At 41.7% G+C, this 72,089-nt stretch overlaps 1 protein-coding gene across 1 annotated transcript; it reads right to left on the bottom strand.

The window, feature by feature from the left end:
• Positions 1-12,506: 12,506 nt before the first annotated feature.
• Positions 12,507-64,856, bottom strand: LOC122922777 (collagen alpha-1(XXVI) chain-like). The gene is made up of 14 exons (XM_044273501.1): positions 64,571-64,856; positions 62,410-62,469; positions 49,671-49,732; positions 27,831-27,981; positions 25,062-25,100; positions 24,393-24,500; positions 22,791-22,934; positions 22,510-22,602; positions 21,660-21,703; positions 19,895-19,957; positions 18,993-19,037; positions 17,694-17,738; positions 14,673-14,757; positions 12,507-14,023 (listed from the first exon to the last, which is right to left on the bottom strand). Exons 1-14 carry the CDS (start codon positions 64,854-64,856, stop codon positions 13,869-13,871), a joined length of 1,380 nt encoding a protein of 459 aa, XP_044129436.1. The 3' UTR covers positions 12,507-13,868.
• Positions 64,857-72,089: the final 7,233 nt, after the last annotated feature.

Raw genomic sequence — 72,089 nt, 5'->3', positions numbered from 1 at the left:
GCCACCTGTGTGCTTTCTGCAGAAGACTGGGTGGGAGATAATGTGAACGTGCTGGATCCACTTTCGGCCACCCAATTGACTAGCGCCTGTACTTGCTCAGGCCTTACCATCCTTAGAACGGCATTAGGCCTGACCAAACATCGCTGTAGATTCTGGCGGCTACTGGGACCTGAGGTAGTAGGTTTAGTAGGATGTGTAGCTGTAGCAGAACGGCCACGTCCTCTCCCTGCACCAGAGGCTCCACCAACATCACCACCACGACCATGACCGTGTCCCTTATTAGATTTTTGCCTCATAGTTAGCATTCACAAAGCAAAGTAAAAAGGCTTACTGGGGTGAAAAAACCCCATCTATTTCATATAGTGCACATCTAGGATTAGACTTGCATAAGTGAGTGTCACATTTAGGCCAGAAATACAGCTTTTTGTTTACTGGGGTGAAAAAAAAAACATCTGTTTCATATAGTGCACATCTAGGATTAGACGTGCATAAGTTATTGTCACATTTAGGCCAGAAATAAGGCTTTTTGCTTACTGGGGTAAAAAACAAACAAAAAAACATCTGTTTCATATAGTGCACATCTAGGATTAGACGGGCATAAGTTAGTGTCACATTTAGGCCAGAAATACAGCTTTTTGCTTACTGGGGTAAAAAAAAAACAATTGTTTCATATAGTGCACATCTAGGATTTGACGGGCATAAGTTAGTGTCACATTTAAGCCAGAAATACAGCTTTTTGCTTACTGGGGTGAAAACAAACATCTGTTTCAAATAGTGCACATCTAGGATTAGACGTGCATAAGTGAGTGTCACATTTAGGCCAGAAATACGGCTTTTTGCTTACTGGGGTGAAAAAACAACATCTGTTTCATATAGTGCACATCTAGGATTAGACGTGCATAAGTGAGTGTCACAATTGGGCCAGAAATACAGCTTTTTGCTTACTAGGGTGAAAAAAAAACATCTGTTTCATATAGTGCACATCTAGGATTAGACGTGCATAAGTGAGTGTCACATTTAGGCCAGAAATACGGCGTTTTACTTACTGAGGTGAAAAAAAACATCTGTTTCATATAGTGCACATCTAGGATTAGACGTGCATAAGTGTGTGTCACATTTAGGCCAGAAATACGACTTTTTGGTTACTGGGGTTATAAAAACCCTCTGATATACTGCACATCTGGGATTAGACGTGCATAAGTGTGTGTCACATTTAGGCCACAAATACAACTTTTTGGTTACTGGGGTTATAAAAACCCTCTGCTATACTGCACATCTGGGATTAGACGTGCATAAGTGAGTGTCACATTTAGGCCACAAATACGGCTTTTTGGTTACTGGGGTTATAAAAACCCTCTGATATACTGCACATCTGGGATTAGACCTGCATAAGTGAGTGTCACATTTAGGCCACAAATACGGCTTTTTGGTTACTGGGGTTATAAAAACCCTGTGATATACTGCACATCTGGGATTAGACGTGCATAAGTGAGTGTCACATTTTGGCCAAAAATACGGCTTTTTAGTTACTGGGATTATAAAAACCCTCTGATATACTGCACATCTGGGATTAGACCTGCATAAGTGAGTGTCACATTTAGGCCACAAATACGTCTGATATGCCGCAGATCTGTAGGAAATGCAGCAAGAAGGGTCACAGCATGAAGGACTGCAAGGAGGCAGCCTGCAGGATTTGTCGTGTGGCAGGGCACGAATCCAAGGAATGTCCGAAGATGACCACCTGCAACCTCTGCGGACAGGCTGCCCATCTGTACAAAGGCCAAGAGGGCCAGGACCTATGCATCGGTGGCAGCCAAGGGTCCGGCGAAGCCAGCACAGGCTCCAGTCCCAGCGGCGAACACGAAGAAGGGTAAGAGGACATCGGCCCCTTACCTGGCCCGTGCCCCCAGCCTTCCCCATTCCTCCTCCCCTCCTCCCCAGGTTTGGAGTCTCCCCACCACCCACACTAAAGCAACCTCCTTCACCTTCCCTAGCCCTGCCTCCGCTGTCCTGTATCCGGCCGCCCGCCCGCCCCACCCAGCCGCCCCACTCCCCTGCAGCAGTGCTAACCCCCCCCCCCCTCCGACCACTGCTGTGGCCCTCTCCCTGAAGGATTTTCCCCTTCTTATCCATGCAGGTCCCCTGCAGTGGAATAGAAAAGGGAGGGAGTGCTGAGTCCTCCAAGAAGAATGTGCTGGAAGTCACCAAGGACCTGCTGCCAGAAGAAGAGATGGAGCAGCTGGTGGTGGACCTGGTGTCCGAACTGGAATCTGAAGAACTCCCGGACTCCCGAGAACCTTCCCTGCTCGACCGACTAGAGACGATGAGGGCCTGCTACAGCTCCCGGAGCCAGAGGTCCTCAAAGACGAGGATCCGCCTGACAGGAGTGGTAACTAGGGTTTTTTTCATGCCAAAATTTTGATTCGGTTTCGATACCATAAAAAAGTATTGCCATACTCGATACCATTCGATACTATTTTTTTGGGGGACAAGATGACGAAAAAAAATGCCGAATCGCTCAGTTTTTCTTTTCTTTTACAGATTTTTACAGAGAGATTTTTTAAAATTTGGGACTTTTGGCAATATGTAATATTTTATTTATTTATTGTTTATATATGTTATATGTAAAATTGGGAAAGGGGGTGATTTATACTATTTTGGTGTATTTTTGTAACATTCTTTTTTTTACATTTTATTTAATTACTATTTCCCCCCTAGTGGTAGAACCTGGGATCTTTTAATCCCTTGTCCTATTCACCCTAATATATCTCTATTAGAGTGAATAGGACCTCACACTCTCCCTGCTGCTCTGTGCACACAGCAGCAGGGAGTTGACCATAGCAGCCAGGGCTTCAGTAGCATCCTGGCTGCCATGGTAACAGATCGGAGCCCCAGGATTACACTGCTAGGGCTCCGATCAGAACTGCCACTGCCACTAATGAGAGGAGGTGAGGGGACTCTGTAGCCACTGCCACCAACGATTTTAATACTGTGGAGGGGGGGGGGGAGGGCGCACTGCGCCACTAATGATAATTAACATTTAATTTACAATTACAGCCGGCGGCAGAAACACATTGCCGGCATCCGACCTCTGACAGGGCGCTGCAATCAGTGGCAGTTAGGGTCCATTCACACGTCCTTAACGTGTTTTTCGGATCCATGGATCCGCGGATCCACAAAACACGGACATGGCAATGTGCGTTCCGCATTTTGGGGACTGCACATCACTGGCACTAATAGAATGTGCCTATTAATGTCCGTGGTTGCGGACAAGAATAGGACATATTCTATTTTTTTCGGGAACGGAATTGCGTAAACTCGAAAGTGCAGGTCCGCAATTCCGTATCCGGGCAGCACGATGTGCTGCCCCATAGAAATGATAGGGTCCACAATTCCATTCTGCAAAATGCGGAACGAAATTGCGGACGTGTGAATGGACCCTTAACCCCTCAGGTGCGGTACCTGAGGGGTTAATTGCCGCGGATCGCAGCACCCTGTCAGAGGCAGGGTGTCGGCAATGTGTTTCTGCCGCTTGTATTTGTAATGTATTAAACGTTAGTTATCATTGGTGGTGCAGTGGCCACAGCCCCTCCCCTCCTCCGCCCCTCTGCGCTCTCACTGGTGGCAGCGGCAGCAGCAGCTCAGGGGGAGGGAGAGACTGCTTCCTTCTTCCCGTGCTGCTGAGGGAACATGGCTGCGCTCATGTTCTCTGATACTAGGCTGTGCAGTAGCACAGCCTAGTATCGATAAAAGGGAAATCCCGGTATCGTGTCGATACCGGGACAAAAGTATCGACTGGATTTAGAAAGTTCGATATCCGAAACAACCCTAGTGGTAACTAAGGTGTATCGTTTGTGCTAACCACCTTTTCTCTTACAGTATGTCTAATCTCAACATCTTTAGGATCAATGTGAGAAGTATCAGGGATAGGTCTAGACTGCAGACTATGCTAACCTTTTTTCCTTCACAGGGATGTGACATTTACATGCTGCAGGAATGTGCCTTGCCTTCCTTCAGGTCCTAAAACCATCTGGCCAGGAAGTAATCTCACGGACCCTCCTAATCGTCTGGTAGGGGCAACACGGGTGCTGGAGGAGTCGCTATCCTTATCAGGGGAAGCGCTTTCACTCTTGATTCCGTCCATGAGCTCGTCTGTGGCAGGCTTTTGGTCGTCAACGTGTACGCCCTCCTGGTCGGGAGCGAGCTCTTGGAGCTTTTCCAGCTCCTGCAGACCCAGCTTGTCACCACTAGGGCAGTAGTACTGGGCGGAGACTTCAACTGCCCCATCGAAGAAGACGGGCACACCTTGACGAGAACTGACTTGGACTCTTCCTCAAAACTGCTCATCGAGATGGTGACTCAGGCGTTCTTGCGGGACGCTGTGGGTTCCATGGGGGCCGGCTCTGTCAACTACAGTTGGAGCCACCCCGATGGCTCACAGCGGTCTTGCATCGATTTTGTGTTCACATTTCGGGTGGTGAAACACCTTGGGCATTCCATGGTCCCATGCTTCTTCTCTGACCACCTGCTGAAAAAAAGGAGGTGATAGAGTAACTGTGGAATGCCTACATTGGGTGGAGGAATGATAAATGCCTGTTTGAGGATGCTACTGAATGGTGGGAGTATGTTAAAGGTAAGTTTCGCAGTTTCTTTAAGGCGAAAGGCTGTCAACAAGAGTGTGAGCGGAAGAGGGACTTCAGGAATCTGCAGAGACAGCTGCGTTCCTTGCAGAACCTCTCGGTGGCTGCCCACCCAAAGCGGGGAGCTACTGTAGTGTCCCACTCCAGATGGATGGGAACACTCCAAAATTGTCTGTGCCATTCTATGTCATTTTGCATTATTTATTGTATTTCCCTTTGTCAATGCTGTTAAATTCCCATTTCAGGCTGGTTTAATGCACTACACATATCCACCTCTAGGTGTCACTGCAACACCATTTATATAGGTCAGACACAGGAAGTTAGAGAGAGATTAGGGGTGAGGAGTTAGGAGGAGAGGAGCCAGACTTGGCTCTGTTCTCCTGGGCCTAGCCCAGGGAGTGAAGCTACTTCAACCTTTGTAGTCCAAGACTAGGAGTTATTGATCCTTTACTGTAATACCCCTTCCGGGGACCCTTTCAGGGATTAAAAGAATAATTGCTGTATCTTGTGCAAACTTTTAAAAGAATAGAGCAGAGAATTTGCCTGCCGTGTGGAAGACCCACCTTGGGTTGCTGAATTATTGAATCACTGAATATTCCTGAATTGCAGAATAGAACTTACAGAGGATCCAAACTATTATTGAAAGGATGAGGTAACAGAGCAAGATCAGGGACCAAGTACAAGTAAGATCATCATTACTATACAGTTTAGCTAGAACCTCCATACACCACCTCACTGAGCCTGTTATTGGGATTTACAGCTTTACCATCTGTATTTATGACAAAGTGCTGCTATTGGATGATACTTATTGCAAGACTACAATTTACAAGTAAAGTTCCTGTTTGGTTCAACTACTGCCTCTCTCATCATTCTACTGTATCTCCTAATTGTACCTTACAGTGCTGGTGTCACAAACAACACAGGGGCCCAGCCACCAAAGCACCCTAAGCCAGTGTTTCCCAAACAGTGTGCCTCCAGCTGTTGCAAAGCTACAACTCCCAGCATGCCCGCACAGCCAAAGGCTGTCCAGGCATGCTGGGAGTTGTAGTTTTGCAACAGCTAGAGGCACACTGGTTGGGTAACACTGCGCTAAGCATACCCACTACCACCAAGGGCACCTCGACTTCCATCTGGCTGGTGTTCGCTGCAACAGAGAGTGCCCCACAGGATTTAGTGCTGTCTTCCCCTCCACTGCGCGGCCGGCCCAGGGAGCTACGGCAAAAGTGAGTGCAACTACTACACCCATTCAGCACATTATTACACTCACATATTGCCCCTGCGGTCTGGCTCGTTGCACTATTGGCTAGGGTAATTGGTCCTGGGTCCCTTTGAAGTAGCAGAGGTGTAATCCCTGGTGAGTCAGCAGAAGGGTGAATCGCTGTCACATGTGCCATCCTGTGTCCTTGCTGGGACTGCAATATGTGCTGCTGACTGTTGGTTATCCAATAAAGTCTTCCTGGAGCATTGTACCCTCACCCTGTGTTGTCTGAGTAGTTTTCCACCCACGGGAAAGGAGCACAGGCGTTTGGTGGTATGAGCCCTTGCCCTATGCGGTCTTTATAAAGATAGCCAGTCCGGTGGATGAGAACACCCACTGACCCTCGTGTCTCTATATCATGTTCATTAATCATATGGCGTACATACAGCTCAGCTCAGACTACACAGTGTACAGCGCTGTGCTTGGTAAGCTATGAGGAGACCACAGCACTTACCTGAGAGCTGCAGCCTCTTCAAACAGCTCATTGGTTACAGTGCCGGGTGATCATTTTATTTTTATTTTTTAACCTAACCAGTGTTTCTTGTTTCTTGACCCCTGTGGGTCAGCAGTCACTTGAACAGAGATTACTCTAATAAGGGTCCATTCACACATCAGTATTTTTACCTTTCCAGATAAACGTTACTTTTTTTGCGGATCCGTTTTTCAGTACAACCTTCCGTTTTTTCCGTTCCGTGTTTCCGTTATTCTGTTTTTTTTTTTCATCCATTTTCCTGTCAACGGATCTGCAAATTTGGATGCCATTCGGATGGTTTTGTGCATGTCATCCGCATTTATGCGGATCCATTGACTTGAATGGACAACGGACCCGAAAAACGGACAGAAAGTAGGACAAGCTTAATTTTTTTTCAGGATCCGCATACTCGAAAATAGGAAAACGGAACAGATTCCGTGATTCGGACAGCACTATGATTGGTGTCCGCATTTTTGCAGAGGCAATTGAAATTAATGGATCCAAAAAAACGTTCCGATTTAAATCGGAACGGAAACAGAGTGTTATAACGGACGTGTGAATGGACCCTAAGAGGTAGCAGCCTGCTGGTTCCTTGCAGCAGTGTTAACATCCCTGTACAGGGGATAAAGGGTGAAGGGGGGGGGGGGGGTTTGGAGGCACTTAGATAACACATTCAGGAGTAGCCCAATGCCAAATTTGTTCAAGTGACACACCAGATCCACAGCCCTGTTTGTCCGTTCACCTGGAAAAATTTTCTTACACTTAGGAAGACTAGAAGAGCTGATCCACACATCGTTTGCTTTTTTCTTTAAAGGCAACTTGCCTTGTTTAAAATCCAATCTGAGGGCGGTATGTTAGATTAAAGGGAGTCTGTCACCACAATTTGCCCTTATAGACCACTTATATAGCACTACAGCATAACTATAGATCAATCAAACGGTACCTTTGTCTTTTTGTCTGGATGTTCACCAGGGGCAAAAACTGAGTTTTATTAATATGTAAATGAGGGCTCGCAAGTGCCCAGGGGCGGCGTTCGGGCTGTAAGTGTCCAGGCAGCTCTTCCTTCTTCTCACATAACCCCTGCCCGGCCTGTTGCTTGGCCCGCCCTGTAAGCCTCTTACGTCATCCAGTGTACTGACCGATATCCCGCCCGCGCATGCGCCCTGCATGGAATGATGCTGCTGCCCACAATGGTCATCACAGTGCGCATGCGCGGGCGGGATATCGGCCAGTACACTGGATGACGTAAGAGGCTTACAGGGCGGGCCAAGCAACAGGCTGGGGAGGGGTTATGTGAGAAGGAGGAAGAGCGGCCTGGGCACTTACAGCCCAAACGCCGCCCCTGGGCACTTACAGCTCGAACGCCGCCCCTGGGCACTTGCGAGCCCTCATTTACATATGAATAAAACTCAGTTTTTGCCCCTGGTGAACATCCAAACGAAAAGACAAAGGTACCGTTTGACTGATCTATCATTATGCTACAGTGCTATGTAAGTGGTCTATAAGGGCAAATTGTGGTGGCAGACTCCCTTTAAGAGGAGCTGAGTAGATTGATATAAGTTTTGTGACAAAAGATTCAGTATAAATCACATTTTATTTATCCAAATTTCTACTTATTCTGAGCTTAGGAGTGGGTGGTCATACTTGTGAGTGAAAGCTATCTCTGTATGCACACTGATACAGGGAAGACTGTCAATCACTGATAAGAATGACAATGAGGGAGGGATCTATCCGCCAGTCTTGGTCTCCCTGTGCTGTCGTGAGATGCGCCTGATTTGTGAAGAAGCAGAAGCCTCTTAACAAATCAGGCGCAACTTTGCCCTGTCTTGTGCCAGAAACTGAAGTCTATGCCAGCTACAGACTGCAGTAGACTTCAGCTATAACTTTTGCCACTTTCTGGCGAAAGTTATAGCAAATGCGGTTGGAGCTAAGCAACGCCCCTTTTTGCTTGACACTTCAGGAAAGTACAGAGAACCTCAAAAAGTTGCAAATTATGGTGCACACATGCTCTGCTGCATAATATGCAACTTTTATTACGTCACAATCGTGGTGTAAAAGAATTGATGAATGTCCCATTGTGTTTGCTTTTTCTTTTATATCCTATCAGGGACTCCATAAATGTCCAAGATGGAAATACCCCATCAAGCACCAGATCATTTTATATTATAATGAATTCTTTTTTTAGAACTATATTTATAGTTTATAAAGCTTACAGACAAATGGTAATTTACAGTACATTTTATTTTTCAGTGCATTAAAAAAAATTAGGTTCATCATATGTGTGGATTGCACTTGGGTGTCAAACCAAAATCATAAAAAAACACAAATGGAACACACCTCAGTGTTAATATATAGACATTAACTGAAATTCAAGCAATTGGAGCAAACAAGATACAAAGTTTAAACAGAAAAGATAATGAAGATTACATTTACTTTGCTGCACACCGGTTTTTATAAGAAGACAGCTCTTAGGCTGGAAGGATAAAATCATCATGAGATATAATTTAATCATTATGCCCTGGAAATGACCAAAGGGCCCCAGTGTAGAAAATTCAACATATTGGATATAACATTATTGTTTCATACCTATTAGCAATGAAACATATAATAGAGAAAAATGACCATTATAACATACAACAGCGTTCTCGTTAACAAAAGAGCCAAGCCCACTATTGTGGCAAATACCAATGACATAAGCAATAAGGTATACAAATTCGAGGAGCATGGACTTATTGTTCCACCTCATGCTGGGGGATTGAAAAACTTGATTTAAAAACACAGCATTGTAAAATGAAAAAACTTATGATACCTGTTATTGCAAAGAATCATATACTGTCTAAAAAATACTGAAACAAAACCCCAAAACAATTAAATGGAGCAAAGAATTATAAATAAGATGAATGCTAATGAATGAGTAAAGTGTTATCAAATATAGCACCATAGTATAATGTAGTATTTTCACAGAAAAAGCAATTATATAAAATCAGTACAAAAATATGATTATTATTACATATCATTTTCCCAGATATCTCCTAGAGCCCATATCATGTCACATTTGCATGATGTTCCCATGATGAGGTTAAGGGGGTTGAAAAGTGTTGAGAAAAATGGGTGAGGCTTAGCGGGAGAGGGCAGGCCCAACAAGTTTTATGACAAATTTATTAAGTTTTCCAAGCTGGAAAATGGAACAAATACGTGTGCTGAGTGCAATGCCAAACACTGCCTATGGTCAAGAGTGGCACTGTTTTTGAGAAATAAAGCAGGATCTTTTCTAATTTGGTTCATCCCTCTTTAAATTAGTCGATTTATCAGGGTTACACACAGGGGAGGGTGCCTTCTCAAGACCCTCCTCTTGGTAAGCATGCTCACAATGTTTCTGGCAATTGCTAGACGAAAATTGTTCTATTCTTTATTGATTCATATGGCACAATTATATTAATGTCACTTTTAGGTATCCACATTAGGTATAAGAAGCAGGAAAGGGATTTATTATGAACTATTGTGCACAATGAATTAGTCTACTTCTACTTTGAAGTAAACAGGTTTTTTTATTCTGATGGCTTATCCTCGGGATTGGACTCATCAATATCTGATTGGTCAAGGTCCAACTCCCATCACTCCCACCTGCCATCTCTCACCGGAGCACCGCCGCCTCCTCACAGCTTACCAACCACAGTGCTGTACATTATATAGCTACTGCGCTAGGTATTACAGCTCAGGCCCATTCACTTGAACAGGACTGAGCGACCGGTGAATGTGACGGCACTGGCCTAAAGAGAGCCCACAGTGGCCTCATCAAACAGTTGATAAGTGGAGGTGCTAGGAGTCAAACTCTTACCAATCATTTATCAATCCTGAGGAGGTCCTCAATATCAAAATTGCAGACAAACCCTTTAAAGATAACTTGACTTCCAATGTAAGAAAATTATAAACCCCTCTAATATCATCAAAGAACATTATGCCACCTCATATTTGGGTAATAGGGTTGCAAATGGCCAACAAGATAATATTGCACCTTTTTCATGAATACAAGACATAGCAATTTATCAAAATTATATATATCTATCAAAAACCAGACATGTAAAAAAAAACTTCCTCGATAAAGGCAGTAATAAGAGTCTTAGATACCTGCCTAAGACCAAAGCTATGTGTTCTGCCTCTCTTTCTGAAGCATCTCACTGGAGAATATGGAACCCACAGATGTTTTGTAAGACAGACTGCAAAATGGTGGTGGCTCCATACAAAAAAAAAAAGAAAAGACCCACAAAGCTTAAAAGGGCAAACCACCTTCAAACTATTTCCATTTCTGTACTGAGCACATCACTCTGTGTTACATTTTTTGGGGATTATATTAGTTTTTTTTATAAGTAATTCATGATATGGCAAATTATTTTTAGTCTTTTTACTATAACCAGCATGGTCTCTTTCGCACTGTTAGTATTTGTTCAGTATTTTGCATCAGTGTTTGGTCAGTATTTGTAAGCCAGAACCAGGAGTGGAACCTACAGATAAAAGGTATAATAGAAATATTTGTACCCTTTCGGTATTTTGGACCCACTGGTTTTGGTTTACAAATTCGGATGCAAAAATTCTTACTTAATACTGACAGTGTGAAAGCGGTCTATACCTGAGCATGTAGTTAGGTTTATATCAAAACTGAAATATAAATTCAGCATTTGAACCTTAGTGACAAAATGTGCCCTCTTTTTTTTTTTGGAAGCCCTATTGTAGAGATACTAATTTGACATTGGTGGCATATTCTCAGATGACACAAACCTTTTAAAAGAGCGAAAATTACGTGGAACATTTTTTTTTTTTATCGGTATAATGGACATGGTTATGAAAAATTTACCCTTGGCCATATAGTAGCTGCATGGGCTACATCTATGGTGTACAAACACATCGGATCAACTTAAAGGGGTTTTCCCATCTGAGCTAGAATATGCCCCCATTTTATGATAGGTGCGGGTCCCACCTCTGGAACCCGCACCTACATCAAGAACGGAGCCCCAAAAGTTGAGGAGGGCGCACTGCGCATGCACAGTTGCCCTCCATTTATTTCTATGGGGCCGCCGAAAATAGCCAAACACTGGCTCGAATATTTCAGTCGGTCCCATACAAATGAATGAAAGCAGTGGCTGCGGAAGCATGGTTCGCTACCATTCACTACTGTTGAGAGAGCTCTTTGTGGTGGGGTCCTTCGGCCACCACCTTCCCTGCTCCGTTCTCGGTGTAGGTGCCGGTCCCAAAGGTGGGACCCACACCTATCACACAATGGGGGCATATCCTAGCGATATGTCCCATGGTCTCAAATGCAAATACCCCTTTAATCATATTTTCAATATACGTAGACTCCTTGTCTGTAGGCACACTTAATGTTTTAGGCACCTGCAATGTAAAACGTGCCAAGACTTAGCCTCACCTTTGATGTATTATTATATTACCTTCACTGATTAAGAAATAATGACTGTATTTTTAGGTAGGTGCAACAATTTCTTCTTGCTTGATGAAAGTACTACTGATCTCAAAGTGTGCTACCTCTCCTTATCATATGGCCTTACTAGTATTCCAAACACAGTGAGCTTAGATGTCTTTATGCAATCTTGAAACATTCAGTCTCTGAACATTGACTTTCTATGGTCTAAGTGAAAAAATGACTTTAAAGAGGACCTTTCACTAGAATAAAACATGTAAGCTAACTATACAGACATGGAGAGCGGCGCCCAGGGATCTCCCTGCACTTACTGTTATACCTGGGCGCCGCTCCGTTCTCCCGGTATAGCCTCCGGTATTTTCATAGTTAGGCTCCACCCAGTGGAACCTGCCGTCGTCTCATTCTCCCATGCTGTAGCGCTGGCCAATAGCAGCGCTCAGCTCATAGTCTGAGAGAGAAAAAAAGCCTCTCAGGCTATGAGCTGAGCGCTGCGATTGGCCAGCGCTACAGCATGGGAGAATGAGACACCGGCAGGTTCCCCTGGGTGGAGCCTAACATATGAAGATACCGGAGGCTATACCGGAGAATGGAGCGGCGCCCAGATATAACAGTAAGTGCAGGGAGATCCCTGGGCGTCGCTCTTCATGTCTGTATAGTTAGTTTAGATGTTTTATTCTAGTGAAAGGTCCTCTTTAAAGTAAATATCCCCTTTTAACACCAAAATTTGAAAAATCAGCCATAGATTTCTAAGATAACAACCTGCTTCTCTCCATCCACCACTAGACGGCATTTAGTGCATCACAGATTTGGAGCTCTGTATCAGAAAAAAACTAAGCTCAGATCACTATAAACGATAATGACCACAAATTAAGAATTACCGTAGTCAACTCAGAATTTTTAACACATTTTGGCTGAAAACACAAAATGATATTCAAAGGTAGAAATTCCCTTTTAGTATGATGTGTATATATATACATATTAATATACAACCTACTATAATATATATATAAATATATATATATATATATATATATATATATATATACTGTATTGAGTTTTTGGTGAAATGCATATAGTGGTCTTTTGTATTGTACTGTATGTGCAATACAATACTGATTAGGAGAAAACTGCTTTGCAAAAATTTAAGGGGTTTTCTGGGACAGGAATGTACTACAATAAAGCCTTATTCACCCGTACAGCCCCTGGTCCTGGCGCTCTTTTTTTCCGCCACTACAAGGATGAGGTCGCCGTCTACATGATTGCTGCAGCCAATCATCGTCCTTAGGGGGTCATAGGAGGGAGTATATCATCCACTCCAGTGACTACCCCAGATGACTGCTGAGACCAGTGGTTGGCTCAGTAGTCAGTAATTTCACTGCTACATCATTGGAAACAAAGGCCAACAACACTGTTTCAGAGGGAGAATGAGTAGGTGAATAAGGCTATTTTTTATTTTTTTTATTACCTCCGCTAATCAACAGGTTTTAAGGTTCCAGAATACCCATTTAACAGAAGATTATAATCCAAAATAAGTATATGTGCATGAAAAATTCCATACATAATTTGTGAATATGCAACAGTATGAGTATTTCCAAGCTAATGTTTTCAAATTTTTATATAATAAATGCTCATTTTGTCATTGAGCTGTTGAAGAAATGATGTCTGGAACTGTCCAGGGTCCATATTGTTCTTATCTTGATGACATACAACATACATTAAAATGGCTATATCTGATTTATAAGATAAGAATACCCGAAATGTGGCTTGGGACTTTGGGCCTTAAGTCATAATTTATATGTTACAAAGCAAACAGTGGATGGAAACTGATACATTTGTGTAATTTGCTAAATATCTGTGCAAGAAATATTGTCTCTACACATGATTTGCAATTGGAACATTGATTCATACTCTAATTAAGACTTGCGGTACATGAAGTATCTGGTTCCCATTATAATTTCTTGCAGTGACATGCCATAACATTTGTAAAGCTCTCTCCATTCATCTTTCTGTGGTAAGCTGCCTGGAGATTTCAGATTTCACAAGACAAAGAGGTCCATGTTATTGTCAGTTCTGACTTGATTCACTGTCGTCCAGCAGTGATGAAAAGATGTCCAACGTCTGATATCTCTGTTGCTGCTCATGTTTCTGTTTGATATTTTTGGAAGTAATCGAAGCCAAAATGTCCTGACCAGAGCCTGGCTCCACAAATGAAAGTGGATCTGGGGAAAGAGGGGAACATTTATGTAAGTCTACGTTCACATCTCCCAGAACAGAATACCAGATTACACATTGGAGATCTGAATGTAGACTAAGAAAATACTGGATGTTTTGAAAGAATTTCATAAGGAAGTAATGTTTGCAAGAGAACCAAAACATTTAGAGGGGTCATTCCATTTGGGACATTTATGCCATTTAATTGTCATATAATTGTTTGATAGCTAAGTTTTTTTGGGACCCGCTCCTATCTAAAGAATGAAGACTTAAAGTGAAAGGAAAGCCCACTCCACATGCGTTGCATCCTCACCATTCATTGCTATGGGACTCCCAAAAATAACCATGCAATTGAAGCGCGCTCAGTTATTTTCAGAAGTCTCAAAGCAGTGAATGGAGAGCAGGCCGTTCTTCCTTTCACGCATATGAGACTTGCAAAAATGGCTGAGCCAGTACTTGGCTATTTTGCAGAAATCCCATAACAACGAAATAATGGTGGCTGTGTTTGCTTTAAGGCTCCATTATTGAGATAGCGGAGGGAGACGCACCTATCGGATATTTGTTGTATATTCTGTTAATATGACATTCATTTTATAGATCGGAATGTCCTTTTAACAAGTAGTTCTGATAATCATTCTGTATATGATATATACTCACCGTGTATTCCTATCATGTGCTCCAAAATTAACACCCTCTCTGCTAAAATTTTTAAAGCTTCTCTCAGCTGCTGGACAGACTCTCCCTATAAAAGAAATTCCTTCTGTTACTTTGCAATCAATGAGGAAAAAATAAGACCAAAACAGCATCTCTTATAGAGGGGAGCAGTGATGTCCTTAATTTAAACTGTGTTCACACTTGAATATGCGGTGCTGTTGGGGTTTCTGCAAAGCATTCTAGTATTTTAGACAAGAGTAACTCACTATTGCCAAATATTGTAACCTGGATGCAACCCTGACATAGCCCATTAACGTCAATGGTGTCTGTCATATATGGTATGCCATAAATTTCAAATAGGCATGGGTCCCACCTCTGGTACCAGCTACTATCTCACTTAAGAACAGGGTCTTGAAGTGACTGGACATGCACGGTACACTCTCTATTCACTGCTTCATAATAACTGAATAAGCGCGCATGACTATTTTCATAGCAGTGAATTGAGAGCAAGCCACAGAAGGACAGCCACTTCTCTTTTCGCCAATATGAGACTTCTGAAAATAGCTGCTCCAACGCTCAGCTATTTTCAGAAGTCCCATAGTAGTGAATGGAGGGTGGTTGCCTACTATTCACTTCAGGGCCCTGTTCTGGAGATAGAAGACCCACACCTGTCTGACATTTATGGCACACCCTATTGACATGACATACATTTTCGAAAAGCCCTTTAAGTCAATAGAATCCTATGGATAGATATGGTATATATACATTGAAAGTTTTTCCAGTGCGGATGCCAAATGTGCTCTCTATATCCAGTGTGTAAAAATCCTAATTCTGCTATATACCTGTATAGTATTGCAGAATAACATGAAAAATATTGTAAAAGGCAGGAACTATCAACATTAATACATATTGGGAGAAGTAGCCGTAATTAAAACAGATAGAAATTTTCTGGCCAGCCGCTTTGAAAATCTGGCTGAAGTAATGTACATGTCCCCTGGTAGGTTGTGAGTTGTTCACATGATGCTCACATTCAATCTTTCGAAGCCACTTTTGGCAACTATAGAGTGTAAAATGTAATAATTCCTGTGATTAGGGGTGAGTGAATCGAGCTTCGGATTCAAAGTAGATTCCTTCAAGAACTTAACAAGCTCTTAACAAGCTCTAATGCTACCAGATGTAAGATAGTCAACATTCAACCTTTTTAGAGGCCTTGAGACATGACTCGGAAATTAAATAAGCCAGCATCTCATCTGCATTGACTTATAGGATAGCTACCTTACATCTGATAGCATTAGAGGCAGAGTTTGTTAAGACTTCATTTGCATACCTTCTTCCAAGAATTCCAGAGGAGCATTGCCTGGCTTATAAGACTCCTCACACCATTTAAGGCTCTCTCCATAAGGAGATATTGTATTCCCGAAATCCTGACCTAGACCTCTAGCCCAGTTAAGCCAGTACTCTCTGCTCTGATAAGGGGAAATCACCCCTGTTAATGTAACTGACTCCATCTTGTCTTTAAACAAACTTTCCCAAACTGCTTAGGGACATTCCAATATAAGGAGTAGGAGTGGGAGTGGGATGGGGGTGGTGGGCTACAAGACTTGTTTCGGTTGCCAAGGGCTAAGGCTAGGCAGACCCTGTCCACACATTCGAGCCTAACCTGCTCTGTCTTGACATGAGGCTATCATGCCCTGTTATCTATAATCTGATTTGTCAGTGTCCTATACCATAAACCTTTGACTGGCTTTGTGTTTGTGTCCTTGTGTATAAATAAACACTGAGGATGTCCCCCGGCTGGTAAAATGCTTCAACCTCAACAACTTTATTTTTAGTAGAAGAAGCTACTCTAACACCCCGAAACAGCTGTCTACAGATAAGTTGCTGGCTAAATTATTATCCAAGTCATGTTTCAAAGCCTCCTAAGATGTCAATCATTGACTTATAAGATAGCTACTTTACATCTGGTGGCATTAGAGGCAGAGCTTGTTAAGAGCTGATTTGCATACATTCTTTCCAGAATTCTAGAGGAGAGTTGCCTGGCCTATAAGTCTCCTTATGATGTTTAAGGCACTCTCCATAAGGAGATATTGCATTCCCCAAATCCTAGACACTCCATGAGAATTTTTTTCGCATCACATTTTTTAGGCCCTAAGATAACAGTAGCATTGCACACTTGTGAATCTCTTTGTGATGCTATTTATCTGTAAATATATGGCACTACATATAGAAACTAAAATTAAATAAAGCTTTGAATTCCAAGATTCCACTTCTAGATCTGATCATTAAAAAACATTAATCTCTTTTGTCCAGTACATATTTTTCCATGACACACTGTGATCATTAACCTAAACAGTTTGTTCTCCCTTCCAAGGCTGGCTCAATACTGTATCCCCATTCGCTAATGATGCGCTAAAGCATTCAAATGTGGTAACACATGTAGATTTTGATGAGGATTAAGATTTGGTGCAGAAACACACAGAAATCTTTACAGACATTCGTGTAAAATTCCTGTGTGCAGGTAGCCTTAAAGGGGTTACCTGGGAAATGATAATGGTGACCTATACTCAGGATAGGTAACCATTAACACATCAACAGGGGTCCAAGTCCTGGCATCCCCGCCGATTAGCTTTTTCAGGGAACTGGAGCTGTGTTGAGTGAAGCAGGCTCCCGGCAGCTATCCAAGGTCAACGCCGTACATCGTATAGTGGCAGTGCTTGATATTGCAGATCAGCCCCATTGACTTGAATAGGGCTGGGCTGCAACTAGGCCAGTGATCGATGTACAGTGATGTCACTGGCCTAGAAAGAGGTTGCAGCGCTCATGGCCTCTTCTAACAGCTGATCGGTGGGGGTCTCAAGTGTCGCACCCCAGCAGATCTGATAGAGATGACCTATCCTAAGGATAAGTCATAAATATCTTTCCCTGGATGACCTCTTTAACTGTTCTTATTTTATAGCTTTGATACCCTTATTATTTTACACTAATACACCTTTATTTATAACATGAAACAAAAATATATCTTACATCTTCTCCTTTATGGCCATCTTCTCCTTTCAATCCAGGTTCGCCCTAGTAATAAAAATATTAACATTTTACGCAGTGTTATAAAGGTATAATGGTCCACATTTTCTGTGCAGGTTACTCCAAAGTAACCAGCAAATGGTGATGTGCAATAAATTTGCGGTAAAATGTATGTTTTTACTAGTCGTTCACCATATGGAGAAAATTACAGTAAATGTGGACATGGTCAAAAAGCCATAATACAGGTCACAAATTTTAAAGAAAAATTGGTGTTAATAAAACAAAATTTTAGTCCAAAATGTTTGCTTGCTCATAGCACCAGTGGATATTATTTTCTGACAATTCAAATTGTGCCAACACAAAAAGTATATCTATGTACAGCAGAGATGCTCAACCTGCGACCCACCAGCTGTTGAAAAACTACAACTCCCAGCATGCCCAGAAAGCCTACAGCTATCAGCCTACAGCCGAGCATGATGGGAGTTGTAGTTTTACAACAGTTGGAGGGCCGCAGGTTGAGCATCGCTGATGTACAGGGAGGTGTTCAAACCATACTGGCTATTACTTAAAAGGGAGGAAAATAAATTAGAAACACTGTATGAGGGGGATGCTATAAAGATCCCTATCCTCTCAATCCAGGCTAGCTTGCAATCAATCGTGTGCCTTACTTTAATAACTCATAGTGTTTCAGGGAAATAAAATAGCATTCCGAATTGTTTCCCTGAAGCGCGTTGAGTTGTTAAAGCTGATGATATTTCTGTGAGGAGTCTCCAGTTTGGTTTTACCAGTTGGTGCAATTCTTCAGCCTGCCACAAGATTCGCAAGACTTTGCAAACTGCAAGAAATCCACCTACTGTATGAGTCTATCAAACTCAGACTGTATTTGGAATTGTTTTTACAGCTCCTCACTACATTGTATGCAATTCCAAATTGTGCCATTAGAAAGTACAACTTTTCCCGCAATAAACAAGCCTTCATATGGCTATGTGAATGGAAAAATAAAAAAAGTTATGGTCCCGGAAAGGCAGGAAATAAAAAACGAAAAGGCAAAAATGAAAAACCCTCTGGGGATGAAGGGGTTAATAGTTGAATCAGTTGGATGACTCTTGCCTGACTTGCTCGATGTGTCATTTTCTGTACATGGAATGTTGTCCACCCTAGGTATCCTGAGAAATGTTCCTTCACTCCTGATAATTATGCCTTAATATATATGTTTAAAGATATAACCATACCATAACAGATTCTGGGAGGTGATTAATTGATTTTATAATGAGCAAGATATAGAGAGCATTTTGTACTTACAGGAGGACCCCTAAGTCCTAGTTCTCCTTGTAGACCTGGTTCCCCCTAAAATATGTGATATTTATGAATGAAGAGTAAGAAAACAAGAAGTTTTTGCATATCCACATTACAACGTTCTCTCATCAGACACATGTACAATAAACAGGGTAACATTTCTGGCTTTTATGATTTAGTAACGTATAAACTGAATTTATGGATTATTATTTACTGTATTCAGTATAGTTACATTTCCAGCTAATTGAACACATTATATATGAAGGTGTGTGTATATCCAACTAGGGGTACTTTCACACTAATGTTTTTATTTTCCGGTATTGAGTTCTGTCACAGGGGCTCAATACCGTAAAAAAACTGATCAGTTTTACCTAATGCATTCTGAATAGAGAGCAATCCGTTTAGTATACATCAGGATGCATCAGTTCAGTCCCTCTTACGGTTTTTGGCCGGAGTTTTTTCTCCGGCCAAAAACCCTGAACACTTGCCGGAATGCCGGATCTGGCATTATTTTCCATTGAAATGCATTAATGCCATATCGGGCACCCAAGTGTTCCGGAAAAACAGATCCGGTCTTGCGTTCTGCGCATGCGCAGACCTTTAAAAATTTGAAGAAGACAAATGCTGGATCCGTTTTTCCGGACGACAACCGGAAAGAAGGATACGGTATTGCAATGCATTTTTCAGACGGATCCGCATCCAGATCCGTCTGACAAATGCATCTGTTTGCGTCTGGATTGCCGGATTGCATCTGTTTGCGTCCGGATTGCATCTGTTTGCGTCCGGATTGCCACTGTCTGACAACGGAACTGCCTCCCGAAATCCTCTGCCACAAGTGTGAAAGTACCCTTAGGTAAATGTCAAATAATGTGGAAGAGAAAAACAAAGCACACAAGCAATGCACTTACTTTGTCTCCTTGGTCACCTTTTTGACCCTTCACCCCTGGCTGACCAGGATGTCCTGGCTTACCCTGCAAAATAAATGTGGAACAATTGAGGATTCAATAATAAACCTATTACAATAGACTACATTCAGGTGTAAGAACTGCCAAACTGCACACCAAAAGCTCCAGGCCCAAATCCCACCAACACTTAGTCCAACAGGACCATAGCTAGGAACCTCTTCAATGGCTTTACCCAAAGTCAAGTTAGGTGTCACACCAGTTAGTCAAAATAAATAGTACTGATGCAGTGACGTAACTAGAAATTATCGGGCATCACAGCAAATTTTTGAACACCCTTCCTTCCCCCCCAGCAACTTCATCTCAACTCCCAACTCCGGAGCAATCCCCACTACTGAGGATAGTCAAGATCACGCCCTCAGACAACGCCTGGCAGCCAGTCCATCTGTTTCCTACAGTGTCACTGTATATAATGTCATTGTATAATACTGTTGAGTGGGCACTGACAATGAAATCTTTTAGTCCTCCTCCTAGGTGGGCCACTTATGAGTTCAGGCCCCAAGGCAGCCGCTTCCTATATAGCTAAGCCCCTGTACTGATGGTTAACACAGTTGGATCGCTAAACTAACTCATTGTCCCCGATTCAGGAATGTTATACAGCAATTTATCAGGAGTCAATCATCAGGAAATTCAGAATACTCTTTCTCAGCATTTTGCTGATTTTACTAAAATTGTACCTTTTTATATGTAAGTGCAACTCTTCATGGGTGCATTTTTTACACTGTGAGTCACAGAAGAACCTCCATAAGCCTGCCATTCTCAATGTGATTGACACTCCCTGCCTGCCCCACATCATTCCAAAATGTCTGAAATCTTGTGTATACACAGTGAATCCGCTTTCCCTTCTCCTCTGGTGGATACACCTGAGTTTAGTGTGCATGTCAGGAGAGGTGATGGAAAAGAGGATTTACAGTGCATTTGTGAGATCTCACCAAGATGACTTGCAGCAGGCAGGGGTATATCATTCACAGTGTGATGGGTGGGCTTGCAGGGGGACTCCATGACCCAGATGATCTAAGAAGCTAACTGATGACTCCAAGACCCGCATTTATAGTACATATAAAAAGGTAACATTTCAAAGTTTTATTACAGCAAAAAATAAAAACCAGGGCTGAGAGCTTTGAAAGTAATCCACAGTGCCACTCAATTGGTTGCATATGGCAAACTGTGCTGACCGGTACAATCCATAGTTAAAGTCAATAAACTGATCTACAGTATAGCCAATGAAAAATACACTTTATCCTCCATTTCCCCCAAATTTCTCCAGGCTATCAATAATCCAACCTACAGTAAGATGATACCAAGGAGCTTCAAAAAGCCAACACAATATGGCCCCAACAACAAACTTTCTTACACGGATGGCCTTACCCATCCCTAACAATTCTTCATTTGTTAATGGATTTTCATCAAGGGTTCTCACCAACAGAAAATGCTAATCCATGTCCACATGCCCTCTAAGCCTCCTACATTCACATGTTTTGGTGTACCTGGGACCTGCTTCTGGAACTCCTTGCTTTTCATGGTTGTCTTTTTGGACAATATAGAGCATATTTATTTTGCTATCAAACACTCTATGTATAAACGGCAAAAGATCCAGTAAGTTGGTACTGTTTTAAACTAAATCTTAATGTGTGAATCTGTATTGCTAAAAGGTCCCAGCCAGCTTTTTGTGTCATCCTACATCCTATATACAGCGCAGGTTTCTCCTTACCTGTTGTCCTGTAGTGCCCATTGGTCCTGCATGTCCCCTTGGCCCTGGAAGTTCAAAATGACACCAGTTACAAATTGTACATAATACATATTTTATACAATACAGTGATCCCTCGATACAATATTTTCAACATACAATGGTCTTTTCTGACCCATCGTAAGTTGAAAGTAGACTCAACATACAATGCCTGAGACTCAGATCCAACCAATCAAGGCCACTTCTCTGGTAAAAATGCTGTACTAGTTGCTAGTTAGCAGCTATTCTTGACTGTTATATGTAAGAACTTGCTTTATCTGCCTTAGTTATCTGCTTATTTTTCTTAAATCTTCATTTTCTCTTATCTTGGATGACATTTTGGGGCTTTGGAACCGATTACTAAACTTTCAATGGTTTCAACATACAATGGTTGTCCTCAAACCAATTAATATTGTAACTTGAGGGACCACTGTACATATACACACGCTTATGTATGGTATGTGCTGGTCAAAACAGTATTACTATGGAAAAACAACACTACAACAGTACTATATCACATGTGTGATATCTCTCTAGCAGACCACCAGTGGTTTTAAGCTATGAATGGGGAGATTTATCAAACTGGTGTAAAGTAGAATCAGCTTAGTTGCCCATAGCAACCAATAGAATCCCACCTTTCATTTTGGACAGCTCCTTTGGAAAATGGAAGGAGGAATCTGATTGGTTGTTATGGGCAACTAAGCAAGTTCAACTTTACACCAGTTTGATACATCTTCCCTGAAGTTCGTATATACAATTCATAACAGACAGTTTTAATATTGACATTTGACAAATACAGGGGTCATAAGAGCTACAATTACTCAAATTAATTTACCAGGAGGGCCAACAGGCCCTGGTGGGCCACGAGGTCCTGGAAGTCCAGACATTATAGTATCTGTTATAGTGGATACCAAATGTGGTTCGCCATCTATGAGAGAAAACATGACATTAAAACATGCAAGTCAGAAATCCATATGAGTGAAACCTAATGTACCTATGATAGAACAATAGATAGATATATAGATAGATAGATAGATAGATAGATGCATAAAGCTGTTAATTTGTGAGGTTCCACATGAAATTTGGAGAGCTTTCTAGTAAGAGAACAATACTCACTTTCTCTCTCTGTATTCGGCTGTAAAGAGTACAAGACACCCTCTGGTAAAGAGATGGGAGCACCTGGTGGTCCAGGTGGCCCTGGAGGGCCAGGTGGTCCTGGAATTCCAGTCTCTCCTTTTGGCCCTTGAGGTCCAATAGGCCCTACCATAAGGTAAAAGAATATTTAACATACAGGCTCATATTTACTCTCGTAAGGGTTCTGCTTTCTTGGCATGGTTTGCACCAAAATTTTGACATTCTTCACAGATACATTTCTTTATCATTCAAATTTATCAAAAAGTATGACTTTTTCCAACATCCTCGACCTTTCCTGAAATTTAGCTATAAAGTATGTTGCGACAGCTTTTGTCTACTTTTTTAGATACATATATGAAACTGCAACTCACAATTCTGGCATATAATAGTGATGCAGATTAGACCAATTTAGAGGCGGTCTAAAGTTTTGGGCTCAGAGACAAGATTCTGGTGCACTGAGACACATTTTGGGCCCAGAGACAGAATTTCGGTGCATTGGGGCACATTCTTGGCTCAGAGACAGAATTTTAGTGCATTGGGATACATTTTTTGGTTAGACAGACCTTTAGTGCTCTGGGACAGATTTTTTAGGACATGTGGACACATTTTCAGAGTGAGCTAAGCCAACAAATAGGTGGTAAACACTAAATAGGCCATTAATATTAATGATATGAAGTGTACATCTGGTAGTAATATCCATTGCTACTAAACTTAATATGGTAGTAGTTTCTAAACATAAATTCTGTTGCACTCCCCAGCTTTCCTATGTCCACATTATTTATTTTTAAAATCTGTCAGGAAGAAGCAAAAAATGCCTTTGATATATTGTTTACAGCTGAAATGGAATTAAGAACCTGCATCTGATTATATCTTATTAATAAAGTCAAAAGTTTATATTTGTTTAATATTGTTTTTTAGATTTTATGTAATTTTCTTCCTATCATGTTTGAATTTGGAACATTTGTCCCGTTTGTAGGACCGCTTCCGATCTGATATTGATGACCTATCATCTAGATATCATCAATGTTTATTACTGCATAACCCCTAAATAAAAATGTATTTAAAAAAAAAACACTTTATAGCATCATTAGCCCACTAAAACCATCCTAAACCATATATTAATAAACTGTATTTAAAGTCAAAGGGGTTTTCCAGGATTTTATTATTGATGACTTATTCTCAGGATTGGTCATCCATATCAGATCATCAGGGGTCGGACACCCAGCAACCCCGCCGATCAGCTGGTTGAAGGGAAGGCTGCGGTCATCAATACTAGAAAACCCCTTTAACTACTCCACTAGCCTAGATTTCCAGGGATCTTTAATATTAACCCATAATCATCCTAAACCACCACAGGTAATAGATGATCTAGACCACCAGGGACCTAAGCCACTATATACTTACAAGAATATTACAGCAATACTGTACCCCTAAACAACAACAACAAAAAACTATTGTGTAGACAGGAATTTTGCTTTACATATACACGTGAAGCTCCTTCTTTAAAAATCTGTTTGCCTCTTTCTCCATTACAGCAATCTGCTGTTATAAACATAATACATAGAACTGAGAATATCTGTTAACCTGGGGGACCAGCAGGGCCAACTTCACCCAATTCTCCACGGTCTCCTTTTGATCCAGGTAAACCCACAGGTCCAATTGATCCAGGTGGTCCTGGCATTCCAGGCAATCCTGTAAGAAAATCAACAAAGATGATGAGTGAGCAACATAGCGGGGCTTGGTTTTGCAGCCCATTCCCGTTCTCTTGAAAGGGACTGAGCTGGCAAAAGGCCATGTAACCAATGAAATTGGCCACGGATGAGGCCACATAACTCACTGGAGCTCCACAACTATTTTAAACAGGTGATCAGAAGGTGTGCCATGTGTCGGAACCCCACCGATCAGATATTGATGACATATCCTGAGGCTATGCCATTAATATTTAACTCCCATAAAAAAGCTTTAACATTTTTAAACTTTTTTTCAGTCCCTTCAAAGAGAGACTAATGTGAAGCTAATATGAAGGGTGGAATAAAGTAGCAGGGTGTAACAAGAGTACCAAAATTGCAGGCCTGGGTGTCTTCACTAAGCACATGGCTGCAATGACAATCACTTGGCATTCTGCGATTTGAAGAGGGGCGATCAGGGGCAGAGGGTGTGTTCTCCCTCTGTCTAACCACTCAAATTCTTTAGTTGCTATTGTATTATTAGTACAATATTTTCTAACAAAAAATTAATTGATCATTTTATTACCTCTTGTCTTTTTTTCTTCAATAGTATCTCCTTTGGAGCCTATACAAACGAAAAGTGCACAATCAGCTTTAATGCAAATTAAAAATTATAAATATGGCAGCTTTTTAATAAGGGGACCCAGGGGTAACTTTTTGATTTAGAGTGTTGTTACCTATGCCACCCTGCACCATTTTGTAAGTTTAGTGCAATTTGAGGCAATTTTGTTGATCTGTGAATTCATGGATCCAATGGCAATATTAAAGGGAACCTGTCACATTGAACATGGAGTCTGAACTGCAGGCAACATGTTATAGAGCAGGAGGAGCTGAGCAGATTGATATATAGATTTATGGGAAAAGATTCAGTATAACTTGTAAAATATTCATTTAAATTCCTGCTCATTCAGGGGTTTGAAGTCAAGGGGGAAATTCTGTCAGCCTTCCCTCTATGACTGTGTATCTAGAGAGTGCTGTCAGTCACTGATAGGACCTCCTCCTGGACTTCAAAGTCTAGAACGAGTAGTAGAATTTAAATGAATATATTACAAGTTTTACTGAATCTTTACCAAAATAGTGTATACCAATCTGCTCAGCTCCTCCTGCTCTATAACATGGTGCCTGCAGCTTGTATTGCATTTTTAAGGATGACAAGTTCCCTTTAATATAGTGTAGTAGACGCACATACAGCACTATCTGCTACACTTCCATAGCATTCATTGTGCATGGTCCTGCATCTACACAGTGCTTCATGCACTTACAGATTTTATTTCTCTTTGGTCTATTCTCTTATAACAGTGTGAACAAGGCTCGAGATCCAAAAAGTCAATTTGTATCCTTGTCAAAGAGACTGAAGAGTGAATGGGAATTACTAGTACATGTCTTCCCTTGGTACTGTATGTTTCTATGTATTCTCAAGTCTGAAGTGTGCTGTGATTTCCTACATTGTGTACTGTGGGAATAAAACCCTCTTCACGTGCACCGTTCTGATTACCAAGCTCTCCCTCCATTTAAGTCATATGGTAGGAACTGGCTACAAAAAAATATTGTAGCTCCTTGAAATGACTCATCACACGGGCAAAGCAGTTTGGCAGCCGCCTTGCAATTCTCCACCTTGCTATTAAATTTCACACAGAGAACCTCTGTAAGGATTGTGAAGCTCTGAGTGGGTATCAGCCATTCTATTTCCATCCTATATACAGCAGTGTGCAGTGTGAATAGAAGATAACGGCATGCTCAGAGTTACATCAGCGGTCAGTGCCCAGTGTCGTCTGCAAGCTGCTGTCTCCATTGCTCCAGTCTCTGCACCATTAGGGCATGCTCGCACTCACCTGCAGTCTTTTAGGCTAGGGCTACACAGCGACATTTGTCTCACCAATATTAATTGGAATGATAGTCTATGGTGTCGCACTGCGACACGACAGCCGCAAAAAATCCATCCAAGTTGGATTTTTGTGCGACTGTCGCAGTATGTCACAGTGCGATACCATAGACCAGAGTTCCCCAACTCCAGTCCTCAGGGCCCACCTACCAGTCAGGATTTGAGAATATCCCACAGAATAAACACCTGTGGTAAGTCCTAAGGCATTGACACTAATTATATCACCTGCTCAATACTAAGGAAATCCTAAAAACATGACCCGTAGGTGGGCCCTGAGGACTGGAGTTGAGGAACACTGCCATAGACTATTATCACAATAAATGTCACACAACATTGGTGCAACACGTAGCTGTACCATTTTTGTCACGCAAAACATATGTAGCCTTAGCCTTAAAGGGCCTGTATGCACGCTCACTAGACCTAGGGTCCCTGGGTATTTAAGGCACCCTCGCCATTGAAAGGGTGTCTGAGCTTAAAGGTTCCCTGTGACCAGCAAAGGTTTTTGGAAGACTTGTGCCTCAGTGATTTCCTTGCGATTTACCTGCGTCACCCAGCCTGTGTTCCTGCCTTGTACCCATCCTCCATGTTTACTCTTGAGCTCACAGTTTGGTTTCAGTTTTACTTAAAGCGGTTGTCTGCTTTTTACTATTGGTGATCTATGCTCAGTATAGGTCATCAATATAAGATTAGCAGGGTCCAACACCCAGCACCCCTGCCTATCACCTGTTCGAAGAAAAGGCAGTGCTCACACGAGCGTTGCCTTCTCTGTTTTGTTTACCTGCTTGCGGTAACAATTGCAGCGGTGAGCAGGAGTAATTACCAAGTATGGCGTCCCCATTCGCTTCTATGGGACGGCTCTGTCTGTTCAAATGTATACTACAGAGCCGTCCAATAGAAGTGAATTGTAACGCCATACTTGTAATTACACTGCTCACCACTGCAGTTGTTGCCATGAGCAGGTAAACAGAGCAGAGAAGACAGCGCTCGTACAAGGGCTGCCTTCTCTTCAAACAGTTTATCAGCGGGGGTGCCAGGGATCGGACTCCCGCTAATCTGATATTTTTTCTGTTCCTAGAGCCTCTTGTGCTTGCAGCTCCAGCTGCGGATGAAGTGATCTTCTCTACCACTGTACACTCCGGTGGTACGTCTGTGCTTATGCTCTATTTCCAAAGGGGTGCATTCACATGCCCATATATATTTTGCTTTCTGCAAAATGTGGATCCGCTAGATATACAGATGACTTCCATGTGGCATCCATTTTTCTACAAATCCATTGTAACAATGCCTATTCTTGTCCGCAAAACTGGCGACTAGGACATGTGATATCCTTTTTGCAAGACTGCGGAACAGACATACGGAACCAGACAGCACATGGAGCAAAGACTGGAGCATTTACTGTTCTCTTGTTCCCACCTAGTGTAGATTTGATCGATTTCCTGAATATGCTTCCTGGACTCAGCAGAGGGATGGCATCTGGCAAGTAGCCCTCATTCCACACCGATGTGCCTCTTGTGATGGGCAGGTCATTTTCTGATGCTTTCTCTGCTGCTTGCAGTGTGATAATCTTGAAAGAATGAAAATAAAAGCTTTAGTATATTGTAATGATATATTATCCCATAGATAAAATATAAAATGATTATTACTGCAATGGACAATTCCATGGACAGTTGTTGACTATGTGTAGATCTGATTAGTGAGATGTTATCAAGATTTGTAGAATGTGATTAGAATTCAGATCAATGACTATTAAAGGTATTCCATATTATAAAGTGATGGTATATTGCTAGGATATGTTATTATTTTATGAATGATGGGAGTCAACCTCCTGGACCCAGAGAGATCTTGAGAATAAGGGGCCAGAGCACTATTTTTTTGCAGCTTCCCTTCTGTTTTTTGGCCCCACTGTGGCTCCCTGAAAATCTAGATGACTGGTGGCTCAGGAAGGCAAGGATGATAAAAAAGCATCCTTGCATTTTCTAAGGGGACAGCGGGCTCCCAGCAGCGGTCTCTGTGATACATACACAAGATGTTAATAGGCCGTATTCACATCCACCACTGGACGGGACCATTGTCACCCTCTCTATTTACAGAGGAGGGGTTAATTCAGTTTAGACCAGTCCAGATTTGTGCCAGAGAGAATCTGAGTCTAGCCACAGAAGAGAGCAGAAGCAAAATGTAGGTGCTGACAAAGGAGCCAGCCAGGGCCAGGCCAGAAAAGAACTTAGAAAAACAAGCCACACCAAAGAGGACCTATTGGGTCTACAGCATATTTGTTCAGGAGGTTTTTTTTTCTGGGGCCTGGACATACATTGGAGCAGATTGGCTATCTGCATAGGAGAATATCCACATCCCGCAGAGGACATTGTGGAAGTGTACATTTTAACTATGGCAACCTGTTAAAAAAAAAAAAAAAAGGTGTAGACAGAGCTTCATCTGATGTTAGAGTCTGCCTTGAGGCAAGAGAAAAGTGTTGCACCCCATGTCTGGATGCTTATGTTGAAGTCAGCTAGAGTACTGCAGTGTGAGAACTACTCTAACTTTTTTATTTTATTTTATGCACTTACATAGTGCTACTATATTCTGCTGTGCTTTAAAGACATCATCATCCAACTGTCCCCAATGGGGCTCACAATCTAAGGTCCCTATCAGTATGTCTTGGGAGTATGGGAGGAAACCAGAGTACCCAGAGGAAACCCACACAAACATGGGGAGAACATACAAATTCCATGCAGATGTTATCCTTGGTCATATTTGAACCTAGGACCCCAGTGTTGCAAGGCACAAGTGCTAATCACTGAGCCATTGTGCTGCCCAAAACATGCTGCCGCTCTAAAGAAACACCTTGGCCTATTAACTACCTGTACAGCTGCGTAACCTGAAAGAACTGTGAGAAGTCCATTCATGTAATACAGTCCTGATCAAAAGTTTAAGACCACTTGAAAAATGGCAAAAAAATCATATTTAGCATGGCTGGATCTTAACAAGGTTCCAAGTAGAGCTTCAACATGCAACAAGAAGAAATGGGAGTGAGACAAAACATTGTTTGAGCATTCAATTTAATAAAAACAACGAATAGACTGAAACAGGCTGTTTTTCAGCTGATCAAAAGTTTACGACCACACCTCCAAAAAAAAAAAACTAAACCCCCAAAACAGAAATCCAACTTCTAAACATGAACTAAGTAATGAGTAGCTCCGCCGTTATTGTTTATAACTTCAAAAATTTGTTTAGGCATGCTTGATGCAAGCGTTTCCATGAGGTGGAACGGTTGTCCATTTTTGTAAACTTCCCTTGCCATCCATCCCCAAAAGTTCTCAATTGGATTTAGATCAGGGGAACACATAGGATAGGCCAAAAGAGTGATATTATTCTCCTGGAAGAAGTCCCTTGTCCTGCAGGCATTATGTTCTGTAGCGTTGTCCTGTTAAAAAACCCAGTCGTTACCACACAGACGAGGGCCTTCAGTCATGAGGAATGCTCTCTGCAACGACTGGGCATAGCCAGCGGCCGTTTGATGCCCCTGCACTTCCTGAAGCTCCATTGTTCCACTGAAGGAAAAAGCACCTGAGACCATTATGGCGCTTCCTCCACTGAGGGGCGTAGAAAACATCTCAGGTGGGATCTGCTTGTCATGCCAGTGACGTTCGAAACCATCAGGACCATCAAGGTTAAATTTTTTCTCATCAGAGAATAAAACTTTCTTCCACCTTTGAATGTCCCATGTTTGGTGCTCTCTTGCAAAGTCCAAACGAGCAGTACTGTGGCGTTCAAGGAGACGAGGTCTTTGAAGAAGCTAATTTGGGTCGAGGATTGTCCAGTGTCTTGACGGTCAGCCAATTGGATCCTCCGGCTCAGTGCTGATGACATTTTTTTGGGGTCTTACACTTGACTTTTTTGTTCCACAACCCTCAGGATCATTTAAGAAATTCCAAATGACTGTCTTACTGCGTCCCACCCCAGCAGCGATGGTGCGCCGTGAGATTTGACCTTTTAAAGGCATGTGGTCCTAAAATTTAGATCAGCTGAAAAACAGCCTGTTTCAGTTTAATCATTATTTTCAATTAATTGAATGCTCAAAAAATGTTTTGTCTCACTCTCATTTCTTCTTGTTGCATGTTGAATCTCTACTTGGAACCTTGTTAAGATCCAGCCATGCTAAATATGATTTTTTGCCATTTTTCAAGTGGTCTTAAACTTTTGATCAGGACTGTATCTGCCATTCCAAGCATACTGAGAACTACAACTGATGTGCTTAAACTTGAATTTTCAGGAAAGAACCATTTGCTGTTAATCTGGCCTCAGTTTTTGGGTTCTTGTGCATCATCAGTAAAGAGCAGGGCACTGGTTGGCTGGATGAGGTGCCTTAGATACTAGTTCTCACTGAAGGGTCCCATTAGGTGTATGAAGAATTATTTTGAAGGCAATAATCCATGGTAAAAAAGTATGTAAATTAGGTCATGTCATCCAAACTAGAGACTCTTCCAACAGGAAGAATGATCTAGCCTTATGTCACCTCATCCAGCTAGCCAGTACCATTGTCTGTACTAATGAAAGGAAAGAACCCCGAAACAACTGTGTACAGATGAATCACTCTTACTTTTTGGAAGAATATTTGGTTTGACTGAGATGGGCTTCCACATCTGCATGCTTTTTTTTTTTTCATATACCTGCTGGGAACCAATACACAACCAATCAGTATCCCCTGTACTGACATTAGCTAACATGATTAAAACTGGTGTTTCTTATGTCAGTTTTGAATAAAACACTATGCTAGCATAAGAGGTATGTGTCAAATTTTGGGTTTTATGGATTTTCTTATCTTAACATTAGAAATTCTTATTAGGGAGATTAGTAGCTTTCAAATAAGCTTCCAACACAGTCTGACAAGTTCTTTACAAGCAACTAATATATTGCTAATCACCCTTAGGGCTCATGCACACGACCACATGTATTTTGCAAAAAATACGGATGATTGTTCTGTGCATTCCGTTTTTTGCGGAACAGAACAGCTGGCCCCTAATGGAACAGTCCTATCCTTGTCCGTTTGGTTTCCATGTCCATTCCTTACTGTATACGGAACCATTAATTTCAATGGGTTCGCAAAAAAAAAAACAGACGTTACTCCAAGTGCATTCCATTTCCGAATGTCAGTTCTGCAAAAATATAGTACATGTCCTATTATTGTCCGCATTATGGACAAGGATTGGACTGTTCTATTAGGGGCCAGATGCATGGAATGCACATGGACGTCATCCGTATATTTTACAGATCTGTTTTTTGTTGACCGTAAAACCGTAAAATACATACGGTCGTGTGCATGAGGCCTTGCGGACATACGGAAAACGGAATGCAAACAAAGGAACTTCCCTTTTTTTTTGCAGACCCATTGAAATGAATGGCTCCGCATTCGGTCCGCAAAAAAATAAAAACTAAACTAAACAGACATGGAAAGAAAATACGTTTGTGTGCATGAGCCCTTATGTATAGGTCTAATAAATACTCCACATGGACTTGTAATTCTTATTAGTTCATGGGACAATCATTTATTCAGTCATCTGTGATTATTTTACAGATGCACTAACAACGCTGAAGAATAAAAGAGATCTGTCTGCTTGAGGATCACCTGGAATCCATTTGGACATCTATGCATGATGTGTCTAAGCTGAATGATGATCCTATCACTCAAGTCTACGATCCTGACAAAATCTGATTTTGTACACTCAAGTTATAAGAACAAGATGTGTCTGTTCCACCCGGGAGGCCTCAATGTTAAATGTCTGAGAGAGTAGTTCTGGAGAATGATAACTGAAGACCATGACCAATCCCTTCTTAGTCACGGTTATGTAATTCTAACATAAATCCGATTTATATTTAATATCACCTCCATAATAACAGTATGGTCATCTGCTTACTCATCATGAAAAGCACATGGGGACATTTTTCTAACATGGCAAATATAAGAAGGAAGGGGTGTTGCTGGGGTGTGGCGATGGGCCTGACTGCACTGAGCCCACTTGGTTAAGGTGGGCTCGGTGACACTCTGGTCCATCGATCATCCCCCGCAATACTTCACATCAATTATAAATGAAAACATTTTTCCTTCCTCCTTCTAAACGTTGGTGGAACTTGCTCACGATATGTGTGAATTGAACGGATTACTGTTTTTACTTTGGAAGTATTTAAGCGGTAGTATAATCTCACAGGGCCTATGTAGTCTTATTTTGAATGGGCTAGATAGGACGGGACCTCTACTGGTTAGGGCCCATACCTATATAATCATTGTTGCACGGGTCACTTATAGTTATTTTAGATAATATTGGTGATAACATAAGATTGGAATTCGTTTTTCTGAAACATATTGCTCCTTTCTGTACATATACATAATTGATATACATACATCATATCTTAGAGGAAATATATATCAATTATTATTTAATACAATCATGTTCATAAAGTCTGCTCATTATAAATTTCTGTAATTATATATGGAACCATGATGTCATGGATACGTAAATCTATTGTTAAATCATGATGTCATGGATACGTAAATTTATTGTTAAAAATCATGGGACCTAATTCATTATAAAAAATCATGCTATTCCTGATATAGAAATTTGTAAAATTCGTGTGTATCTGTAATTATATATGGAATCATGATGTCATGAATATGTAAATCTATTGTTAAATCATGATGTCATGGATACGTAAATTTATTGTTAAAAATCATGGGACCTAATTCATCATAAAAAATCATGCTACTCCTGATATATAAATTTGTAAAATCGGTGTGTATATGTTTTCATAAAATCTTGGGGTGCAATGTATAAGAAATTATGCTACATTTTATATACTTAACCATGGTGTGAAATTTATGAATATTTGTATGAAAAGATGAAAGTATGGAATCATGTTTACAGCATTATTAGCGTAGACTCTGTATTTATTTTCCTTTCTTTATTTTCTGCTGATTTATTCTTATTTATTTGTTCTCTCCTCAACTTCTTTTTCACCTTTATTTTTTCTTTCCCCCCCCCCTGTATGTATCCCAATCATTAGCCATGCATATTCAGCGGTCTTAAGGCATTTCCGGACTTTATACACCTTATGTAAATCCCACTAAGGGTTAAGACTATTTGCCATATATTCGGATGGGCTCTGGTATTCTCTGAGCCGTTCTGGCAGGTTCGTTGTATAGGCTGATATAGCGCTTGGCCAGGATGCGCTGTGCGCCGGGTCACGTGGCGACGCGGCTACGTTTCCTTGGGAGGCGGGCTGGAACGCACGTTTGCGTTCCACCCCTCCTCCTGATGAATGCGGCGTCTCCATGATGTCCTCGGCGTACATCATCGGGCACAAGCGCTCGATAAATAAATATCAGCTGAAGCATATTAATTAAAGGTGTAGCTGCATGAGGGGTATAAAGGGGGAGCCATGGCCTCACTCACATTAACCTCCTGACGAAGCTGAGGCGAAACGCGCGTCGGGGTTCCTTCCAGCCCTGTGTTCGGTGCTTCCACCCTCCATCATGTCTGTGGGTATGTTCACGTCCCCAGTGGATATCTTTTGTGTGGGAGTTTGATTGTACAGCCTGGTATCCTTGATTTATTGTATATGGGCAGACTGCATCTAGACGTATCTGATGGATGTTATGTGACTTTGTGCTCCATTGTATCATCATTTTTTGCTGTATTTTTTCACACTACAACCTCTCCCTGGGTTGTGCAGTGAGTTGAATATCACAGACACTTGTAGTGGATGTTTACTGACACTCTCTACTGGTGAATCACCTCACTGCACATCACACTGACATGTTTTTCATCTGCTTGGTGGGTGTTTGAGGCACCGACGGGGGGGACTATTGTTTTCAGTCTGTTTTGCTGATTATTCTCCATAGCATATCTGTGTAAAAAATATTTTATGAATTTTGGTGATCCATTGATGATCTAATAAAGTATTTATATTTCTACTGGGCATTCTATGGTTGTTTTTATAGCAGCATTTATAGGTTTAATTGATTGGTTCTCTGGTTGCCCTTATTTACGGTATTATAGTGAGGCCTTTTTTCTTCCTTTTTCGGTTCTATATAAGAAGGATGAGTTTAGATTTTAACAGCCAATCGGATATTAATCTAATCAGCCAACTAGTGATTCACGGATGGCAGAATCCTAATACGTCTCTGTTCTTACTCCGTCAAAATTACCAGACAACACACTTGGCAGCCATGTTTGTTGAGCTCAGACTGAAGACCTATTCCCTTTAATTGCCGCCACAGAAAGCCACCTGTAATTCTTTCCTTCACTAAACTAAACTGGTGCCAACCCCTTATCGCTATATGACGTATATACTAATCATGGAGTACTGCTACTTAGTGCTCTATGACAAATATACTCGTCATGGAACTAAACTCTCTGTATACATGGTGATAGTGCTGAGGTCGCAGCTGTTACATACAGTGATCTCAGCTAACCAGCCCGGGACCAACGAGGGCAGTTGTGAGCTGACAATGGCTCTGACTGGTAGTCTGTACAGAGGATAGTATAATCAGAGGATTATAAAGGTTCTGATCCCCACAGCTCGTGACTCTAGGCTGGACACGAGCCTTTCCCATTGTTAACAATTTTCAAAACTTGTTCCCATTGTTTTGTGCCTGCTCAGACACTTTGGGACTAAGGATTCTTTTACTGTGTCTACTCAAAAGAATTAATCATACTTATATGCACACATTTGGAGCAGTTCCTTATCAAGAAACTTCCAAAATACACATTATTTGTAATGTATGCTATTCCCTGCGGATGTTCAGTTGAGCAAAAACACTAGAAAAGTACAAGATGTGAAATATGAATTTACAATTTGTATTACATACGGTATCTAGCTACCTAAATAGCATAGGCACATCTGTAGCTTCTGCAAGGTAAGAAGAGGCGGTGTGTTAAATATACTTAGGGTATGGTCACACGGTCCGCTTTCCTGATGCAGTCGGAAACTAAAAACAAAAATATGCTGAACACCTCAGATAATACTTTGAGAACTTTCAGAAACATTTTGGAGTTTGTCTGACACTAATAATTGTGCCGCCTTAGACTAGTTTACACTACAGCTAAAGCAATCTGGCAGGCTGTTATGACTTCTCTATGATCTCTGAATTCTCTGGATCCGGCATAACTGGGTGGTGCTGCATGCCAGCCGGACCCATACACTATGATGGGATCTCGCTGGAATTACTGCATCTAACACTTTTTGACCAGATAAATCCCGGCATTTATCCCGGCCAGATCCCCGCCAGTTCCCATTACAGTCATGGGCTCCAACGGTGAATGGCCATATCTGGCTACCCTGTATCCAGAGATGAGCAGCTGTAATTACAATTCGAGGCCGCTGCAAATGAAACGGGGGCGCATGTATTTTGAAGAGGAAGCAGCGCTCACATGAATGACGCTACCCCTTTTGATGGGGTGGGGTGCTGGGATTCGGACCCCTGTCGATCTGATATTGATGACCACTCCTGAAGAAAGGTCATGAATATCTTTACACTGCACAACCTCTTGAACACCTTAATGACCCAGGACAAGAATACTCGTCCTAAACAGAGGGTACTTCCTGCATTAGAACAAGCATTCTCGTCCTGCGGTTAACCCCGTCCCCACACAGCGCCATCTTGATCAGCAGCAGGGGCCCGGATGTTGCTGACAGCCAGGCCCCTACTGTATCCACCAGCATTGGTAAAAACATTGATGCTGGTAGAGTAACCCTTCATATACCACGGTCAACGCTGACTGTGGAATATACGAGGTTCACTGATAAAGAGGGCTCCCTCTCTCACCCCATTGGGTCCCCGGGCTGCGATGGTGGGGTCTTGATGGTTGCGATGGCAGCCCTGAGACTTGCAAAGGTCTTGGGGCCGAGCAGCTGTGGAGGTCTATGAGGCCCAGCCCCATAGACTTTCAATGCAGTACAATCCAGCATGCATTGTACTGTATTTAAACAGGGATTAGACCCTGAAATTTTGAAGTCTAATAGTGGGACTTCTGTTATAACAAACAATAACAAAATGTAAATTTTCAAGTAAAAAAAAAATCAAGCTATGTACAATGAAAAATAAAAAAAAGACATATTGGGTATTGTTGTGTCCGTTACAACTGTCTCTATCAAAATAGCACATGATCTACCCTGTCAGGTGAATGCGGTAAAAATAACATAAAAAATGTCAAAATAGCCATTTTTCCCTTACAAAAAGTGTAATAGCGAGTGCTCAAAAAGAACTATGTACCCCAAAGTTTTACCAATGAAAAGCAAATCTGCCCTCCAAAAACCATATGGCGATTCTTTCCTTCTGAGCCCTGCCATGTGCCCATACAGAAGTTTACGACCACATATAAGGTGTTTATGTAAACTGCAGAGTCAGGGAAATATATATTAAGGTTTGTTTTGCTGTTAACCGTTGCTGCCTTACAGGAAAGAATTGAAATTTAAAACCTGCAAAAAAGAGAAATTTTGAAATTTCACCCCCGTTTTCCTTTAATTCTTGTGAAACATATAAAGGGTTAATAAAGTTTGTAAAATCAATTTTAAATAACTGGAGGGGTGTTGTTTTTAAAATGGTGGTTCATACTAGACAAGCTCCACAAAGCGACATCGTAACTGAACTGGTCCTTAAAAAAAGTTAATTTTGGAAATTTTCTTGAATATTTTACAAATTGATTCTAAAATTCAAAGCCTTCTAACGTTCTAAAAAATAAAATCACATTTACAAAATGAGGCCAACATAGACATATGGGAAATAATAACAATTTTATGAGGTATCACTATCTAACAGAAATTTTTTCTACATTGTTTTCATGGGGGAGTCTGACATCGTGGACCCTTTCCTATCAGCTTCTTGAGAAGGCGCTGGTGCTCACAATTAGCTCCACGGCCTTCTTTTAACTTTTCCTAGGCCATATGACGTGACGTTCTTTGGTCACATGGCCTAGGTACTGCACAGCCCCATAGAAGTGAATGAGGCTGAGCTGCAATACCAAGCGCAGTCGCTATACAATGTACGGCTCTGCGCTTGGTGCGCAGAGAGAAGGCCGCAGCACTAATGCTGCCCCCACCAATCAGATACTGATGACCAATCCAGAGGATAGGTCATCAGTAAGAAGATCTTAGAAAACCGTTCTAAAGAGAATTTAGCTCTCCTTATTCTGGTGTCAATGCCCTCTATTGTATGGGAAGCACATCATGTAGCAAAGCTTTCTATACTATACATGGTTCTAAATTAGCATCTTCTTAGACATCTTCAGGATCTGTGAAGGAGAAGTATACAATCCTGCTTATGCAAATACATGGTTTCTGCAAAATCAATCTATTGATTTCTGATTTTTGTCCAAAATGTACTCCTGGGTCTGTTTAGCTGTTCTTATGAATTTTTAAGTGAATAAATGCATTTGGACAAACGAAGATAGATGTTAAGCAGTTCTGGAATTACATTTGTGTTTCTAATCTAATTCTGAAATCACTTGTGATTTCCCAGTGGAAATCTCTGTTCAGCTCTGCTGCAGTGGGAATGAGTAAGGCAGTCTCATTCCCTGGAGTTATGCAAATCTTTGCCATTTGGCAGAAAAGATAAAAAATGAATGCCATAATTAAATTCTGATTATCTTTTTCATGCTGAGTTATCAGATTTTGGTGTCATGCACATGGTCGTATTGTTGTTCTATTTTGTATAACTGGACTTCCATAGAGGTGCAAGTGTCCTTCATTGTACTGCTGTATGAAAATCCTTCAGAAAAGAATTGCGTCATGTTCTATTGGACGCCACATGTATAGCGGTATAGAGGAGAATATATCACACAGTACACAGTGAGTCAGTTTGTATGCATGGAGGCAGGCGTTGCTCTGAACTCAGGAGCCATACGACCTCGATGCTCTTCGATACTGAGCGCATGCATGAGCCCTAAAAAGGCATATTTTCTACGGTTGCATCCCCCTGGAAGTCTACACAGACAAATTTTTAATTGGCTGTCGTTCTTTTGGATCATTTTTGCCCCTCATCTTCTGACTACTGACACTTCCAATTCTCCTTCTGGATTTTTTATATATTTTTTTTGCACGTGCAGAATGTTTAAAAGATTAAGTTACTTTTAAGGGGCACGGTAATTATTATGGAGAACCTAATCTGGTCAGAGGTGTTTAGTGGAAGTCCATAGGAAATTATGAGAGGTTCTACATGGCTTTTTGTGGTGTTTCCTGCTATAGGCTTTTATATATATTTTAACATACCAGCAAAAAAAACCTCAAAAACACTAATAGTACAACATTTTTTTTTAGAAAACTGCAACTAATTTAAAGAGGTAAACCATCCAGAGGTAAACCACACACGTAAACCCAGTGTTAACAAAACACTAGGAAGGGAGTTAACCCTTCCAACACCAGACAAGGGAAGGAACCCACTTAAAGGGGAAGTGCACACACAAGCATACAAATCCACATGCTACCACCGGCAACAGCATGCGTGGCAACCATGTCCCGGCAATCACCCAGAAGGCCGAGACACTGCCACCGCCTGCTCTCACAGCAACACGTTGCCACGGGCAACCGCATTTGTGGCAACATTGTCACAGCGAAAACCAAAGGCCGTGACATTCACTCCCCAGTCTCAGCTGCTTCTCTCGTGTCCCTCCATGTAAACTTTCTGTTTGATGCAGCTTCAGCCAATTGCTGGACCTGCTCCTCTTCCACCATGACAAATGGTCACATGATAAGAGGGGTGCAGGTCACCCAATTGTTGGCTGCAATGGCGTTGAACAGGAAATTTACTTGGAGGGACCTGAGGGGAACAGCGAAGGCTGGGAAGTGAAGGAGCTGGGGATCAAGTAAGTGTCACAGACAACGGTTGTATCAACTAACCGGTTTGACTTAGGGCTAGTCCTGAAGGCGTTATCTGGTGGTACCCCGGTTTTCACCCGTTAACTACTATACAGGAATATGATCTTTGCTGCAGGGAAGCCACAAGGCCGCTATCTCATAGAATAGTCCCGGTGTAGTTCTCGGTTGACACACAGGGGTCATATATTACACTGCAAAGCACCACCGGCACAGGCAGAGCACAAAACCAGGCAGAGATCAAGCAGGCAGAGTATAGTAATCCAAGGCAAACACAGACTGAACCAAACAAGTTCAGGCAAGCAGATTACATACAAATCCATTAAACAGACACAGGGAAATGGCAGACAGAACTAGGTTAGAATTGAGACACAGACAGAACCTGAACAGATCCAAACACAATCTGGAGAAACCAGGCAGACAGATAAAAGCTCCAACACAGAACAAGCACACTCTGAACAGACCCAAACAGAATTTGTTGCACAAGGAGGGGCAGGACACGATGCAGTGTCCCACTCCATGTCAGTAGTGGGGCCTTGTATATGTATGGGTATTTGCAGAATCAAAGAATGGATGGTAGGACAGCACCACTTACTTGAATGCATTCAAGGGGCTTTGCGGCGGTGCTCGTGACGACAGGTCTCGGCCTCAGAGATCCCAAAATTACCAGTGAAGATGAGGAAAGTCACGGCACTCCAAAAGCTTTTTTCAGTGTTCTTTAATTCACCAAAGGTTCAGCAGCTGCTGAACCTTTGGTGAATTAAAGAACACTGAAAAAATCTTTTGGAGTGCCGTGACTTTCCTCATCTTCACTGGTATTTGCAGAATGTCACTTTGTGAGATGTATGTAAATTGCTGTAATTCCTTCTAACATGCTCTTTTGCATGTAATTATACCTAGTCACCCATAGGTGGTGCTGGCACCACATATAGATATAACAGGGGCAAGGCAGGAAGTGTGAGGTCAGTTAAGGGCAGCAGTTGAGACACAAAGAAGTGAAGAACCAGGTCAGCATCAGTTTAGTCCACAGCCCAGGAACGCTACCTCCAAAGTCAGACCCAAAAAGTCAGACACTTCAGACAAAAGAAGTGGTCAACCAAAGCTAGGGCTGGACCTGCTGAACCCTGAAGACAAGTAAGCTGACAAGTAACTAACCCTCTGAGTTGTGCGCACATCAAGGGTAGACGTCAAGAGAATGATAAACGTGATCCAGTGTGTTGAGAGAATATAAGGAGAGATTAGTGGAGGTGAGAGTGTTACCTCAGCCCGGTGTCGGACTGGGCTGCCTAGGGCCCACAAGTGGAAGTTATTCTAGGGGTCCACCCTACAGCTACCAAAAATAAATATTACTTGTTCATTTTTCAGGCTCATGCACATGAATATTTGCATTGCAGCACACAATACAGTGTGCAAAACAGAACGGCATTGTGCACTGCTCTATATCAAATTGTTTCTCGTTAAGCAGCTCATTGTAGTCGATAACCTAATCTGTTAGGTCCCTTTACACAGGGCGACAGAGCAGGAGCTTGTTGGGAAGGAAGCGTTCCTTCCCGACAATTGCCTGCTCTTCAACGGAGGAGAACGCTGAATTTATATGCAGTGATCTCCATTGTATGGGGAGCAGTGATCACTACTGTCAATGTTCTTCCCCATACCGACTAGTTGTTTGTCGGCAGCAGATCGTGATTACACAGCACAATCTACTTCCATTAAATGATCATTTTTATGTGCGCCCAAACGATCGAATTACGGTACCCGATGAATATGCGTTTCATTCGTTCATCAGGTAATCAACTTACACGGCATCCACTGCAGCTATTACGCCCAAGAGCTACTAAAGCGAGCAACACGGTAAGGCTACTTTCACACTTGCGTTCAGAGCGGATCCATCTGGTGTCTGCACAGACGGATCCGCTCCTATAATGTAGACGATGGGATCCGTTCAGAACGGATCCGTCTGCATTATAGTTTAGAAAAAATTCTAAGTGTGAAAGTTACTCAGACAGATCTGTCCAGACTTTACATTGAAAGTCAATGGGGGACGGATCCGTTTGAAATTGAGCCATATTGTGTCAACTTCAAACGGATCCGTCCCCATTGACTTACATTGTAAGTCTGGACGGATCCGTTTGGCTCCGCACGGCCAGGCGGACACGAAAACGCTGCAAGCTGCGTTCGGGTGTCTGCCTGCTGAGCGGAGGCCAAACTGTGCCAGACTGATGCATTCTGAGCGGATCCGCATCCACTCGGAATGCATTATGGCAGTACGGATGCGTTCGGGGCCGCTTGTGAGAGCCTTCAAACGGAACTCACAAGCGGAGCCCCGAACGCAAATGTGAAAGTAGCCTAACCTGTGTCACAGTGAACTACATTGTGACAATATGTCTATCTTAATTTTTTATTACATAATAAAGCATTTTAAAAAAAATCCTGTTTCCATTTCTGAAAGCCATATATTTTTTATTTTTCTGCCAATGATCTTGTGTAGAGGCTCGTTTTTTTGCAGAAATAGTTGACATATTTATTGTTGCATTTTTGGGTGCATATGATTTTTTGATCTTTCAATATTACACTTTTTGGGGCAAGGGGACCAAAAAATGGCAGTTTTTTTATTTTATGGCATTCACCTGAGGGGATAGGTCATGTCATATATTTATAAAGCAGGTCGTTACAGACGCAGCGATACCTAATATGTCTATTTTTATTTATTTCTATTAGGTCTCATGCACACGAACATTGTTTGTTTCCGTGTCTGTTCAGTTTTTTTTTGCGGATAGGATGCGGATCCATTTCATTTCAATGGGTCCACAAAAAATGCATGTGCAGTCCACATCAGTATGTCCGTTCCGTTGCCCCGCAAAAAAAAAATAGTGCAAGGATAGGCATTATTACAATGGATCTGCAAAAAAAACCAGATCCGCAAAAAAAATGGATGCCATACGGAACGTCATCAGTTTTTTTTGCGGATCCGCAATTTTCTGACCGCAAAACACATACGGTCGTGTGCATGTAGCCTTAAAGGGATTGTTTCATCTCATTGTCTTATAGGTGCGGGTCACACCTATGCTGGGACCCACACCTAAATTGAGAACGGAACCCTAAAAGTGGGCATATACAGCCTCCCTCCATTTATTTTCTATGAGGCCGCCACAAATAGCTGTGCGCTGGCTCGGCTGTTTCCGTCGGGCCCATAAAAGTGAATGGGAGCAGTGGCTGGTCATGAGCAGTGTGCTCCCAGTCACTTCTATGGGCAGACCGCTTGGTGGTGGCCGGACCGGTGTCCTACAGCCACCACCTTGCGGGGCTCCTTTACTGATATAGGTGGGACCCACATCTATAAGACAAGCTATATGCGCCCATTGTCTGAGATAAGACAATCCCTTTAAGTTTTACACAGTGAAAAATATCTTTGTTTTACCATTTTCTGAAAGCCATATTTTTGCAATTTATGGGGTGATTGTCTTATGTAGGAGCTTGTTCTTTGCAGGATGAGGTGACAGTTTGATTGGTACCATTTCGGAGTACATAGGCTTTCTAGATTGCTTGGCATTAGACTTTGTTTTGGCACTGTTTTTATTTTTAATTTTTTAAGGCATTCATCTGAGGGGACAGATCGTGTGATATTGTTATAGAGCAGCGATAGCTAATTTATGTCTGTTTTTATTTTTTTCTGTTATTTATAATTTTATATGACTTTATTATGAGAAAGCTGCGTTTTTTTTTTTACTTGAAACCTAGGTATCCTACAGTTTAATACTAAAAAAAATACAACTAAAGCACAACATGAAACAAAAAATACTGTATTTTTTTACATTTATGTCTACGGAGCTGTGTGAGGACTCATTTTTTGAGGGGCCGATCTGTACTATATTGATATTGTATGTTGGTGTGTGCATGACTTTTTTTTTAGCAATGTTTATTTAAATTTTTGTAGCATGCAATCATAATTGTGATATAAAACTACAGCATGTTGCAGGAAAACTACGACTCCCAGCAGGTCCTGAAGGTTTGCATCCCACAGGGCATGCTAGTGAGAAGCCTTCTCTGAGCTGTTTATGAGAAACCAGTGACTGAATTCATTGTGCTGCCACTAGGGGGAGCACCTTGCATGTGAATATACAGTATATCTTTATACAACCAGATTCACATAGTGGAGGCTGCAAGCAGAATATTATCCAGTAACTAAAGTATATACTGTTTTGTGAAGGAACAGGAAAATTTGAGGCTCTGTATAATAATAATAATAATAATAATAATAATAATAATAATAATAATAATAAAAACTCTGACCCCCATAAAGAATTTTGGAATTATTTTATTAAATACAATAATATTATTTCTATATTTTTCTGCGCTTAAGCATCCCCATAATCAATGCATTATCCCAAACCATCAGGAATATTATTTATTAGCCAGGGTTATCAATGGTTGTCAAGGGGACCCATTTTGCAGTCTTCAGTGTGGACATTAATTTACTCTGATTCCATGTGAAATAATCTGAATGTTATCTAATTAAAGCTCGTTCAAAGGGTTATACCCATCCCACCATCAATGTCAGACAAGTGCGAATTCCACCTCTGGAACCCGCACCTATCTCAATTCCTTGCTATGGAAGTTACGAAAATAGCCATGCAAGCAGCTATTTTCGGAAGATCAATGGTGGTGAATGGAGAGCGCCCCACGTATGCACTGCCACCTCTCCATTCACTGCTATGGGATTGACAGAAATATCCGAGCCAGATCTTATCGATTTCCGGAATTCCCATAGCAGTGAATGGAGAGTGGCCGCAGTGCACTCTTATTCACTTTGAAAGGCCCGTTCTACAGATAGGAGGGAGTCCCAGAGGTAGGATCCACATAGACTCCATTCATTTCTATGGGAGCCCTGAGAAGACAGCAAGTATGCATCCCTCTAGTTTTACAAGAGCTGGAGTGCCAGAGGTTGCCTACTCCTGTCCTGGCGATATGCCATCAATGTCTGAGATGGGAATAACTCTTTAAGTGCTCATGCACATTGCATTGTGATGTACAGAGAATCTTACGGTGGCACACAGACTGACAATGGTGGTTGTCATACTGGCTCTGTGTGCTGCCATATGGGGATCTGTGCACATGGCTCTTCTATATGGATAAAGCCTAAGGCCCCTTTCACACGGGCGAGTATTCTGCGCGGGTGCGATGTGTGAGTTGAACGCATTGCACCCGCACTGAATCCAGACCCATTCATTTCTATGGGGCTGTGCACACGAGCGGTGATTTTCACGCATCACTTGTGCGTTGCAGGAAAATCGAAGCATGCTCCTCTTTGTGCGTTTTTCACGTAACGCAGGCCCCATAGAAATGAATGGGTTTGCGTGAAAATCGCAAGCATCCGCAAGCAAGTGCGAATGCGGTGCGATTTTCACGCACGGTTGCTAGGAGACGATCGGGATGGAGACCCGATCATTATTATTTTCCCTTATAACATGGTTATAAGGGAAAATAATAGCATTCTGAACACAGAATGCATAGTACAATAGCGCTGAAGGTTTTTGGTGCAGAAACACAGCGGCGAATAATGCAAGCAAAATCTGTGCAGGAAATCTACATAGACTACACTGCTGATTGCATATCCCATAAGGGTGGGCTCAGTCGTGGTGGATCTGCTGCAGACTTAGGCTGGTTTCACACGGGTGTTGCGGATTGGGGCCGGATGCGTTCAGAGTGCGTTCAGTGAAACTCGCACTATTTTTCAAGCAAGTTCAGTCAGTTTTGTCTGCGATTGCGTTCAGTTTTTTCCGCGCGGGTGCAATGCGTTTTGATGCGTTTTTCACGAGTGTGATAAAAAACTGAAGGTTTACAAACAACATCTCTTAGCAACCATCAGTGAAAAACGCATTACACCCGCACTTGCTTGAGGATGCAATGCGTTTTTCACGCAGCCCCATTCATTTCTATGGGGCCAGGGCTGCGTGAAAAACGCAGAATATAGAACATGCTGCAATTTTCACGCAACGCAGAACTGATGTGTGAAAAACAAAGCTCATGTGCACAGACCCATTGAAATGAATGGGTCAGGATTCAGTGCGGGTGCTATACGTTCACGTCACGCATTGCACCGCGCGGAAATCACGCTCGTCTGAAAGGGACCTTACCATTGCAGATTTTCATGCTGCAAATCCACAGCGTTAGGCCTCTTTCACATGAGCGTGACGGATCAGTGAAACTCGCTCCATTTTGCAAGCAAGTTCAGTCAGTTTTGTCTGCGATTGCGTTCAGTTGTTTCCGCACGCGTACAATGCGTTTTCCACTGAAGCCCCATTCACTTTTAGGCTGCGTTCACACGGGCGAGATTTCCGCGCGGGTGCAATGCGGTAGGTGAACGTATTGCACCCGCACTGAATCCGGCACCATTCATTTCAATGGGGCTGTGTACATGAGCGTTTTTTTTCACGCATCACTTCTGCAATGCTTTAAAATCGCAGCATGTTCTATATTCTGCGTTTGTAACGCAGCCCTGGCCCCATAGAAGTGAACGTGGTGCAAGTGCGGGTGCGATGCGTTTTTCACTGATGGTTGCTAAGAGATGTTGTTTGTAAACCTTCAGTTTTTTACCACGCGCGTGAAAAACGCATTAAAACGCATTGCACCCGCACGAAAAAAAATGAAAAACTAAACGCAATCGCAGACAAAACTGACTGAACTTGCTTGCAAAATAGTGTGAGTTTTACTGAACGCATCCTGAGCCAATCCGTCACGCCTGTGTGAACCCAGCCTTATGGGGCTGCGTGAAAAATGCAGAATATAGAACATGGTGCATTTTTCACGCAATGCAGAACTGATGCGTTAAAAAAAACTCTCATGTACGCATCCATTGAAATGAATGGGTCAGGATTCAGCGCGGGTGCTATGCGTTCACTTCACGCATTGCACCCGCGTGGAAAACCCGCTCATGTGAAAGGGGCCTTAAGCCTCATTCACACGTCAGTGTTTAGTCAGTGATTTCTATTAGTGATTTTGAGCCAAACCCAGGTGTGGCTCTAAACACAGAACAGGTACAGATCTTTCCCTTATACCTTATGTCTGTTGAGGCTGCAATCCTAGTTTTGGCTCAGAATCACTGATGGGAAAACACTGACGTGTGAATGAGGCTTTATACAGTTCAATCAAACTAGGTGAGTTTTTAGGAAATTTCATCCACATGCTGCATTAAAAAAATGCAGCGGAAAATGACCCGTGGTGCAGATTTGAAAACTGCAGACAATTTAAAGGGGTTGTCTCATCATGGACAATGGGGGCATATCGCTAGGATACGTCCCCATTGTCTTATCGAGAACGGAGCCCCGCAAGTGAAGGAGGGCGCAGCCTCCCTTCATTCATTTTATATGGGGCCGGCGAAAATAGCCGAGCGCTGGATCGGCTATTTCTGTTGGCCCCATAGAAATGAATAAGAGCGGGGCCGCGCATGCGCGGTACACTCCCATTCACTTCTATGAGGAGCTGACTTGGTGGTGGCCGGACCGGAGTCCTCCAGCCACCACCTTGCGGGTCTCCATTCTCTATATAGGTGCGGGTCCCAGCAGTGGGACCCGCACCTATAAGACAATGGGGGCATATCCTAGTGATATGTCCCCATTGTCTATGATGAGACAACCCCTTTAAGCAGCAGATCTCACCCCTTGCAACTCAGAGGGTGAAATTCACAGCCTTCTCCGTGTAATTCATGTGTTTTTTGTTGCTGTATTTGCTGCGGCAAAACCTGCTGCAGATTTTTCAGCTGTATTTTATGTCCCATGTGGATGCATCTTAAGAGGTCCGAAAAGGTCTCACTGCCGCATAAGAGGAGACGATTACTGCCTCCAGATTTTGTTTGGTCCAATTTCTTCATGTTATGCTAAATATGATGAATGCACCAGACTGGCTACTCTGATGACATCATACCTGTTTGCACATTACATGTGGCGTATACATACTAAGCTTTTACGGGGTGAAACCCTGGCTATTTTACCAATCCCATTACCAGCTTTCCTAAGGAGCCACGACATGGCAAGAGGTTGAAAATACACAAACATTACTTTATTAAAAGTGACATGTCGTACCTTACAATTATAGTAAACTCAAATAGCATTTGTTTTATCAGCTTCACTGTGTGGGCATTCATAGACTAATGAAAACAGACTTAAATCAGTTTAAGTGTTTCCTTTGCTTTTGCCAAGTGTAGTAATTTGTGATTCAAGTATAAAGTAGGTTTGACTGATTAGAGTGGCCAATGTTAATAAAGGGAAATCCAAAACTTGCCATAAGTGACTGCTTGAGAAGAATGTGTCAAACTAAATTAAACACGCATAAGAAAAATACATATTTCCCAACACGTTGGTAAGTGGCTCACATGTTAAACTCAAGGATATGTAATGGTACATGGAGGCGTTGGAGTAGGTTCCAGAGCATACAGTTCTGTAGTCCTAACATCTGGGGGGATCCTACTGTTATAAATACGTTATACTACTTACGCAGGGGTGCACCTAGTCTTTCTGTTGCCTGAGGCGAAAACTAAAACTGCGCCCCCCGTACTGTGAAACCTGTACCCTGTTCAATCCCCCGCTGCTCCAGAACCAATGCTCTGTTGGTCCCCGCTGGTCTCTATTTACTTCCCTGCTGTAAATGCACATAAACGTGCACAAAATTGTTGGTACCCTTCCGGTAAAGAAAAAAGAACACACAAAAGTTACTGAAATAACTTGAAACAAGTAATAATAAAAATTTACATAAAATCAGCTAATAAAACTAGACATTGATTTTGAATTGTCGTTGAAAAGAATAATTAAAAAATATTAAACTGGCCTGGACAAAAATGATGAAATTATTAGGAACATATTAAACTAAGGTGTGTCTTGTAATTAGCATCACAGGTGTTTTCAAATTTGTAACCAGTCAGTCTGCCTATTTAAAGGGTGAAAAGTAGTCACTGTGCTGTTTGGTATCATGGTGTGTACCACACTGAACATGGGCCAAAGGAGAGAGTTCTTTCAGGAGATTACAATGAAAATTATAGACAAACATGTTGAAGGTAAAGGTTATAAGACCATCTCCAAACAGCTGGATCTTCTCGTTACTACAGTTGCACATATTATTCAGAAGGTTAGGGTCTATGGGACTGTAGCCAACCTACCTGGATGTGGCCGCAAGAGAAAAATTGATGACAAATTGAAGAGACAGATAATGCGATTGGTAACCAAAGAGCCCAGAACAACTTCCAAAGAGATTAGAGGTGAACTCCAAGATCAAGGTACATCAGTATCAGATCTTTCACTGTCTAAGCCAAAGTGACAACCGAGGAGGAAACCACTGATAAAAGCAAATCAGAAAAAAACTGGAATTTGCCAAAATGCATATTGACAGGCCACAAAGCTTCTGGGAGAATGTTCTTTGGACAGATGAGACAAAACTGGAGCTTTTTGGCATGTCACATAAGCTCTATGTTCAGAGATGCAAATATGAAACATACAAAAAAAGAGGCTTGATTATGTTTTGGAGCTCTTCTGCATCTGGCACAGGGTGTCTTGAATCTGTGCAGGGTACCATGAAATCTCAAGACTATCAAGGCATTCTGGGGAAAAATGTGTTGCCCAGTGTCAAAAAGCTTGGTCTCAGTCTCAAGTCACTGGTCCTCCAACAGGATGACCCAAAACACATATCTAAAATCATTCAAGATTGGCTAAGAACAAAGCATTGGACTGTTCTGAAGTGGTCTTCTATGAGCCCTGATCTAAATCCTATTGAACATCCGTGGAAGTTGCTGAAACATGCAGTCTGGAGAAGGCATGCTTCAAACCTGAGACAGCTGGAGCAGTTTGCTCATGAAAAGTGGGCCAAAATACCTGTGGACAGGTGAAAAGGTTTCATTGAAAGTTACAGAAATTGCTTGATTGCAGTGATTGCCTCAAAAGGTTGCACAACAGAATATTAAGTTAAGATTACCATCATTTTTGTCCAGGCCAGTTTAATTAGTTTATTGTATAAATTATTCTGTTGAACCACAATTCAAAAGCAATGTCTGATTTTCATTAGTTGATTTTTGGTAAATTTTTATTTGTATTACTTTTGTCAGTTTTGACCTCAGCAGTGATGCTAGCATGTTTGGCACAAAATCGCTGAGGTAGTAATTAGCTGCAGTTGTCATGGGCATGTACAGCATGTCTTCGCAGCAGGGAAATAAAAGGAGACCAGCAGGACCTCCAAAACAGCGAGGATTATTTTTTGTCAACATTCTGTTGTTAGAGAATTTGTTTAAAAATCAGATGAACCCTGTAATTGTAGATGTTACAAGACCATAGTAAAGTTTCTATGACAGCAGAATACTCTAATATACTCTTTTGTCATGCTGATTTGGTAGAAACTGGGCATATTTACCTTAGCTTCAAGGCTACTTATCCTCTCTGCTATCGACGTCAGTCTTGTACAATTCATGCATTCTGAAAGAAAGTAAATAGTTACAGGGTTGGTATGGTTGGAAAAAGAGACCGGTCCATTAAGTCCAAACTACTTTTTTGATCCGGATGAAGTAAAACAAATCCTACAGTATGAGGAAGAGGCCAGTTGCTCCATATTAAGGGAGAAAAAGTCCTTCCCTACTACAAATCTGGTCATCATAATCAGGGCCGGTTTTAGACAAAAGGTGCCCCTGGGCAAAATCAAAAGTGGGGCCCCAAATCTTGTAATAATGTACTAACAACACAGTTACATTCTGTTGATTTCCTGCGCTCCCTCACAGATTTACACCCCGCAAAGCTCCTCACACAGTTCTTCACCCTCATGGCCCCAGATTACACCACATGCCCCCTTCCCTTCACAGCAATGAGTTCCCCTTACTCACGGCATCTGAGAGTGTGAAAAACCGGAAGTGCGGGATTCCTCTTCAGGCACGCTTTCCCCCAGAGGAGATCAGGGAAAGCACCCTGTTCTAAAAATGAGCAGCCTGTACTAGGCTTCCAGGCTCATTGTTAGTATATCCCAGTTCAGGCCACTAGATGGCAGCACTGAACTGTGATAAAGTGATTTCTATACAGAATAATGGAGCAATTTATATCTGCTGATTGTAAGTTGTGGTCTACTTGGGGGACTTAACAAAAATAAAAAAAAGTTTTAAAAATTTAAAAAAAAAACATAAAATAAAATCACCCCATTCCCCAAAATAAAAATAACAAAAAAATATATAATTATGGGCATCTCTACATGTGAAAGCGCCCATACTATTAAAATATTTAAAAAAGTTAGCCCATATTGTGAATGGCGTAACAGAACTTTTTTAAAAAAAGGTTGTTTCGAGTTTTTTTCATCACTTTATCTCCCAAGAAAATTAAATAAAAAGTGATCAAGTCATACAAAACCCAAATAGTATTGTCAAAAATGACAGATCGTCGTTCTACATTAAGGGCAAAAACCTTAACCACTGGGCCGTAGAGATCAATGCTAAGTCAGTGCTGAAAAACCTCATAGAAGTTTCTCTTCTATTAAAAACAGCATAGAAGTTGCTCTTGTATTATACAAGAGAAACTTCTATGAGGTTTTCAGCATAAACTAAGTATTGAGCTCTATAGCCCAGTGGTTAAGGTTTTTACCTGTAATGTAGAAGGTTGTGAGTTTGTATCCCCACAGAAACATTTTAAAAATACTGGTTACATAAGTTAAAAAGGTTGGTGTAGGCTAATACAGGTGTTATTTGATCATATTTTACGTTTTGCTTAATCTTTTTTTCTCAATAAAATCTAATTTTTACTGTTGGGAACACCCTGTATATTTAAGTTTTATTTAGCCTCTATTTAAAAAAAAAGTTCCTGTAAGGATTTGAACTTACAACCTTCTACATCAAGGGCAAGAACCTGACCCACTGGGCTATAGTGCTCAATGCTTTGTCTGTGCTGAAAAAAACTCATAGAAGTTTCTCTTGTATTATACAAGAGAAACTTCTATGAGGTTTTTCAGCACTGACAGAATTGAGCCCACAGAGACATTTCAAAAATAGAGTTCAAATTAGATTTATATACACACACAGGGTGTCACTAAGCATAATGACAATGCTTGGGAATACTCCTTTCATGTTCATAATACTGACTCCATATATGGACACATGCATATATGGAGTCAGAGCAGGGACTCCTAAGCTGGAAAATTCCCCATTCTGGAGTCCCGACTGTTCAACCTTCTGTGATCTGCCAGGCGGACTGAAGCAGGGGGTCCCTTAGAGGATCGGAGCCCTGGGCAATTGCCCAGTTTGCCCCCCCGCTCTAACGCCGACCCTGATCATAATAAATCCCTAGTACCAATAACCTGCAATTTTGTTTACATTAAAGAAAGGCATCACAAGAATCACATTTTCCTCTGGCAGAGAGTCTTACTGCTCTTACAATAAAGAATCCTCATTTATGCTGATGACGAAACCTTCTTTTTGTTCTAGACATAGAGGATGTTCTCTTGTCATGGTTACAGGCTTACATATAAAAAGATCATCAGAAGTATTGCTGTCTATTCATACATTGTAATTAGATCTTCCCTCAGCCATCTTTTCCCAGAGTAAATAACCCAAAGTTTGATATTTTGTCTTTTGTTAAGGAAGCAGATGTGGATCCACTATGTCAGAGATTTGACTTGGGTGTACTCCAAAGGACATTGCCTAAGTGCCCCTCATGGTCTTCACCTTTTATGTCCTATACCGGGATCTGAACTTCGCTGAGGCTGATCCCTCTTGGAATAGTCCCTTTTTATTTTCTACTGACCTGTGGATGTCAAAAGACACCAGTGTGTAGCACCAAGATTTCAGGCAAAACCATGAAACCATAGTCAGGGATGAGCTAGGGTCAGGGCAGGCTGCATACAGCAAGTTACATCTGAAAATCAATCCAAGGGTAGCAACCTATATAGGTTCTTTAACTTACAATCTCCTTTACTCCAAGCAAGAAATATATCTGGGACATCTGTTTTTGCACACAATACTGCCAATTACTTGTTGTGTTTTTATAGTTCTGTCATAATTAAAATGAAGTCGAGAAAAGAAAAAACAAAAACAAAAAAAACAACAATGTTCAACATCTGGAAGTTGTACACTACGTGTATTTTTTACCACATGAAAGATAACCTAGGGCGCTTTAATACTGCACATGACGACTGGCTGGGAACATTTTTGACAACTTATTTAATGTGCTTTTTTTTTTACAGTTAGATGAATGTTCTACAATTTCTACAAAGCTGGATGAAATTGATCTAGGATATTTAAACATGATCTAAAAAAGTTTTTTTATTTTTTTAATAACCAATGATGAATCTTAGTGGCTGCAAGTCAATTTAATAGGCACCTCACATATTGTACATACAGTCCTGGCTGCAGGCACCATGTTGTAAAGCAGGAAGCGCTGAGCAGATTGATATATACAGTATATAGCTTTGTGGGAAAAGATTTAGTAAAACATGTAATTTATTCAATTAAATTCCTGCTCTTTCTATGCTTAGGATTCCAGCCAGTCCTATCAGTGATTGACAGCTGTCTCAGTATGCACTTTTATACAGTGAAGGTGGTCAATCACTAAGTAGAACCACCCACACGACTCTTAGACACAGAAAGATCAGAGATTTAAATAAATAAAACACAAGTTATATTGAATTTTTCCACCACAAAACTACACTCATTGACAAAAAAATACCGCACCAAGAAGGAGTTGTTAGAGTTGAATGAAATTTTCTATGTGTGATGATATATGTAAGTGATTATAATATTAGGGTGAAAGGATACATTTATTGGAGAAATCTGTATAATTGAAAAGAGGCTCTAGTTCTCTGAGACCTCCATACTCAATCACAACATCTGTTGGATCCCAAACAAAACATGGATTTGTCACTCCAAACTATATGGTTCCAGTCTGAGGCAGTCCAGATTTCTAGCTCACGACACCACTGTACTGTAATTGAAGCCGGTGGTGGCTGGCTGTCAATGGCAGGCCATGTAATGGGCGCTGTGACACCAAATCTCCTTCTGCTAAACACCTGGAAATTGTTTGTGCAGAGGCCGAAGGTTTGTAATTAAAGTGCGACACATGTATGGATGGTGGACATCAAAACTGTGGGAGCTGCTCGTGCTTGTCAGTGGATCAATTGATCCTGTCAACTGGTAGTCTGGGCAGTTTACAGTCTGTTCGCCCTGTGTGTGGCCTCAATTAACCACTGCACCCAACACCTCCTAAAAACTAGGTTAAAGTGGCCTAGATGACAGGCAATTCATCAAAACAACCATTCTGCTTCTCAATCCAGCGATGTGCCCCCTCTCAAAGTTTGTCAACTGAAAAATGCCTTCATGTGCATTATAGAGGCATGTCTAGCAGTCAGTGACCTCTCACCAGGAAGCCCACTACTCAAAACCATCCCCTGAGAGCCTTATTAAAGGGCATCAGGAAGCAGTTTGACACTATCTTGTGGCAAGACTCAGTTTCTAATGAGGGCTTGGATTTTTTAAGCAATTTGACAGAAAAAGACTCATTGTAGTCAAAATGTCACATTCTTGGTGAATAAATTAGGAATTGCATTGAAGACATCAAATGCTGCAGTAATTCTCCCAAATCCTTGATTATCAGGGGCCTGCTGGGCTAAGGCCTAACACTGCTGGTACCACCACTTCATGGACTGTCCAATTTAGACCTAACAGTAGTGGTGTTTAATTTTGGATATAGTGTGATATAGAGTAGTGTTGAGCACGAATATTCGAAAATCGAATTTTTATTGCGAATATCGCCACTTCGAGAATTCGCGAATATATAGAATATAGTGCTATATATTTGTTATATCGAATATTCAGCATTTTTTTCCATCTGCTTCTTGCTTGTTGGCCAATGAGAAGGAAGCAATGTCAAGTTCACAACAATACTTAGTGCACCAATCAGTAATCTGTAGTCAGACCTGCCAAAATATGAAGTTGCACGTAGTGCAAAAAAATATTCTAATCACTGCAGATTAGCGCAATCGCGAATATATTGGAGCACCTGACTCTATCTGCATATAAAGCTATTGTAATGTTCTGCCGTGCCAACCATTCTCTCCCGTCTCAGGAGAAACTCATGAAACTTCTAGCAGCTTGAAAAATGTAGCCAAAGTGACCCACGCGTTACGAATTTGCATTATGCGATTTTTACATTGCCGATTTTTCACATTCAATAAAATAATCTCGAATACTCGAATTTGCGAGTATATGACGAATATTCTACAGAATATTCATGAAAGATCACAAATTCTAATATAGCCCCTGCCGCTCATCACTACTAATGAGACCACATCTGCCTGAGACATAACTACATGCCGATTTTTACAGCAATCCAACATTTCTTTCTGACATAAAACATTATTCAAAATTCTGTTCGTAGAAACACCTCTGGCACATTGTGTTGCATGATCGCCACTTACACGATCACATAGCTCCGTTTTTGTGCCCTCTGCGGCCTAAATGTGCTATCATGGCCTACAGCATCTCCGAAGTTGTCTCCCATCGAGCCCATCTGAGGTGTCATTGGTTAGCAACTGCAAAGGGATCTGCCAGCAGCAGCCCATAATGAATGTGCCCGAGTGCATGGCAGAAGATTCCTCGGGCCTCATTTATAGCATGTCAAGGCATGTAAGTGTGTGTATTTCTGGTCATGATGCTCATACTCAATACTGAATAAATCGAGATGTTCCTAATATGTTTTTTCTTTTCATTTTTTATAATTTGCATATCATTAGTACATCTATCGATCCTGTGACTTCCATAATTCCTTCTTCATATTGTGATCTGTGCATTGAGGAGTCTATATAAACTAATGTTATAAATATGTTAACTTAATATAGGTCACTGACCAGATCTGCCTCAAGGAATCGCCACATGGTGTGGTCGTGATGCAGTCATGAAGCAGTTAGGAACCGCATCATCTCATTTTCCAATAAAAGTCAATGGGAAAATACATTTTTGAGATAGACTTGGCACTTTTCAAAGTTGTAATGACTGCACCTGATTGACCGCACATAAGAGTGCGGAATATGTTTTACCACAGGTCATTATTTGAAGTTAGTCAGAAAGCTAACGAATCAGGAAAATTCACAGTTCACAAAATAGTGGCAGCCGAAAAACATGCCCTAAATGCATAATTATGCATGCGGATAAAGCAATATTGTAGGTGCACAACCAACAATATAAAGACAAAGAGGGTGCTACACAACCATACCTAATGTAATATGAAGCAAGGACAAGAAAAAGTGGTATGACAATATAAGTGAGCACACCTACCAAGTAGTACAAACACAATAATCTTTTATTCAATCACAAAAAAAACAGAACAAGTACAAAAAAGCATAAAAACACTTAAAAACATGTTAAACACACAGGAGGGCCGTTCTGGCTAATTCTGGCTCTTTACAAAGGATGCTGCCATGCGCAGTAATCACCAAGTAATTCACCAGCGTGTGCGAAATACTTCCGGCAGGTTTTTATGCTTTTTTGTACATGTTAACCCTATGCAGGTGCACATTGCTATGGCGAAATACAGATACAAACGCAAAAACACAAATGCAATCGCACTGTGCAAACCAGCACTCTGCCCTTCCTCTATGCTGGATGTTGAATGAGGCATTGGTGTACATTTTGGCCAAAGCGTAATAAGCCACTCACCACGTCAAGGTCGCCTTCATGAGTGGTCCCTAACACTAGTTCCTACTTGTTATGGGCCACGACAGCCACACAAAGTCCAGGGAGCGCAGGTACAGCATGCACGCCAAGCACACTCTGCTTTTAACCCTGTCCGGTGCCATTACAGCTTTCATTGGATCCAAGGATGCAAGTACCAACATGCATGCTGAGCCCACTATATACTTCTCCTGGAGCCAAATGGCTACTGGTAGGTGCTATATAAGCAGACTCAGTTTTATACTGACTTTAAAACCAGCCTCCAGGGCAGACTAACTGGTCAGGTGTGCATGACTGCATGGAGATCGCCACGCCTCCAATATACAAACCGGATTCCAAAAAAGTTGGGACACTATACAAATGGTGAATAAATACTGAATGCAATGATGTGGAGGTGCCAACTTCTAATATTTTATTCAGAATAGAACATAAATCACGGAACAAAAGTTTAAACTGAGAAAATGTACCATTTTAAGGGAAAAATATGTTGAATCTGAATTTCGTGGTGTCAACAAATCCCCAAAAAGTTGGGACAAGGCCATTTTCACCACTGTGTGGCATCTCCCCTTCTTCTTACAACACTCAACAGATGTCTGGGGACCGAGGAGACCAGTTTCTCAAGTTTAGAAATAGGAATGCTATCCCATTCTTGTCTAATACAGGCCTCTAACTGTTCAATCGTCTTGGGCCTTCTTTGTTGCACCTTCCTCTTTATGATGCGCCAAATGTTCTCTATAGGTGAAAGATCTGGACTGCAGACTGGCCATTTCAGTACCCGGATCCTTCTCCTACGCAGCCATGATGTTGTGATTGATGCAGAATGTGGTCTGGCATTATCTTGTTGAAAAATGCAGGGTCTTCCCTGAAAAAGATGACGTCTGGATGGGAGCATATGTTGTTCTAGAACCTGAATATATTTTTCTGCATTGATGGTGCCTTTCCAGACATGCAAGCTGCCCATGCCACATGCACTCATGCAACCCCATACCATCAGAGATGCAGGCTTCTGAACTGAGCGTTGATAACAACTTGGGTTGTCCTTGTCCTCTTTGGTCCGGATGACATGGCGTCCCAGATTTCCAAAAAGAACTTCGAATCGTGACTCGTCTGACCACAGAACAGTCTTCCATTTTGCCACACTCCATTTTAAATGATCCCTGGCCCAGTGAAAACGCCTGAGCTTGTGGATCTTGCTTAGAAATGGCTTCTTCTTTGCACTGAGGAGGTGGTGATGGTGAGTACAATAAAGGAATTCAAGAGGGGCCTGGATGTATTTCTGGAGCGTAATAATATTACAGGCTATAGCTACTAGAGAGGGGTCGTTGATCCAGGGAGTTATTCTGATTGCCTGATTGGAGTCGGGAAGGAAGTTTATATTCCCCTAAAGTGGAGAAAATTGGCTTCTACCTCACAGGGCTTTTTTTTTTTTTTTGCCTTCCTCTGGATCAACTTGCAGGATAACAGGCCGAACTGGATGGACAAATGTCTTTTTTCGCCCTTATGTACTATGTTACTATGTTACTGTAGAGTTTCAGCTGGCAACGGCGGATGGCATGGTGGATTGTGTTCACTGACAATGGTTTCTGGAAGTATTCCTTAGCCCATTCTGTGATTTCCTTTACAGTAGCATTCCTGTTTGTGGTGCAGTGTCGTTTAAGGGCCCGGAGATCACGGGATCCAGTATGGTTTTACGGCCTTGACCCTTACGCACAGAGATTGTTCCAGATTCTCTGAATCTTCGGATTAGGTTATGCACAGTTGATGATGATAGATGCAAAGTCTTTGCAATTTTTCGCTGGGTAACACCTTTCTGATATTGCTCCACTATCTTTCTGCGCAACATTGTGGGAATTGGTGATCCTCTACCCATCTTGGCTTCTGAGAGACACTGCCACTCTGAGAAGCTCTTTTTATACCCAATCATGTTGCCAATTGACCTAATTAGTGTTAATTGGTCTTCCAGCTCTTCATTATGCTCAAATTTACTTTTTCCAGCCTCTTATTGCTACTTGTCCCAACTTTTTGGGGATTTGTTGACACCGTGAAAATTTGAATCAACGTATTTTTCCTTTAAAATGATACATTTACTCGGATTAAACGTTTGATCTGTCATCTACGTTCTATTACAAATAAAATATTGACATTTGCCATCTCCACATCATTGCATTCAGTTTTTATTCACAATTTGTTTAGTGTCCCAACTTTTTGGGAATCCGGTTTGTATACTACAAAGAAAAATATATGGGGGGTCAGCCCGCACAACCCTATGCAGGTGCACATTGCTATGGCGAAATACAGATACAAACGCAAAAACACAAATGCAATCGCACTCTGCAAACCAGCACTCTGCCCTGCCTTTATGCTGGATGTTGAATAAGGTATTGGTGTACATTTTGGCCAAAGCGTAATAAGCCACTCACCACGTCAAGGTCGCCTTCATGAGTGGTCCCTAACACTAGTTCCTACCTGTTATGGGCCACGACAGCCACACAAAGTCCAGGGCTTATTACGCTTTGGCCAAAATGTACAACAATGCCTTATTCAACATCCAGCATAAAGGCAGGGCAGAGTGCGATTGCATTTGTGTTTTTGCGTTATTTTTTAATGTCTGCTTACCCATATCTGTCATATTGTGTTGCGCTATTTCCATCAGCAATGACCTGCAAACTATGTTTCTGTTTATCGATTATGGATCTTGAACACTTTCAGTGGTTGCTGATAGACACTACTCCTTCTGATCTGGCACAAAGTCCATACACCCATGAGGTTTATCCCTGGTTTTGGCAGCAGCCAAATTAAACAGTGACACAATGGATCCACGCTTGTCTCCAGAAATGGACAAATAAATTCACTCTCTGTGTGCAGGTTATCGCAGAAGCGGAGTTTTTAATAGCGTGTTAACCATAGAGCTAGAAGATATTTAAAATTTAGCGATTGCTGAATTTAAATATTGTCCTAGACCTGGCATGATATAATCCTGCTTCCAGACCTGAGAATGAACTAATGTATGCCACCCACCCCCTGCTGGCTCATGCAGAGCACTCCAAAGCATCATCACTCATGATTGGTTACCACTCACAGTGTGTGTGTATACACACATCTACAAATCTCAGCTCAGTTGTAGCTAGCCAGTTACGCAAGAAGTATAACAGACTATTAAAATGCTACCTAATTATTCTAGAAGTGTAGGCACAGAACATTCCAAGCTGTGTTATTCCAGATTTTCTGTCTGGCACTCTATAAACACTTAAGACAGACTGCTAACAAGATATTCTCCAGCGGTGCCATGAATGAGAGATGAGTATACCAGGATATATAATACGCCACCTGTCTTCATGCCAGCCTCTTACATGTAGATTTAGGAAACCTGCCATCAAGTGATTAAAATAAACGTTTTCTTTAAAACAATGTTTCTCGGTTTCTGTTGCCAAGTGCCCGGGAAACCCTTTAGAAAAAAAAAAGGTTTAAATCCGGCTTGTGCCACCAACAGACTTGAGCTCAGATAGTTTATTCAGTGCATGACGCTTGAACAACTAAACTCTAAGTAGATAATTTACTCTTTGTTTTGCTACTGCTGTAATAGGAGCTTCAAAGACTAGTAAAAGAACTACGAAAAAACTGATTTTCCACATTGACTGAAGTAATAGTTACACTGGTAATTAAAGAGTTCATCAACTTGTATACTTGGAATAGAGGATAGGACAATGTACAGGATAATGTATCTCTTAATCTTATCTTACTTCCAGAACATTGCCTTCTTGAATAAATAAAAAAAATCTGACAAATAAAATGAAGGCTACGTCTCCCAACTAATCCATCCAGTTCTTTGTTTTGAAGCCATGATACAAAGGATGACCCATTCACATATCATCATGTAATTTCATTCCCCTTTCAGTGTTCTTACCATCAATCCTAAAAATTAATGTTTTGTGGAGATTGATCCAGACATGCTTTCAATACAAGGTAAATGTTTCCAGGTTAGTTGTGTATAATATAGTGTGTTAAAGGAGAAACTTTCATTATTCATTTTATGACCAAATTCCCAAGGGTTTAAGATAAACACTGGTCTAAATCAGCCCAATTATGAAAAAGTATCTATCTTCTGGATTCACAACCATCTTCAAAAGTCATGTGAAGACCAGTTATGGCTATTCTAGTCCAGTCTATTCTGCGCCCATTACTTCCATATGGACTTAGGATCAAATTCCCAGGGGTTTAAGATAAACACTGGTATAAATCATTACAATGACGAAAAGATATCCATCTTCTGGATTCACATCCACCTTCATAAGTCATGTGAAGACCCATTATGACTATTCTAGTCCAGTCTACCCTGCATCCATAATTTCTATTTGGACTTAGGACCAAATTCCCAAGGGTTTAAGTAAGATAAACACTTGTTTAAATCAGCCCAATGATGAAATATTATCCGTCTTCTGGGTTCAAAACCACCTTTGTAAGTCATGTGAAGACTTATTATGGCTACTCCAGTCCAGTCTACACTGCACTCACTGCTTCCATATAGCCTTAGGTCATGGGCTTGAATGAATGGATGATAAACATTCCAATAATTAATTCATACTGAATTCTCCTTGGACATCATCATGGTGAAACTGGACAAATATGTGTGGGAAACAGGAGTTTTTCATCAGCCAGGGCCGGCCTTTGGGGTGTGCGGGCTGTGCGGCCGCACAGGGCGCCATAGCAACAGGGGCGCCGGGCGGCCGACAGCCCGCCGCAAACTAAGTCTACTTACTATTTTGTTGCGGCCGCCCGCAGGCCAACTAACAGCACGGACTATAGAAAGAGTGAGGAGGGGGCGGGGCCCAGGGCCGCTCTCAGCTCCGCTCTGCTGCCTGGCCTCCTGTCTCTTTAAGAGAGCAGACCAGTGGCTGCTGGAGCATAACGCAGCTGCCGCACAGCTTTTGATGTTGCCACTGAGCTCCGCCCCCAGGGCCCAGAGAGAAGAAGGAAGGAGTGAGCCTGAGCACCAGCCAGCAGCCACAGCCTGAGCCAAGTTCCACCATAAGTTACAGGTATTTGGTAGTAAAATTTTGTACAAAGATAACAACTGGATGGATCCCATCTGCCACTGGCCCATCATGGAGTGAGAGAAATGTGCCATGGGGGGGGGGGGGATCATAGAGGACAGGGGGACAGTGTGCTTTCCTGCTACTACATCAACCCCCCCAGGGATTTTGGGGGCCATTAAAGGGCTTCTGTCACCCCACTAAACAGTTTTTTTTTTTTGTGGACTTATAATCCCTACACTGCGATTTATCCATACATAATGTGATTAATCATTTTGGTTCAGTAGATTTTGCCAAAAACGTACTGTTATAATATGTAAATTACCTGTCTACCAGCAAGTAGGGCGTCTACTTGCTGGTAGCAGCCGCATTCTGTCTTCAATCGGCGCAGGCGCACTGAGAGGCGGCCGCTCGCTCGGCCGCTCCATCCTCAATACGCCTGCGCCGATGACGTCATATATACACCCGGCGCAGGTGCATTGAGGATGGAGCGGCCGAGCGAGCGTCCGCCTATCAGTGCGCCTGCGTCAATTGAAGACAGGTACGGCGCAGGCGCCAGATTTTGAATGCAAACAGGGCCAGCAGAGAACGATCCCGTTCGCTGGCCCTGTCAATCAACATGCGGCTGCTACCAGCAAGTAGACGCCCTACTTGCTGGTAGACAGGTAATTTACATATTATAACAGTACATTTTTAGTAAAATCTACTGAACCAAAATGAATAATCACATTATGTATGGATAAATCGCAGTATAGGGATTATAAGTACAAGAAAAAAAACAAAAAAACGTTTAGTGGGGTGACAGAAGCCCTTTAAGGGTTGGACTTTAACTCCTTGCTGCTGATGTTGAGTGTGCCACCAATCATATTCCCCTCCCCCCAGCACATCAGTTACCTTTAGGAGGGGGGGGATATGATTGGTGGCTATGTGCACACTCCGCATCATCCAACTCCTAATGCCCCCCAAAATGCCCAGTGGGGGGAAGGGGGGGGGGGTGGTATGACAGGCAGGAGGGGCGATGTGTATGCGGGCCCTTGCCCATGATCTACACTAGTGTTATCTGTGGTTTTACATAGGACTGCAAGTAACACTACCACATTATTCAGCACTAGGGTAAGGGGGGGGCACAAGGTTAGCTCACACAGAGCGCCTGAACACCTAAGGCCGGCCCTGTCAGCAGCAGCAGCAGTACCATAAAATAATGGAGTTATTAGAACCATCACTGTTAGAAGGTTCCAGTTAGAATACAGACTGACAAAAAGTTCTGCAGATTGGAGCTCCCCTCCACTAGCAGGGAGATAACTTGAGGGTCTAAGCACACAATTGTATTACATATCTGTAATGGGTTTACCTGGGACATATTCATAGTTTTCTATCGGTATTTCTCATAGTCTCTAGACCTTTTATACACTTTTAGCATACTTACCATTCTTTGGTCCAGTGGTCCTGTAACTGTCCAAGTGGCTGGGCTCTCTTTCTCTGATGTCTTGACCAGATGAACAGGAGTAAATAGGAACAAACCTGCTTGTGACATCAGAGAAAGACCCTGCCGCTAGTAAGGCAGTCACTGGGCCCCATACGGGATTGCAGAATCAGCTGAGCAATGGAAGGGTAATTACTAGTGTTGAGCGAAGCAAAGGATTTGAAGTGGAATTTGGTCCGAAGTTTAGGAAACTTTGATACGCAATGAATCCAAATTTCCTCACGCTTCGTGGGAATGAATCAGTTTTTCCTAAAATGTCGGCTGCACATGTTACAACGTGAAAGTAAAAAGCCAGGGAATGCAAGATCACCCATAATACTCTACAGCCAGCCAATCTGCCATCCGTTGTGATGTTACAGCCCTATAAAACCTTCATCCTGCTCAATTTTCCTGTGAGCTGAGCATAGGGAGAGACGTGGAAAGCGCTCATGTGCTAGGGACAGTGTTGCTGAAAACAATTAATAGAATAATTTTGGAGAGGGAGATTGCAGGGATACTTATTCTGTGTCAGTTTTATTTATTTGTTCCTACTTCAGTATGTAATTCAATACCAATAAGATGGAAGCCTTTATTATTGCAGTGCCAGCGTGCCAACCAATACCATCCACTCTGTATGCCTTAGGGGGGGCAGGTCTTAATGACCATCCTCATCTTTTGCTGCCTTTATTTCTTCCAAACCGTACTTCAAAGTCTCCATGTCCAAGAAAAGTCAGCAAGATGCAGGGAGAGGAGGAGCTGGATGTCCCCGATGATATATTCTCATTGATATTAGATGATGTGGAAAGGAGAAAAAGCAGATGGCAGAAGAAGGGATCCCACCTGTAGGGCAGGAGAGCGCTGGGGTTGGAGAAGTGGGTATGCCAGAGCTGATTTATGTTCTGTGTTTTCTGTCAAAAAACCAGCAGGAGATTGCTGGCAGGAACAGCAAAAATATGCATTTTCTCACCCTCAACCTAACCAGCCAAAACCCATACCAGCAACTGCCGCTGTTTAAAGGTTCTGCTATTAGCAATGAAGGACTATGCAGAGCGGGCTTCATTATTAAATGAAAAGTAGCTATGGCTAATTGGCCACGCAGTTTTTTACCTCAGTATGGCCGTAACCCACCCGCATCACTCACCGCTCTGTGTGGTCATACCCTAAGGCATAGTGGCCTGGATATACCTGATTTATTGGTGAATTGTGATTGAATAATTAATTCGTAACGCATCAGAGAAGTTGCCAAATCACATTTTTCAAAACTTCGCTCATCTCATGTAAAAAGACTAAAATGAAGAAATAAAATGATAAAATGTTTAAAATTAACAAAGTTGCACAGGCGACAGATAGTGAATGGCCAGAAAAATGCATTTGTGTAAAAATATAAGTCTGAGGAGAACATTTATGAAATAAAAGCTTGATGTCTTCTGTCAAGTATGGTGGAGTAAATGTAATCATAAGAGGCTGCTTTGCTGCTGGTAAAGTGAGAGTTCAAGAGTATGGTATATCAAAATATCCTGACAATAGCGTTTCTTGAAATTTATATTAGGTCCAATTTGCCTAAATTTTGAAAAAATTCACTTTGGACCCAAATATGCTCCACATCCCCTGAAAATAAGTATATAACACCCTTTGGTCTCCTAGAACTCATATTTGTTTCTGAAAAGACTCAGAGAATAAATACAGGGTGGCCCACGAAAAAAGTAGTCCACCTACAGCAATAGTTTGACAAGATGAATGAGCAAGTAGATTTTTTTTATTTTTTATTTTATTACCCACAAGTCATAAAAGATACTGAAAGTGGTCCCTGTTCAGGTCTATGCAGTGTCAGACTGGGGTGCCTAGGTCCCACCAGTAAAATTTATTTTGGGGGCCCACTGTACGGATACATTTAAATATTATCTGCTCACACAGCAGCGAGATAGCGAGATGCTACAGATGATTGAATATGGGGGCCCCTGGAGCAACATTGACAAGGTAGGTCCTAGGGATAAGAGGATACTGGCTAGCATTCCTCTATACCTAGAAGTCATCTGATTGTGTCTATAATAATTAACTGGGGAGTTTCTTTAATAATCTATCAAGTTTTTTATATGAACATATAGGCATGTCGTTTGTGATACACCAACTTGCTGAGACAGTCTTCGAGTTGATTTTTGAGTGCTACTTGCAATCCGCTGCTGAATTTCATGCACAACTTTAGCCGTCCTGATCGATGAAGGCCTTGGTTTCTTCATGTTTACAACAGAGCCAGTTTTATGCGATTTCCGAACCAAACTCTGAATACAACCTTTAGCTGGTGGTTTTGTTTCTAGGTACTTGTTGGCAAAGGTCTGTTGTTTTATCTTAATTGATCTGCTTCGCACATAGCCTACCACAATCAAAGTTCGCTGTTCCAGGGAGAACACCATCTTTCCGACACAAATGGCTACTTTTATCAATCTGAATAATAAATCTTAGTTGCCCATAGCAACCAATCAGAGCTCAGCGTTCAGTTACTACAGGGCTCTGAAAAAATGAAAACTGAGCTCTGATTGGTTGCTATGGAAAACTAAGACAGATTTATTATTAGGCAGTTTGATTTGTAGATATTGGAGGTGGCCTACTTTTTCATAGGCTACCCTGTATAAGTCTTGGAAGACATAAGGAGAGAGGGATCATTTGCACATCTTCTGGGAACATATGAGAGGGGGGCTTCTGGGCAGGTACTATTTCTCATTATGGAGTCTGCCTAGTATACAAGAGATGTATTGTAGGCTAGGCAAAACTTCTCTTTGTTTCTGGGTAAAATATATGCAAATTAGCATGTCTAACATCTGGTGATATGAGAAAGTTATGCTAAATACCTCTCAAGCAGGCATTAGATATGTTAATTGAGCATTTGATTTAAGGCAACCCATCAAATGGTTTGGTCAACCATCTAATGTGTATGGGATCGTCCTGACTTTTCCCTGCCAGCAGGAAGAGCGGGAGGGGGGATTGGGCATGTTTGAGTTCAACATCCCTTGTTCACACAGGAGATACCGGTAAGCCATCACCAGAACTGTAGACATAGACTTATTTCACTCTCTCATTGAAAACAAAAGCACACACGTGTCTGTGGAGTAGATGAATGAACTACAGTATCTAAAATGTATTGCTTCCAATCGTGCTGCTTATCTCATGGGAAACAATAGGATTTGGGGGAGTGGGGTTAATAATTCAGTAAATTTGCCCCTATCATAAGCCATTTAATGGTCTAATTTCAATAAAAACAATACATGCCTTTATTTCATGTGGGAGTGTGTTTAGTTACAGAACCCTATTTAGTATAAGTCTGCCATCAAGACTTCAGTTCCATTGCATGTCTTTACCCCTATAGTAAATCACCTATACACATCATTATTGTAAAAAAAGAGTTTCTTTCCGGGGTTCATAATAAGAGCCATTGTTCTAAAATGTGCAGCATTACACGTTAGAAAAATAGAGATGAGGTGCCAAGCTAGGACATTTTGTGACATGGAAGTGTGAACCATTACTTACGCTCGTACAATCCAGCCTTTCACCTCTTTACATCCACAGCATCCTAATTAAAATCCATCAGCTTATCCATGGATGTGGTCATTTACTATAGCTGTCTGATCCATAAAATCCAGAATAAAATTTCTGCATTACAAAATTGTTCCTTACCCAGCAGGCAGCACAAGCCTGTTACACATTACGGCATAAGTGGTCTCTGTGTACTTAAGTCCTGGCAAGAGCACCTCAAGGTGGGAATTAGGAAAGATTAACAATCAGTCCTCGGTGGAGAAAAGCACACCGAGAAAGAGAACATTTTAATTAAAGTATTTAAAGCTTGGATTCTAATACCAATAGATAAAACATTACATAGCCCCATACTTTCTGAATGAACACAGAGGGGAATATTATTTAACAAGAAGTTTTTCTTATTCTTCACTTGTATTTGGCTTTACCACTAAGTACACATACAAGCAAGACTGTGTCTTTTCCAAAAACCTTGTTTGAACACTAAATCTCATACTTGGTTGGGAACCTTTTTACTTTATCTGCTCAATTTGTTCAAGCGAACAAAGAGAGTACAAGTATGTCCCCGTTGAATGGGAAGACCAGGTATTATCTTTGACCAGGGGATAATTGGTAAAAACCATAAGCTTGCTCTTTGTAACGATTCTTTTCCTTCTATTACCTACTTACATGCCAGCACACACCTGGCTGTGCCAACATAAATCTAGTTAATCTCGTCATCATTTTCCACCTCTAAAAGATTATGCCAAGAAATTACAGAACCAATGTAAACTTACAGCTTTTAAATTAAATTGTTTTCATCCCAAGTCTTTCAGAAATCAGTTGCACATTTTATTAGTAGGTGCTTAACATTTTTATCCTTACCCCCATAACCCTCAATTACAAAAGTTTCTTATAATGAAGAACCACATGAAACTTTCCAGGATCAAAATTTGGGGAAGCATGTCTAACACTCTGCTGCCATGGCTACAGGAAACTTAATATCTACATGTATTTTTCTAGTTTAAGTTCCAAGGAACTCTTCATGTAGAGAGGAGTAGGGTGGACTCTTGGCAAAGCTGTATTGGCATACAGGATTACATGGCAGGGTCTAAAGGGAAGAGTGGTATACTGATATTGCTATTATAAAATTAAAGTGGGACACATGCATTTAGACTTAGATCATGGTATTGGAGGCTAGCCATCTCAAATGATGATTATCTAACAAGTTGCACTGGCAGAACAGCCTTTAATCATTACATCATGATTACAACATCGTGAATCTTGTCTCCACAACATCAACAATGGGTGTTCCTGCATCTGGAGGTCCAGACATGAAACACCTCTGTGACCAACACAGAAAAGCTCTTAACCTGCACCAATGACAACTGCATTCATGGAACTTGTCCCAAGCTATCCATCTGCCATCTTACTTCTGTGATACTTAAAGGGCTATTCTAACTAAAGCAAGCTATCCCCATCCTGTGGAAAACAGATTGGTGGGGGTCCTACCACTGGAACCACCCACCTGATCACAAGAACAAGGATCCCATACCCTGCAGGGACCCTGAAATTAGAAGTAAGTCAAGCATGCACGCCTCCATTTTATTCATCTTTATGGGAGTTCTGGAGATAGCCAAGTACAGTGCGCACCTATCCCCAAGCACTAGGCAATTAGAGTAGTAATACTCTGTATTATGGATCGGTTAAAGGGTGAGACTTGGGAGTTGACACATCCCTGACTTGGGCACTATAATTCAATAAAAAGTATTGGCAGGCGATTTTTATTCAGTTTGATGTGGACTGGAGCTATAGTAAGCTGATAAAGTGCTGGATGTGTGTCTAACACAAAGGAATGTACATGCATGATTGGAAGCATGGTTTTCACCCATTGTTTGTTTTGTTCTGTTTCTTGTTTAATGAAACACATGTTTGCTGCACACTCACCACTGAGTGATGAACTTGAATCTGAACAGTGCCCTCTATGATAAGGTTGCCGTTGCTCCTGAGGAAATACCACGCAATAGCATCAGAGAAACGCGTTGAGCAATACAGAGCCCCTTGTTATGTTCAGTAGTAGTTTAATAAACCAGCATTGAGCCGCTAACTTAGTGGGGGTCCATTTTAATCATACCACCAGTGGTTGTACCTTTTACTCCAATCTACATTGGAGTCACATAGTGTAGTAGTACAGACCCAGTATAGTGGCCTGGACTCTCATCACGCCACTTTATGTGTGGGCTTTTTTTCAGCTCCTATACTATTCACTGAGATATTTGTGGTGGAGGGGGGGGGGGGGTGAGTTTTGCAGAGATGGTGCATATTCATACGAGATTCCAGACTCTAACTCGCACCACCAGCCTGATTTTTTTATGTAGTGGAGAACCAATTTGTATTCGATATTTAATAAAAATGCTTTTAAACGTACTTTATTCAGGCAGTTACTGCTGATATAGAAGAGCACAGAGGCCAACTTTGATCACAGTGGTAGTTATTAAGTGCCAGTTAACATAGTTTTGTACGTAAAGCTCCAGTGATTTTTTTTCTTTTAAAGGGGTTTTCCCATCTTGCTATTCCATCCTCACCCACAGCCAGCTCTGCTGTTCACTTCCTGTTTTCCTGCTTCTAAGGCTGGTAGGGCTTAGGCAGTTTGAGTGAAGGCTGGCCACGCCTCCTTATGACATCACACTAAGAACTCAGTCCTTGCGTGCTCGTTCATGTGGATAGTATGAGTCATCAGTCTGGCAGCCTGCAGTGTCTGCGAGGAGCATTCCTCCTGCTGGGGAATCATCACTCAGAGAGCCATGATAGACAGTAACATGTGGCTGTCCTGCATTCTAATACAGTTTTACACACAAAACCTGTCTTATCTTTTAGAAACCCATTCTGTGCAGCAAAACAATAATTTACTACTATACATTAGCCCATAAGCATCTGTCTTCCCCAGTCCCCTACCAGCACTGTGGTTGAACCGCTTCATATACAGCTCTGCAACATCTGTCTTCCCTGAACCGCTTCATATACAGCTCTGCTACATCTGTCTTCCCCTCCCCCACTAGCACTGTGGATGAACCGCTTCATATACAGCTCTGCTACATCTGTCTTCCTCTACTTTATCAGCACTGTGTTTGAATAATTTTATTTACAGCTCTGCTATATCTGTCTTCCCCTCCCCCACTCGCACTGCGGTTGAATCGCTTCTGATACAGTTCTGCTACATCTGTCTTCCCTGAACCGCTTCATATACAACTCTGCTACATCTGTCTTCCTCTATACTATCAGTACTGTGTTTGAATCACTTTATATACAGCTCTGCTACATCTGTCTTTTATCCCCCTCCACTCCATCATGTCGTCCCGTGTCCCTCCATTCAATAATGTTCTCCCCTGTGTTCCTTCACTTTGTAATGTCCTGCCCTCTGTGTCCCTCCATTCCATAATGTTCTTCCCTGTGTCTATCCACTTCATAATGTCCTCCCCTCTGTGTCCCTCCATTCCATAGGTGCCAGTGACAAGGGGGCACAGCACAATAACAAGGTCTGCTCAGTGTGAGAGCTGGAGGACATGGCATGCAGAGTGGCAGATGTGCACTGACCGGTCTCTTTTTCAGACGTGGCAGAAAGGAATAAAGAACAGTGCATGCCCGGCCGCCCGGCGCCGTGCACGTTCATGAATGAAATGAGAGGCTAGCCACTGGATCGTTGTGGTTCATCTGCGCAAGCGCGGCCCATGGAATTGGCAGGCAATCGGTGGCTGTAACTATGGGAAACCAAAGGACAACAATGAGGTAGGAGGGAAAGAATTTGATCAAGAAGGGTGGGAATTTGCTTATACAATATATTTTCAAAAATGATCACTGGCACCCTATTAACAGATTAAACTGTTATCATTGTGATGGGAATACGCCTTTAATTATTTTTCTTCATCTCCACATTTCAAAAGTTATGGCTTCTTCATGTTTCTGCTGACATAGCTATTTTTTACTGCTACCATTCAGGAGTAGCTCTACTTTATAGCTTTACTTTTACATTTTTTTCAATTCCACAATAGTTTTTGGGTTTCACTTTCAGTGTGTTTACTGTGCTCAATGATGTGCAAAACTTTATTCTGCAGGTCATTATAAATAATTAAGAGATCTAAAATTTATATATTTTTGTTATGTTTTATTACTGTTCAAATGATTATTATTATTTTTTTTAAAGAATGCTTTGTGCCACCATATACTGACACCCCCAACTTTTTATTTCTATGGAGTTACGTGAGGGCCCATTTTTTGCAAGGCGAGCATTTTGTGATATATGACCATTTCATAATTTTTTATTCCATTATTTTGTTGAGGGTGGGTGACCAAATACTACAAATTTGGGATTGTGTTTGCGTGGTGGTGATCATAGGATAAAGCTCCCTCCACCTGTCTAGCCTCTCAGATGCCACAGCCATTATTGACCACAGCATCTAAGTTGTTACACTATTACAATCAGAGTTATTTTTGGTCCTGGTAATAGGAGCCAGATGCAAGCTGTTTAATAAAGCTGGCAATCACAGCGATCAACTCCTGAGCTCATGCCATAACTGTGATGTAATATTATGGCAGAGTTCTTACCATCTGTGTTCTGTGATATAATAGTACATCACTGAGTATAAAGAGGTTATAACAAGTACCCTGCTTTCAGTCAACACACAGAGTGGCTTTCACACATGGTTGAAACCCTTCCTACATGATAGTAAGCCCATGCTTTTACAGGTACGTAGCCTTGCACAACCACCAATACAATTATGTGGCCAATAAATTAGCTATTTAAAAAACCTTCCTACCCCCTGTGTGTAGGGTTTTGGCCATAAGCATCAGCTGGTACTTGTGGTCTTACTGTAAACCTTCAGGGATATAATCATTTACCCTTTCACTGCCCTAGATCACTAGAGATGTTTTCATTACCCTGTTACCAGGAAGGTCACTAATAATCCCTTTACTCCCACAGACCTCCAAGTATGAACCCACCCACTTCCTTGAACTATCAGGGATGTTACCAATATCCCTTCCAACAAACTAGGACACTATGGATGTTAAAAAGAACCCACTCAAAGCCCAGACCAACAGAGATGTAATCATTCGGGATCATCTCTATGAGCTAGAGCAAATGTTCCCACGAATGTTCCTACTGTTCAGTTTGCTCTAGAGAACCTGGTTTGTCCATAGATGAATTTGAATGGGCACTATCTACTGTATTAGCTGTAATATTTTGAATAGTCATTATTTTTGTATTTATTTTATTTGAAAGAAACTGTAAGTTGCAGGTACAGTACTATATGCTGATAGGAGTACCACACATTGTTCCTGCATAGGGACCTTTAGCTGTTAGTGTTCACCTGTGGTTTGGAGCAAATTTCACTTCTTGTAGGAATAGAAAGCCATATACTCAGTTAATTATTTTTGGAGAAAAAATACCGGCGCATACATTTCTGGTATTCCTGATAAATTCCTCAGGTCCAACTGCAACTTGTCAAAACATTAACGTAACAAGTATTTTCACATTGGGGCAGCGCAGGTTCAGAAAACATGCCTTAAGTGACAGTAATGGTTTAACAGACCTCTTCTTATAGAAATGGCTCAATAATGCTCTTCTGGACCTGCCATGTGGTGAGTGATGTAGTGCAGGCTGCCTCTCTTGTGAAGGGTGGATACAAGTCACTCATTCCAACGTCAGCTCTACATTTCTGCCTATTCACATGATGAGGAACAGCCATAGGAATTTGATATTAATAATAACAACACTTATTATTTTTTATAAAATAGATTATGGGTTTTCATGGATAGTTGGCAAAATTTCTTATATCTCAGATCAAAAATGCTTTCCAGTGTTCTAAGGGTTATAAAATATATATATATATATATATATATATATATATATTTATTTATTTTTTACTTGCTGATCTGGCAGATTTTTTTCCCTTTCTGTAGGCAGGCAGCAGCTCAGATGAGACAGTCAAGCACCTGCATCCCTCAGGAAGCATTGCCATTAGATCTTGTAACCCCCTTCTTCCCTGGCATAGAAATGAGTTCCTCACATATAGCTTCAGAGACACATATGGCCTGCCCTCATAATTTTCTTTGCCACCGTCTAGAGAGAGATATGCCATATT

Source organism: Bufo gargarizans, unplaced genomic scaffold, assembly GCF_014858855.1.
Source record: "Bufo gargarizans isolate SCDJY-AF-19 unplaced genomic scaffold, ASM1485885v1 fragScaff_scaffold_703_pilon:::fragment_2:::debris, whole genome shotgun sequence".
Taxonomy (NCBI): Eukaryota; Metazoa; Chordata; class Amphibia; order Anura; family Bufonidae; genus Bufo; species Bufo gargarizans.
This window is presented reverse-complemented; position numbering and strand designations above follow the sequence as displayed.

What these genes read in the sequence shown, in the direction of transcription:
- LOC122922777 (XM_044273501.1), bottom strand. Translation starts at nt 64,856, where the DNA reads ATGGTGTTCTCCCTGGAACAGCGAACTTTGATTGTGGTAGGCTATGTG. An exon ending in AGGGCCTGTTGGCCCTCCTG is followed by an intron (nt 21,704 to 22,509) that starts GTAAATTAATTT and finishes TTGAACTTCCAG; the next exon opens with GGCCAAGGGGACATGCAGGA. An exon ending in GCACATGATAGGAATACACG is followed by an intron (nt 14,024 to 14,672) that starts GTGAGTATATAT and finishes CTCTTTCCCCAG; the next exon opens with ATCCACTTTCATTTGTGGAG.